This window comes from Macrobrachium rosenbergii, chromosome 2 (genome assembly GCF_040412425.1).
Source record: "Macrobrachium rosenbergii isolate ZJJX-2024 chromosome 2, ASM4041242v1, whole genome shotgun sequence".
NCBI lineage: Eukaryota > Metazoa > Arthropoda > Malacostraca > Decapoda > Palaemonidae > Macrobrachium > Macrobrachium rosenbergii.
Window position 1 is genome coordinate 56,633,400 of NC_089742.1, and position 55,871 is coordinate 56,689,270.

Sequence of the window (55,871 nt, forward strand, 5' to 3'; positions counted from 1 at the left end):
TACCTCCGGGAGGAGCTGGCGGAGGAGAATCTCAATCGACAGGCTGATCTCGGACTGCCTGCTGTTGCTGTCGGTGCCAGGGAGGGTGAGGAGGTCCTGGATCATGCCCCACGACTCCATGATGCTCTGTTCCTGCAACGGGTTGATGATGAGGTCGAGGGCGCGGGCGGTCCTCTCGGCGATCGGCAGGGAGCAAGTCTCGATGAGGGATGTTTTCAGGTGGCGGTAGGTGAGGGAGCGTGCGGCGGACACCCATGGGATGAGTCTCCTGTAGACCTCCTCCGGCATGGTGTTAATTACAGTAATACCTCGAACTTGCGCTATTCGAGTTGCATGAATTCACAGACACACGTATTTTCCATTGGAACCCTGATGGTGGTCATGAGTTTTTTCACAGACATGAACATTTGGAACACTGAAACCCAGCAAAGTGTTTGTTTAATTTTTTTATGTAATTTATAAGTTTTTCAAGCACATGCGTAAATTGAATAACATTAAATATTATTAAAGTAATAATTTCTCTCTCTCTCTCTTTTTAGTGAGATGAATTTTGTAGTACATGTATACAGGTATGTTTATTTGTATGATAAACTTTTTACCTAATAATAAGTACTAATTTTCAAATAATAATAATAATAATAATAATAATAATAATAATAATAATAATAATAATAATAATAATAATAAAACTGTAATTACAAAATTCGTATTATTTTGAACAAACAAATTCTTCCCTCATCTTTTGTAAGAAGGAGGTGAAGGCAAAAGCTGTCAGACATGTCATTTAACATGACAAGGAGGGGAGTGTTGCTAATCAGCGGTCAAATTTTCCTTGTAATTCTCTCTCTCTCTCTGTCCGTAATAATTCATAAAAAAATTTCACTCTCTTAAGTAAGGACAACTGTTATCTCTCTCTCTCTCTCTCTCTCGTTCGAAGTTAGCCAACCTACGTATTACAGCACTGTTTCTCTGTATGTCTTTAACTGTACAGTAGATAATTTTGAATTGATTTAATTTTACCTGTACTGTTTACAAACTGTAAATGCACCATTCTAAAACATAGAGACAGAGCATTTCAGAACAAAGAGAAAGTGACAGAATAAAGAATTTTTTACAAATGAGGTTGAGAAAGTCACACCATTTATTTCTTTTTTTTAAGGGTAATGTATTAAGCTAACTTTTAAATGGAAATACAGTAATTTTAATTTCATTTAATAGTTAGTTTAATACTGAATTTCCATCTTTTGATATCTAACATAAGAATAACTTTCTCTCTCTCTCTCTGTCTTCCCCCCCCCATAATAATTCATAAATAATATAACTTGATATTTCAAGTAAGGACAATATCTCTCTCTCTCTCATGTGTTATTCTCTCAGTCTCCGTAATAACTGATAAATAATTTCACTCTCTTAAGTAAGGACAACCCTTATCTCTCTCTCTCTCTCTCTCATTCATAGTTAGCGCTCACTCATTTTTACAACTTATTAATTCTCTGTATGTCTTTACCTGTGCAGTAGATAGTTTAAATTGATCTAATTTGACCTGTATCGTCTACGAAGTGTAAATGCGCTAGTGTTGCAAATACGTTCTAAAACATAGAAACATAATAACTAAGAGTTGTATTAGTGAAAATGTAAAACACTGTTTGTTCATGAAAAAGCATTTCAGAACAAAGAGAAAGAGACGCAGAATAAAGAAGTTGTTAAAAAGAGGTTGAGACGATTCTAAAAATAGATCGGTTGGAAGGGGAGGGAGGGAGAGAGAGAGAGTGAAATTCTCTTCCAAATCTGTTTTTATGTCAACCACTTATTTCTCTTTTTTAAGGGTAATGTATTAAGCTAACTTTTAAATGAAATTACAGTAACTTTAATTTCATTTAAAAGTTAACTTAATAATTTGGGAGCATAATTAGGGTCATATTTGGTGTTTAAACTTTAGAAATAAGCATTTATTAGCCTTTTTAGAGACCATGCCAAACTTATGTGAAAATTCACCCTGCGCGAGGGGTTCTGGAACCTAACCTCGCATAAGTTCGGAGTATGACTGTACTGCGTTAGCTTGCAGCACCTCGTCCGTGAGCTCCGCCAGCCTGAACTGACCCTCGACCCTGTACAGCCACGATGATGGGTTTCCCTGAGTGAAAGGCGGCAGCTTTATGGCGAGGGCAGCTTTTGTTTTGTCTGCTGGGCAGGGCAGTGTGCGGGGAGCAGGCAGCGGTGTGGAGGAGCGCATGAACCTTTGAGGATGCAGGTGATATGGGCGGGAGGTAAACGTCTGAGTCCGTGAGGTTCGCGGTTAACGGAGGGGATGTCTGCGTCCATGCTCGCTCTAGCCCTCTTAATTGGAGTGGGATACTCGCATCAATACGCGCTTGGGAGTGCGCCGTGTGAGTTTGTTAATGATGCTGATGATTTGCCGACGAGAGTCAGCACGCCCGAACGCTGGTTACAGTGCCTTAATGAGTCTGCTAGGGAGCCAAGACTAAGTCGCCGTGTGAGTCCGCCAGTGGCTCAGGGAACCACTCCGGGGTCACCACTTTAGGAGGTGCGAAAGAAATGAGCAAGATAAAGTTTCTGCTGATTTATTGAGGACACAGGCGGTTTATATAGCGGTGGACTGGCGTCACGCCGAGGAATACAATGAGAGCCAGGATGACCTGAGGTCAATGACATTTGACAATAAATACAATGAATAAATACACTCTGAGTTACAAAAATGGACAATAATGAAGTTGAATACACTCCGATACATGAGCAAAAGAAACATATGCCGTACAAGTTGGTAACAGGTAAATATTTACATAAATCAGTTTAAATGATTGGGTATGGCTGATCCTGCGTGACCCGTTATCTTAGGAGCGGAAAAGAAAACGGGCCGCCATCATAGAAAACCCGCTTAGCGGCGACTTTACCGTCAGTGAAGGACGATTGTCACATAGTAGTCAACAGTTGTCATTGCACTTTTTGAGAGTCCTAAATATCAGGAGCAAAGGGGAGAGATCTTTGCTTTATTCACGAAATATTCATATTTAAGCGTTTTAAAGCATTTTTAACGTTAAAAATGAAGAATTACCTTCGACGTCATACGTAATCACGTGGGGAAATATAAGTAAACACAGTGTTGCCGGGTAAGGTATTTTTTAAAAAGCAGCATATCACTACCTTACTTCCTTTTTAAGAAAACAGACTATCTGATAATCAATTTATTAAGAAGTATTTGAAAATGTTGAGGAGAGAGTTAATGTTATTAGGTTATGAACAGCCGAATTATAATCCCGAAAAGGACGAAGCGTCAACAGGTCTCCTCACGGCAAATGCCAGTCTACGCCACTGCGATTCTGCGAACTGCAGTCTGCAGCAGTCAGTCAGTGTGTGACAGATAGTCAGTGAGTGAACGGATAGCAGTTCGTAACGTAGTGACGATGAGAGAGGTTGCAATGTTTTCATTGTTTTTACTCGCTTTAGCTTGTCCTGCGCTTTGTAAACTCAGTAGATCGAAATACGTACCCCCTGTTGTGCTAAGTAAGTGGCCTACGAAATTGTGGTTTAATTCGTTTAGAAGTAAAAGGTAAGTCAAACCAGGGAGTGGTTTTCATTTGAAAGCTTTGCTTGGAAACGCGGTTGACTCGGCCAGCCGCCAGAAGAATCCAAGAGCAACGATCCACTTGGTATGATGTGGGACCTTTGTGAACGTAGGTGAATTAAATCAGCGTCTCTAAGCATCCTTTCACGCGTTGATGGAGAAAGCTTAACCTTTTGTATTGTTAAGGTTCCAGCTCACTACGACACTAAAAAGTTGCATCATTTAATGTTCTAGCGTAGCGTAGCCCGTAATTTCCTTGATTGTGTTCAAGAAGATCTTACTGCAAAGAAGGCTGTTCTGACCCTGAGAAACCCAAGTAGTACCAGGAGTGTATTATAAAGCTTACGTTCACCCTCAATATCAAATATCTAGGCTATGACTCGAGACGAAGTAGGGTTGGGTTGTCTGCTCAATAGCCCGTCTGTCTTACCGGCAGTAGGCTGAGCTGATCATGCTTAGTTGTGAAGTTATTTTTAGTAGGCTTAATTCATGTCGATGCAGAAATATGCAGCTTATTATAGGTTGACTTTCTCCTTGGTCCATTTCATTACTATCTACCCTGGAAAACTGATAGAATAGTCCTAAGCCTGGTCATTTCTACAAATTTCTAGATTTTTTGTACAGTACCACCCGTTATTGACAGATTGGCTGGGAGGCTACTCGGCTATCCAACCCATGCAAGTATAGCAATAATGGTAATTTTATTAACTAGCCATTCTTCACTCCTCTGCAGCAATGGTGTGTTTTGAATATTTGATAACGGAAAAATTAGCTCTCAACCTGGTTATCTGGTAAAGCTGCAGACTACTACTGTGCCCCACTAGTCGGTAACTACCGGTTTACATGAAAAGTAGGTGATGTGCTTAGTATTAGCCCCATGTGGGGATTAACATAAAAGACATAAACGTAAATACAATGTGGCAAATATTTGGTATTGTTTTTATAATAATTTTCTGAACGAAAGTAGTTTAGGGTGCTCAGCATTCCTACAGTTATGTTGTAGCTTGTGTAATATTTTCTTTACATACATTTACTGTTTTTTTTATTTTCCTTTCAGTGTGTATTGATGAATACACTTTATTTTTTGTATATTTCTATGCTTTCCTTGTTCGTTGTGCCCTATAACTACCCATCATAAATGGTATTTGTGCCATGTGGTAGCTTCCAGAGATCCTCATTCCTCTGTGTGTTCCTTCCTGTAGGGGGTTAGTGTTACCAGTGCACCTCACGTATCGCAATGTAGGCTTTACTGACGGTTCTTTGCAGAGTTCCTTCAGCAACCCCTTTCATTTCTTTTACTGTACCTCCGTTCAAATTCTTTCTTCCAAATTACTTTTCAGCTCTTCTAACAATTGTTTCATAGTGCAACTGCTAGGTTTTCTCCCTGTTGTACCTTTAAAATTCTTTTTACCCTCAATTCCAATTAAGCACTGAATGACCTCATAGGTCCCAGGGGTTGTCCTTTAGCCTAAATTTTATATTCCAGTTCCCTAGTGTGTTCCATGAGAATATAGCCTATGTGTCTTGTAAATAGTGTACACAAAATTTCTGATAAATTTTGGTCATATGACATAGAACCATTATAATTATCAGTATTGTTTTGCTTAATCTAATCTGAATAGGCATAGATGAGACCATACTCAGGGTTTGGGAAGAGAAAAGTCATCCTGAAATCTTGCCATGTTAAAGCTAGTTTGGGGATGTTACTGGCACATGAAATTATTAATTTTTTTTTATGATGTACAATGAATATTAGGTTGAAGTGATAGGCTGGTTATTTAGGTCATCCTATGCTCGGTCACAGTGTCTGTGATAACCTAGAATTTTTCTAGGTCCAGCCTGCTGTCCTTAGTTAAGTTCAAAGGGAAGGAATGCTGTTCTTTCTTTCTATAAAGTGAAAAAACAATATTAACGAAGGAGCTTGCAATTATGTCTAGATTATGTATGGTTACATTGCTATTCTGTTTCCTCTGAGTGGGAATGGCTTAATGATGTATTATGTAGCTGTTTTATTGTTATTGGTTTTTGGTAATCATTTTATATTTCAACACACAGATAATTGCAAAAATGGCTATTTGTACACTTTTAAAAGATTTTAACTTACAGTGTCACAGGGGAAGAGTAGATGTTTGATAGACGGACAGTAACTGGGTTTCGTAATGTTAAACGTACTGAAAAATACTTTGATCTTATGGAGGGTTGATAGCCATATTAGCAAACTTTGCATGAGATAAGAATCGATACATGTATTGTGTTTACATAAAGAGGCTGTAACTTCCATTCCATAGATTATGGAATAATTTCTTGTAAGAATTTGTTCAGAATCTTTAATTTACATATGTTAGAAGTCCTTTTTATCCTCCTGTGTTAAAAAGATAAATGTTTTCATAAAATGTTAGTTTCATAGATGCTTGTAAAGGCTAATTTTTCCTGTTCAAGCACAATTTTGAAGTTAATATTGTACTGTATATACTATTCAGTATTTACTCTCAGAGTGTTTTGACTTTCTGACATGTTTAATGTGCCTCATTCCCCACTTTAGTCATCTTATTTTAAATTTTAATTTCAGTTTGCTCAAATGATTGGCACTCACTGCATGGCATTTAACAGAAGGGAAATCAGGGCCAGATTAAGGGGGGGGGCACCAGGGGCCTGGGCCCCGGGCCACCCACCAAGAGAGGGCCTCCCACCAATAAAAACAATACATTTTAATTTAATAAGGTTAGTATTGCAATCGGTCACTTATATTACCCATACTAGCCAAATTGAAAATTTTATTATTAAGTTTGACAGTAACATGATGCTCGTACATATATATAAATAATTGTAACTGTATATGTAAAAAAAAATATGGTAAGAACAACTTATGCTTATTTTATTTTGTGTTTATGCATATTAATAACATCAGAAGTATAGTCCCATTATAGTATTTACAAAATAAAACTGTCCTACTAATATATTAGTATTACTGTATTTTGGCTACTAGATTAATTAGACTATAGTTTGTAGTGTATGCAATAGGAGTTGGAAAGGGGGCCTCCCACCAGAGTGGGCCCCAGGCCTCCCACCAGCTTAATCCGGCCCTGAGGGAAATAAATAATTATTGGGGGAATTAGATTTTGATATTACTGCAGGATGGATTATGTAGTCTCAATTTACAGCTTTAAGCAAATGACTTGAAATCCATGGGTAAAATAGATTTGTGCATGTGGTGTTCATGGATTTTAGAGGTGGTTGATTATCAATAGTAGTAGGTGTTATTGTATGTGATTTTTATCAAAACTTAGGTACATATGGATAAATTTTGGTCAAGACAGCTGAGAAATTTAAAAATAGAAATTGCTCGAACTAAATTATTATCATCTTTGCCTCCAGTGCTGTGTGATGCAAAGAGCCTCTGTGAAATTATATTGCCCATGTCTTTCTTGTGCGTTATCTTACGGAAATCTCCACTCATCTGCAGCCTCCTGTCTCATGCAGTAGCTCTCACCCAAGCTGGTCTGGATCTTCCAGCTCATCTGTTGCCCATAGGAGCTTGGCTGATACTGGCACTTCTTTTCCTGATGGTGGTGCAAAGACATGTACAAACCATCCCCAGCTCCTCTTCATCATCATCTCATTTACATATGGAACTACTGTAATGTAGCGTAATTTCCCTTATTGTGTCATCTCTCACTCTGTCCTGCTGTCTGACTTCTAATATTCTTTTTGAAGCATTATTCTCAAATTGACAAAATCTTTTCGACATAGTTTCAGTGTCATTGTATGGTTCTTTTCCATATAGTAATACAGACCATACTAGACTATGGCAAATTTTCACTTTTATGTGCAGTTTTAGTCTGTTAGACTGACATAAGATAATCAGCTCATTGTTTAATTTGCTTTCTGTTTTTAGTCTTCCACCAAAGTCCAATTTAAACAACCTTGAAAGGTTCACTCTCATTGATCCTTTCTCAGTCTGTTTTTATTCCCTTGTGCTTACTCTCCGTAATAGTATGTTTTTGCTTTGATTTATCATGAGTCTCATCTTTCTAGATACTGTATTTTATGTTATCTAGTAAGTAAGCTCTGAAAATCTTGTGGTGTTTTGCAAATTACAAGAGCATAATGTGCTTATTCTTAGTCAGATTCCTGTTGTTTATCCTGTTTGAACCTTCCCTTTCATCTCCAACTTTTTTATTTTACAGAAAATACATGAGAAAGTGCAAATGGTACCTTGCTATTTTTTGCAGATTCACTTGATATGATTCTATCAACATTAACATTGTATTTACTTCGTTCATAGATGATTTCTAATAGTTTTACATGTCTTTACACTAAACCAAATGAATGATAGAATTTAATATATTCTCATTTGTGTTTCTGGTACTATTTTAAATATATTTTCTCTTGGTTTTTGGTAAAGAACAACAGGAATTACTAGTCTCTCCACAAGAATGTTTTGTTGCGGGTCATTCACTTCTACGACAGAAGTGTACTTGATGCTTTGAATGCACTAGGGTACAATTTTACCCATGGCATGCCAAAGCCTTGAAGTGAATAAATGTCTCAAATTATCAGTTGCGTTGTGTGTGCGTGTGCAGCTGTGCCTGACTCAGCAGATATTAGCATTAAATGGTTCTGTTATAAGGAATGTTTTTTATTTCATTAATGCAAATAGTGTACAGTATGTGATTTTGAAAGATGGTAAAGTGCGTTCACCTTTTTTTTGGGGGGAAGGGGGAGTACTTTCATTCATCACTTGAAACCATAGTTTATAAAGTTGATTAACTTCGTAAAAAAGTATATAGTAACTCGTACATAATTAGGCCAAGTGGGTACTGTACTGTACTGTGTTTACCATACTAATAGGTCTAGCCTATACCAGAAACTTTTGCCATATTATTGGTTGGCATTTTCAAATTTTTGAAGTGCAACCATTTTATTTCGTGTAATGTGATGTTTTATTAGGGAAGATAATTATACATATGTATGTTGTAACCAGGGATTGGCACTGTTCCTAATCAAATTTATGAGAAACATTGTCATGTGAACCTTACTGTTAGTACGTTACAAGTAATCATGGTAAAATATCTAGATATTGAAACATCCACTTTTTTTTATGGACTTTGTTAGACTTTGTTGTAACAGCAGGTAGTCTGCTTTCATGGATTATATTATGGTCATTAGTAGCATTACCTCATCTTAGGTCATGTCAACAAATGTGGATTGTAATAAATGTGGTTACTAAGTAATTGTGGGCCAACATTTTACTGTCTTTTATCCATTTTTTAAGGTTCCCATTATTTTGTTATAAGGAGTTGGTGCAAAGCATCCGAGATCTAGCTTGGCATTAGCAAAAAGAAAGAAGATAAGCGCTGGTGACAGAACTGGCTTTTTAGTTCATGTTAGATACCAGGCTAATCATTCATTACTATATTGTATTTTTGTTGTCAGCAGGAGGTTGTAATCATATCCACCTGTAGCAGAGATTATGAGGGGACATTGTGTAGTTTGCATTTGATATTGTTCCTAAATTATCAGCAGTTTTGCTTGAGTTCTTAAAACAATTGAAATTTCCTGTGGAGTTCTTTATGTTAAGTGGGTTCTTTCTTGGATAAATTGAAGTTCTGATATGGTTCAATAGTTCAACATTTTGTATGTTTAAAGTTTGTTTTAAATTATCTCATACTTCACCAGGGGTATAATAAGGCTGAGGGTAGGTAAAGTTGTCTTATTTAATGACTACAATCAGTGATAAGTATGAATATGTAAGTTTCTGTGAGTTACTTTTTCTACAGTGCACGTAATTTGGCTAATGAGATTTTTTCTTCTCGAGTGTGCTGGTTCCCAAGTTGTTGGCAGTCATGGAATGCATTGTTCTCCTGTCATTGCCATATGTAAATTGAGTTTTTCCTTTGATAAAACACTAATTGGGTACTCATCTCAGCATGCAGCAAACGGTACAATAAAGGTATTTTGCAGTGCCCGAACTTTAACTTTTTTCAGCTCCCCCACATTGGTCATATGCAACTTTAGGTAGTATTTTAAATAGACTGTTCTGTTCTTACCTGTTATGCATTAGTTCCAGGAGATGGGGGATGTCAAATGGAAGCGAAGCTCAACAAATCAGCAACCGTTCACCCTATTTGTTCCAAAACGACTGATTACTGGTTTGATCTATGGCTCAATATGGAACTACTTGTACCTTATGTTATTGACTGCTGGGTAAGTGAAATACTTTTTGCTTCCCGTTGAACCTTTGTAATTTTTTTTCTAGTATTCAACACATGAAAATGTAATACTGCAGTACTTATAAGCTGAATCTTATGACTTGAATTTTAGTTGTTCAGGAAATTAGGATGGTTTTTTCATGATAACATATGGAATAGGTAAATGTTATTAGTATTTGGGATGAATTTTGCCTATTGTCAGTTAGCTTTACGTCTCAAGAGTTGTAGGTGCAATTGGTATTCACAGAGGAAAGAAGACAACTGTATGGCTGATGTAGGGGGACTGCCTAGTTCTCTTCTTCACAAAGGTGTGTTTAGAATGTTTTTTTCTAGTTAGAATTCTTCTTGCCATCTTGAAGGCCAGTGCATCTGTGCAATTATGGAATAATTTTGCTGTTGTTTTCTGATTTTCACAGTTTTGTAATCTCATTTTCTTTTTCATAGAATGTCCTCTTCTGGAAGCAGTAAGAACAGTGGTGTTAAGGTCTTAGGGTCTGCAGAAATGACTGTTAGGAATGTTTTGAGTGTTCACGAGGTCATGAAAAAATGTTTACGTACAGTATAGAAATAAAGAGAGGAGCGGATAGTTTGAGAAGGCATGTAATTAGAGCAGGGCTATTCATTCTCCTCCAGTTCTGGTTCTTGTGCCTTCTTCCTCTGCTGGCCTCCCTCCTCCTCCTAGGCCTACTCACTCAGCTTCACTTTCTGATATTCCTTCCATACTAGCTCCATCTTTTGCTTACCTTCAGTTAAGGAAAAGAGAAGTGGTAATCTTGGACAGGATGCAAGTTTGATTTTAACTTCAGTTAGAAGTTTGACTGAGATTATCTTGTGTAAGGGCAGCAGTTTTCCCCATGGTGTGTGCTTATTTTCACATTCCTTAATAGGGTGATTATTCATGTTTCTGGGGAAATTTCTCGTGCGTTGACAAATGCCACACTGTACTTGAGAAAAAGAAGCAGTTATGCTCTTCACATATAAAGTGGCTCCATTTCATGAGACAGTCTGTCTTGAACTGCAGCATGAATGATTGCTCTGGAAAGCACATTGAGAGACTTGCCCCTACTCCTGCAGCTGATCAGCCAGCCAGCCTTCAACCTCTTTATCCTCCACTCTTTTGAGGGTAGCAGTCTGGTGCCTGAGTTAAGAGTAAGAGTGCTCATGGTTCTAAGAACTTAGATCTGCAGCCCCAACAATCCAGTAAGAGGCTGCCTGCAGGCCTTTTGTATCTATTGATGTTTCTTCTAGTTTTGGACCATCATTTGTTGGGCTTGGACCCAGGAACAGTGGTCTCCTTTGACGCTGCTTCTGAAGAATCAGTTCTCTCTCTGTAAGGCTTCTTTGTTTGTGTTATTCACAGGAATCTTACCCCCTGTTGTGGATCCACTTAAGGGTGGCAAGACTCTGGTTGGAGGATCCTAATACAGGTAAGAATGTTTAAAGACTCTTTATGAAACTTGAAGTTTGCTTGGCTGAGGGGATGTTCTTTTAGCTGCACTAAACCTCTGCTGTTCTCTCAATGTAAGACTCGGATAACTTAAACAGTAAGATTCATCCCAAATAATGAAAATCTTTATAATAAGATATATTTGGACACTTGCCTGCTTTTAAAATATGAAACCTCCCATTCCCCACTCCCACTCCTTCCCACATCTTAGTGGGTTGTCAAAAAGAAGTCTGACCAGAGCAGGTGATCTAGTCAGTCCATCCACGTTAACCAAATAGTTTTCTTCCATTTCTTTTGAATGCCAATCACACCTGTGGTGCAAAGATTTAAGTTAACTTTTAACGGTAAGTTCCAAAAAATAAATCTTACTTTAATAATCTCTTTAATTCCACTTTACAAGTGAATCACAGCTTCAGTTGGAGATTTTCAAAATGTAAAATTTCTCATTACCATAAAAAAACAGGTTATAATGTAATATTTTTTTTTGTGTTTGAGCCCAGTGTGACATTCGGGACTTCGATACCTGTACTACAATTATTCTGTATCAGTTATAGTGTTATATTGTCAGTGTCTGAAAAAATTCAGTATTGCCATTAATTATGGCTTGTCATATGAATAACTTACTTACATAGATTTTAAGTTAAATGCCTTTACAAAGGTTTCAAAGCATAATGCCACTTTAAGGTGTTATGTTTTAATAGATCCTAAAAAAACTTCAGATTTGGAACAGTAATCAAAGGATTAATCAATAAAACAGGTAGGAGGGGCTACCAGTTGTCGTGAAGTTAAGGAAAAAGTGAAAAGCATCTTGTTGAATGGAGTTGATCTCACTCAGGCATATATAGCATTGGTATCTTATAGAAAACAAAATTCCATATACAGTACGTGAGTACAGTAACTTAAAATGTAAATAATTCTCAATACTAACTTTTGAAATGCTTAAATAATTTTTGTAGTGTCAAGTTATAAGTATATTCTGTTTACTTGAATTTGTATTATAAGGTAAAGAATAATAACATATTTTTCTGATGAATTAATAGAGCAATAATTTCTTTGCCAGGTTGATAACATGAAGCTGGTTTATGACAATGTCACACGCACAACGAGCAATAATGAAGGTGTTCAAACAAGAATTCCTGGATTTGGAAACACTACCACAGTAGAATGGTTGGATCCCAGTCAACGACGTCCTACAGGGTATTTCAAGGATATAGTCAATGCTCTTGTGCCTCTTGGGTATGAGAGAGGAGTGACTGTGAGAGGAGCTCCGTTTGATTTTCGTAAAGCACCAAGTGAGTCATAGTTGTGTTGCTTGGTATGTTAGACTTATTCCTTATGAATATTTTGAATATAAGTGAGGTGCATTGCTACTAGCAGTGAGTGTATTTTGGCATTCGATGAATAGGTAATTGCTATACCACATTCAAGAAACTCAGATGGTTTACTGTATATTAAACCCTGCGTTGTAAAAATTATGATAAGGTAGCTATGAGGTCTCCAGTACAGGTTCAGTACTGTATACTGTATGTCTTTGAAGAATTCTATGCAGTAAATTTGAATAAGTACTTTAACGTGAAACTTTCCCGATGTATTTGACCCTAATTCTCACATAAAACTTCTTAGTGGATTCAGTGTGCTTTAATACAGTATTTACATTGGCAACTTTTGATTGACATACTCTGTGATATACGGTATAGGTAAAATTAAGCATCTATTATCAAAATGCAAGAGCTACTTTGTTTATGGATCGGTACTGCAAATGAATTTTGATAAAAGTATTTGACTAGGTTTTCCTCCAAATTGGTTGACCTTAGGGTAAATTTTTTGGAGTATAGAATTAGTTTTTGTTAATTGGAGAATAAACTTACTCCATTTATTTACATAAAGGACTTTGTAGTAGAGTCTCCGTTTTAGCAATAATGGCAGACTAGGTAGCTTTTTTGCTAACTGCTTTGTTCACTGGTATCCTTTATTTCATGCCAATTTTGAGCAGTGTTGATTTTAATTTAAGGTACTTTATATTACTGGCAACAAATGCTGTATATGAGACTTGAGAATTTGCCTACCAATTAGTGCATTAAGTTGGTAATTCATTCATGTATCTCCTGTTATCTCTCTTACTGGCTGTGTATTTCATTAATTTTCTGTTTGCCATGGAAGCTTATATAAGGCAAGGTAGCATGCATGATATCAAGATTTCCCTACAGTTTGACCAAACTGAAGGAAATTGTTACTTTTTCCTCTGGAAATACAAAGCATCACCTTTTGTATAGGGGTATCCTTCAGTGCAAGCTGGGAGTGGTTGATGTTTGATAACAAGATTGTTGAGTGGGTAGTATGGGAGGTGAGTGGTGAATACCCCTCACTCACCGCATATTGCCAACCATTACTTCTTCAGCTGCCGTAAAGAGTCAACACTGCACTCCTCTGTTCCCTGACCTTGCTGACAATGATTGGTGGATGAGTATTTAGATTACCAATTTTTGCTTTGTGAATGCATTTTGTGATTTGTTTTTTCTGAATTATTCAGAAGATGAAACCTGTTCATATGGAACATGCCTCAGGGGTCATTGAATTGAATCCAAAGAGACAAATTCAAACTTGCAGAGGAGAAAAAACATGAGTAGTACCATTGTTGGATTTGGGCACTTCTTGTCCCCTGTAACTATTGTGTCCTATTGCATGGGAAAAATGTGCACCTTTGCTTCCTTCAGCAAGGAGTTTGCTGGTTGGTTTTCCTTGCAATGGGAGAAGATTGTTAGAGGAGGACTCCATAATCTTTCTAGTTTCTTCCTCTCTCCTGCATTATCATCTCACACCCTTCTGCAAGCACTTCCCCCTCTCATATGTGTTGGGGGAGGGGATGCTCATAATGAGAAGGGTTCCTAAAACTCTTTTCTCCTTGGAAGACAACTCTGCTGCTCAGGCTGATATCTTCCCTAGTCAGGTATCAACTTGAGCACTGGCCTCTCCTTCCTCATTAACTAATGACACTGATGTTCCAGGTTGCAAGATGTTGGAATACCTGAGTAAGGTTTGGCCTACCTTAACATCCCTGGTAGTCCATCTCGTGGTGTTTTTAGACCTGGCTGCTGAGAAGAGGGGCTTTCTTCCTGCTGCTGCTGCTGCTGTGTCAACATCCACTAAGAAGGGGGATCATCTTGTAGTGCAGTTTTTCCGGTAGTGGACCTTCCAGAGTCTCCTTCAGCTATGGAGTTAACGCTTCCAGCAAGACACAAAACAGGAGTGGGAAGAACTTCATAGATAAAAGAGTAGGCTCTTCCCCGTACTTCTCTGGAGGTACACATATTGTGTGCAGGCTGAGCACAAGCTTACTCAGGACTGGTAACCTCTCAGAACCTGCTGATCATGAGATGACCAGTTCTGTTCTTGTACCTCCCATCCATGTGGTTCACCACATACGCTAGAGGTGAGCATGCCCATTCCCCAGTTCCTTACATTAGCTTGGTTGCTACTAAGTATAGGGAGGGTTTTTAGGTCAGTTGACTGTGCTGTATTCATTAGATGCGACAATTTCATGCTTTCAATTGATCTGAGAGATGTTTACTTCCAAGTACATGTCCAGCAGAACTTACGGAAGTGCCTCTCTTTGTTTGCATTTGGAAAGTCTACCAGTTCAAGCTCATTGTTTTGGAGTTACAATGACCCTAAAGGTGTTTCAGCTTGGCCCATTTGCAGTAAATATGCTTGCTGCATTATCTGGATGATTTGTTAGTCTACATCCCACTGGACACTTGCTCCAGGATAGAGACATCCTCCTCTCCTTTTGCTACCCTGTTGGGATTGTGGTAAACTAAAAGAAGTCAGATCTTACTCGCAAGCAGCATGCAGAGTACGAGGGTTTGCTCATAAGACTTAGCAGCAGCGAGGATCTTTCCATCAGACTGTTGTGTTAGCAGACTTGGGGAGATACTGTATAAGCACCGATTCCTGTCCAGGCCAGAAAAACTAACTTGGCTTGGGCCTGTTTTCCTTGGTCCTGTTTTCCTCACCTAGCCTTGATTTGGAGAAGCTTTCTTCACGTGGGCAGATCCAATTGCTATCATGTCATTGACATCTGCAGCAGCTATGGGCATCTCAGTGCTACCTCTCCTCTCAACTCATGCCATTTAGTTAAGAGAACACCTGGAAAGTATGTTCGTGTTAGGTGTCTATGGCGTAGGACATATTTCTGCATGTCAGTGTTCTTGAAATGCAGGCAGCATTGCTAGCATTTTAAGTTTCCCAGTACCAGTTTATAGGTCACTTAGTAGTGCTGGTAAATGAATCACAACCATAATGGCATATGTCACATGCAAAGAGGGATGGTCTCTCTCCTATCTTCCATGTTAGTTTTTGCTGATGCACAAATGATGGTTCACCATGTCTTCAAGCTGCCAGCCAGATACATTATAGACAGGCAGGACATTCTAGCAGGCCATCTCAGTTGCTAGGGTCAGGTTGTAGGAAGGGAGTTGTACATGCTTCCACGAACGATGGAGAGACTGTTCATGCTCTGGGGTTCTCCAGTGCTTAATAAAAAGGTTTCCAGTACAGCACTCTGTCCGTCTGTTTCTGTCCCTTGGGCAGTGATGGCAGTTGTGTCCCAATACCCCTGGGACAATCTGGAAGTTTATGCTGTCTGCCATTCAGCTTGTTTCATTGGGTGATTGATCACCCAGATTCCAAGATGATCCTGGCTGCTATTCATGGCCTCAAGTTAGGGGGCACCAGGTCTGCTGACTTGAGTAGAGGTTTCTCTCTGGTTGGAGCGTCTGTTAAGCAGGTTGCAGATTTTCCTTGTTTGCCTTCACCAAGAAAAGCTCCTCTCAGTCTTGGCCATAAGGCTTTTGTTCAGACTTAGGCCAGGTTTTCAGTTTTAAGAGCTTGGATCTTCTTATTTTTGTGAGTTTTAGGGGTGCTTGTTGAGGAGTTTTGAACAGTCTTGTTCTCTCTCTGGAGCTTCATTCTTGTCATGTGCAGCCCAGCCTGTACATGTCAAGCCCTTGGGTGAAGCTTTGGACAAGCTCTTGCTTTCAAAACTGTCCTTTTGCTGGCTTGATCTTGGCAAAGTGTGTTGAGTTACTTGGGTCTTCTGCCCAGTTCTTGGAGGAAGTGAGGGGTCTCTTTTCTCTTTCATTCCTGACTTTTTGGTGAGTTTAGAACTCTTCAGTTCATGATGGGAGATTTAAGAGTTCTTTTGACCCTTCCCTTCAGTTCATGATGGGAGATTTGAGAGTTCTTTTGACCTCCTCCATATGAGATTTCTCTGGTGGTTATGCAAGCTCTAAGATACTCCTGAAAAGGACCCAAGCTCTTCATCTAGTGTTGGCACCTTTTTATTAGTATAAGCAAGCATAAGGTGGTGGTGTCCATCAACACCCTTTCTTTCTGGCTTCATGAAGTATGCAAATGAGCTTATGACTCCACTGAGGACAGCTTCAATCACCTGTCTTGTGCAAGAACCCAAGAAGTCGGGCTGTTTGATCGTCCCTAGCCTTTCGGAGAAACTTCTGTCTTGAGGTAATGAGGACAGGTTTTGCACCTAGTAGACAACCTCTACCATATTCTGCCAGAGGGGCATTGCCCACAAATCCTTAGATACGCACCCAACTATGTTTGGACCGACAAGTATGTTCACTGAATACTGTTGCTTAGTGGAGCAGCATCAAATCCAAAGTATATGCTTGGATGGGCTAGGTGCAGGTAACTGCACTTTGAGCACCCAGTCATACTTAGAGATCTCATTTTGATGTCCACTCACTCTGTTCTTCCCTTGAACAAGAAGGGGTGGGGATGGAGTAGTAGTAGAACTGTTCTAGACCCATCAGTTTGTATTAGCCAGAATTAGCTGCTTTCTGGTTTGAATTTTGTGAGAGAGGATTTCATGGTTCTCCTATCCTTTCCTTTCTTTATTGAGGCTTCATATACTCTCAATCATGCACAGGGCCCTACCTCTGTCATCCCTTATGCTGGGCCATGTAGGAGGTTACAGGATTTACTGCCTCTGTGGATATTTGTGACCAGGAGCGTGGCAGTGCCAGCTGGATTCTTCTCCAATCGGTTTTCAGAGAAGGCTCCTACCTAAGAAGTCTGTTTCCTAAATGAAAGGTGATGGTTTGTAAGTCCTAAGGAACAAATACTGAACTGCAAAAGTAATTTATATATTAAGTATGTAAACAAAAGCCTTTTATCATACTCCTTCCTCAACCACCCTGCTTTGTCCCTCAGGCTAGAGTAAAAAGTGCTTGTTACCAAGTTCATTGATAGGTTCCCAGCTTACACTGAAGGATTTTCTATGTAAAAGGCTGTGTATTGTATACCTAGAAATAAATACAAATCACTTGAAGAATTTGATATTGTCAGTAAATTAACATTTTATGAACTCTCAGAAACAGACTATTCACCTAGTGAGTAAAAGTAGTGATGTGGTTTTTAAAATTTTTCTTTCAGATGAGCTCAGTGAATACTTCCTAAAACTTCGTAGGCTAATCAGGGAGACACCAGTACTCTGGTCATAGAATTATGCTCATTCTTCATAGTATGGGTGCACCCAGTGATGGTATTTTTAAAACACCAGCCACAACAATGGAAGGACAAGCATATTGAAACTGTGGTGTCATTAGCAGGGGCAGAGGAGGCTCTGAAAGCTGTGAAGGTTTATGCAGGTAAGAGGTGAAAAAACCAGAAATGTTATCAAATTAGGTTTTTGTATGCATAATTAAATTATTTTATTTTGCTTGCAGATGTAATCCTTAGTATGAGTACTATATATTGACTACTAGTGACATCCCAAAAGAACTCCAATTGATTAGTACCACTCCTGACAGTACAAAAGAATCTACTTTAATAACTACTGTTGACATCTTAAAAAGAAACCCCCATTGATTGCAACTTGCTTGACCACCTGAAAAATACATTATTAACTACCACTGCTCCTAACACCCTAAAAGGGACTCTATTTACTGCTGCCATTTATATCATCCTAAAAGAAGCTCAATTGATTACTACTGCTCTTGATGTTCAAAAAGAAACTTCATGAATTAACTCCATTGATTACTTTTTCTCCTAACATCTCATCATAAACAAATCCCATTGACTACTACTTGACTACCCTTATTTTACCTCTTTATTTAAGGAACCTTTTTTTTGGTGGAAGTTTGGTATAAAGACTTATTGCAAACTCCTTTTATCAACAATTCATCTTGCTCTTTATTCTGGATCTTTGCTCTTTGGCTTCTGTTATTAGTTTATTTTTAATCTCTGCACACTCTTGCTTTTAATGTAAATGCGAATATTACTTCATGTAAAAATGAATTACAATTTTTTTGTAATGCATATGATAGTTTACTAGAAATGAGTAAAAGAGGCAGTGACTGTAAATACATGCAAAAAGAGAAGGGAAGTCATAGAAATCAAATGAAAAATTATCAGTTGGAGAAATATTTAGTTTCAACTTAAATTTTTATGCTTTCTACAGGGGACAACTTAGGCATTTATTTACTACCTCAACAAAAAGTGAGAGATGAACAAAGGCCAGCCCCAAGTTTAGCTTTCCTTTTACCATCTTCAGAGCTCTGGGGCCCTGATGATATCTTAATTCAAACGGATACAATGAATGTCTCCACATCTAACTTGAAGGATATGTTTGAGTAAGTGTTTATTTACCTGTACTTTCAGTGAAAGTCATGTGGTTTCAGAAAATAATGGCAACTTGAAATAAATTTAATTCTTTATAATTGAAAAAACATGTATTTTATGATTATATATAAATGCATATTGAATAAAAAAAAAGTTGAACACAACCAACTTGGTAGAAATAAATTTAATTCTTTATAATTGAAAAAACATGTATTTTATGATTATATATAAATGCATATTGAATAAAAAAAAAAAAGTTGAACACAACCAACTTGGTATTGAGGACCATCATATTTCACTCTTAAGCTTTTTAGGTAGGAAGTTTGAATGTGTCCACACTATGCTGATTGGACAGGAAGGGGGTTAAATTTTGTTTGGGTTGGATTGGACAGGTAGGGATTCCTTAATTTTATCCCTGGTGAGGCTTAGTGGATAGTGTTAGCCTGTTGTATTGGTGGTTCAAGTTTCTAAAGAGGCGATTGTTGATGGAATGCATTTTCTGGCAAAGTTTCCTGCTTTTATAGTAATGGGAAAGTTTATTTTAGTTTGACCATGCATCAGCTGTAAGTAGATTTAGTTTTATATTTTTCAAGTTCCAATATTTTGAATTTATATAGTGTTTTCAGAAATACTAGGTTTATTGCTCCAGTGTGTGGATGAGAGGTTGATTTATTGGAATCTCATGACTGTTATGCATCTTATATGCAGTACTTCACCCTCTCTCTCTCTCTTTCTCTTTTTCTCTAGTTTTATTTTTTTATATTTCAGTGCACTGGATTTACCGGACGCATATGAAATGTACCTTGACACAAAAGATTTGATTAATAATGCTCCTGCTCCTGGCGTAGAAGTGCATTGTCTTCATGGTATAGGTGTGGATACGGTTGAGAAGTAAGTTCTTTAAATATGTAAATCTTAGTTTTCGTTATGGCAAGGTGTATTATTTTCAGTTAATGAACACGGGGATGCCACTTAAAGTATGCGTTGTTTGGCACATTGTAGATAATACCAAAGGTTTGCTACTAGTTGGCATAGGGCAAATTGCCCTTAACTTTTATCCAATTATATAATTTCCTATTTACATATCTGTACAGTATTCAACTGTCATTATTCAATTTGCACCTCATTTTAACAGTAAATCCTTTCGACAAGTTGTACGAGAGCTTAATCTGTGGCTCAGTATTTGTTACACTTGCCATGATCCAGAGCTTATTTCATATATACCAGTTTTTTAATGTATGTATTGATCTTCAGAAGGACTGAAATTCCTCCGGATTGTTATATTAATACAGTATAAAGTATAGAAAAAATAAGATAAGGCATAATGTTTTAGGTTAAGTATAAGAGAAAATTATAGGTAAGCTATTACAAAATAACTGTTTTATAACTTGCATCCATTGTTTAGCCATTTCTTGGGCTTTCCCATTCTGAATGAGCATCATGCTTCTGATACCTTAGGGATGTAATGTTCTTTGACTGACCAAGAATCTTGACTTAGCGTGTCTTAATTATATCATTATATTTCATTAATCTGAGTTACTAAGTTTCAGTGAGAAATGCTTTCAAGGTGGAAGAAGTCAATTGAGAGTTGATTTTTTCATGGGTTGCAACCAGAAGTAATTACAGGTATTGTCCTACTTATAATGGGGTTAGGTTCCAAAAACCCTAAACTAAAAAGTTTTGTTGGAAAAAATGCATCCCGAATTTAGCCTAGCCTATACTTGGGGATTCAGTACCATCTTATACATACATAGTAGCCTAGCCTACACTATACAGTATACTCCATACGTATGTGGTATAGTAATTATTAATATCGGCTAATTCTGGAAGTTCGGGCAAATTGACTTATGATAATTCAATACAAAGAAATTGAATGACACAAACAAGAATTAGCATAGCCTACACTATGGTATATAGTATACATGTACCGGTCGCCTAGCCTACACTATACACTATTCTGGAGGTTCAGTGCAGATTGACTTACGATAATTCAGTACAAAAAGAAATTGAATAACACAAACAAGCTTAGACGTGTACTGTAAGGGTATTTCGATCTGTCATTGGCATACTTGAATGGTGTCATGCTGTTGATAGTTACGTATAACTAAAAATCAGTAGATGAGGGGGATGATAAAGAAGCAGTTTTGAGTTTTAAAGAGTTTACTGTATATACTCACCTACCATATGACTTTTGAAGAACTAATTTTGAAGATAATTTTAAGGGGGTATCAAATGACTTTTGAAGAACAAATTTTGAAGATAATTTTAAGGGGGTAACATCATACACGAGATATAAAATTATCGTGTAATACGGTACTAATATGTGAATATTACATAAAACACAAATATAACAAATATGCATCTTTTCCATGGATCTTTTAAAAAGTTATGCTCTACCTCACTGTATCCAGTAATATTGTATGTGTTGTCCTATTACTCTTGTGTTATAAATTACAAACACAGTGATCAGTGTTTTGGTTTAGAAATCAGCTGAGGGCTATTATGCGGTAAGCTTATTTCGCCAAATTTAACTCAATTCAGAGCGATTTTCTTGCTTCTAGTTAGTGTAAATGAATCTCTAGATACTTTAGTTTTATGGGATAAGGGTATTTTTTGTTATACAAAGTGTTTAAGTCGAAATATAATTTAAATGCATTTCGTTGTGAACTAAATTTAGTTTTTTTTTTCTTTTGTTAATCGCTGGCTTTGGGGGCATGTTTTTTGTGTAAAATAATCAACAGATTCAGTTCGCTATTTTCACTTGATTTTATCATAATCCGAGCTTTAAGTATTTATCTTTTATCAGTGTGAAAACAACAGTAAAATGTGTTCTTTCTTGCCCAGTAGTTTTCAGTAAAGTACTTTTCTCTCCAATTTTATTTGCAGTCGAGTTTGATGACATATCAAAGTTTATGGGAGTTTCATCCATGTTGCCGATGCATGAAAATTTATACTGTAGTCAATAGCAGCTTGAACATTGTTTTCTCATCTTCAACTACAACTTGCAGCTTAAATTTAGCTGTATATTTCCTTGACGACCTTTTCTCCATAGCGAATAAGAGTATAATGTAAAAATATATCAGTTCTATTCTACTTAACGTCATTTGTAACATAAGTACATTAATTGTTTACTATCGTACGATGGTTGAAATACAAGCAAAAACAGCTGTTGTTATAAATTCAGTTGTTCATAGCAAAACAGATGTTTCTCATTTGGTTGTTTATGGTTGTACAAGCGTAACGTTGCTAACAATACTTTTATCATTCTCTTTTACTTTTTTAACTTAACTAGAAGATGGGATAAAGAAATGGAGGAAAAGAAGTTATTCTATTGTAATTTTGGTCTCTCTCACTGCCTGATTGTAAGCTGCTGCCTGCGCCCATCGCTTGCAAAATTGACAAGTATTTTCAAAATATTGTCGTATTGGTATTAAATTGCTAACCCCATTGCAAATCAAATTATCACAAGGCGAATTATTGTAACTCAAGCACTATCTGTACAATATTTTTGTTTTATTCTAACAGTTACACCCTAATATGCATAAATAAGTTGTCAGTTTGAACACTGCATAGCAGTATTAGTTTTCATCTTGTGCATTGAAGATTTGGGAGAAAATTGTAGACATTTTTTATGCACTGAAAATTTAGCAAAGTCTAAACTGAAAAATAGAAGGTAAGCAGAAATAAAGATTCTGGCAGACAGACAGACAAATTTTACCTACTTGGACAACACTTGCATTCACAAAATAGTCAACTTCTGTGGGTCAAAATAGGTATCAGAAGATATGTGGAGAAAAGAAAAAAGATATACTGTGTGTGGCTTGCAAGTTATACATTCCTTAAAGTATGATCATTCAGTAAATTTTACCTATTTTGCTCTGTTATAGTTTATGGGTTACTTGCTGCCTTTTATAGGGGGAATATCTTTCAGCGTGAGTTGGAAAATTGTTGAACTTGATAACAAGGATGTTGGCTGGTGATTAAAGGGGATGAGAGAGGAATACTCCTTACTCATCTGTTGTTATCAAGCACATTTTCTGTAGGTATCATCGTGTGAGGATGTCTCAGTGTTCTTCCTGACTGCTAAGTTTAGCATGTGTTTTTTTGTTTTAAATAAGCCATCCCCTCAATTTTTTCTTAGGTGGAACCACACTATTTGATATGTTGTGTTCCTTTCAAAATCAGTGTTTCTGTTGTAGCAGGGAATTTACTGCTGTTGAAGTTTTTGGCCTACCTCCTCCTCCTTTGCAGAGCTACAAAGACCACCTTACTCCTTCCCTTGGTACACCCCTTCCTGAGGTGTGGATCATACTACTCCTACCCTTATGACGTCATCTGATATGTATGCTTTTGCTGCAACTGTTAATGAGTTCCAGTAGTGGTCTTCCTTCCACGGAAGATGCCCTAGGACATCTGCTGCTGCAGTTTCTTCAGAGGAGGAAGGCAAGACTAAGCTAGGAAGGAGGAACCACAAGCGTTGTCCTTCCCCACCTCTTCCTCCTTGTTGAGCTCATGTTCCTCCTCTTTTCCTCCTTTTCACCTTCCTGCTGAGAAGAAAGAAGAAAGGTTGTCATAGGAAGTCTTAGCACTCATCCCCATCTCTGGGGAGAGGGCAGGAGCTCTTGAGCACCTACAGGTGATTGACTAGCTTCTGGCTGGACTGACTTGGATTTCACTGAGCATGCTTAGTACCCTACCTTGACTCATCTGGACACAAGGACTGCCCCAGCACTTGCTCCTGTTTCTCTTGAAACATTCCTGGTCAAGCAAGAATCAGCACCTGTTTATGTGTTCTTGAGTCTTTACCTAGAGGCACCTCTGTCAGTCTCCGTGGTAAAGCTGTTGTTCAGCTGTAAGTAAAGTTTTTAGACTGAAGAACTTGTATCTGCTCTTTGAGGGAGTTTTATATGGTCATGAGGTGTTTTGGATAGTCTTGTCCATCTCAGGAGCTTCATTCTCCCAAGTGGGCTATGACCCTGCCTGCAAGAGCCTAGGAAGCTGGGTGTGGGTTTGTCCCTAGGTATTGTGAGGAACTTTCCAGTTTTCCAGGTAATGAGGGCAGGTGTCTTGCATAGTAGACAAACTGTACCTCATTCTACCTGAGGGATGTCGCCCACAAGTCCCTAGATACCTTACCTGGGGGCCTGTGATGGCTGCACATAATGTGTGTGGGTACCCATCTCCATTTGTACAGACAATTGCCTTGTCTGAATACTTCCAACTCTGCATAAAAGCAAAGTGACTCGACTCTTTCTTCCCTTCATCCTTGGAGCAGCTTGTAGGTCAGAGTATTTGCTTGGATGGCTACATACAGTCAACTACACTTCGAGATCCAATTTGAGAGATATGTCTTTGAGATGCATCTCCCTCCACTCTTCCCTTTAACAAGGGGTAAGTGAGGAGTGATAAATCTATTATGAACCCATCAGTTTGTGCTAGCCAGAATTTGTTGCATTCTGACTTTAATTCTCCCACAGGGGGTTTCATGGTTCTCTGGTCCTTTCCTTACTGTAGTAAGGCTTTTGTCCTTTCCTTACTTGAGTAAGGCTTTTTATATTCTCACTCAGTCTTAGGGCGCTTTGCTTTGTCATCCCATATGTCAGACTGAGTAGGAGGTTGAAAATTATACATAGATGTCTGTGCATAGAAAAATTTCTGACTAAGTTACCAGGAGGTTGTATAAGATTTATGAATGGCTGGAGTTATTACCATTATATATAAATTTTGATTGATGGAAATGGCTAATAAACATTTCTAAAAGTTTTTTCATACATAATTATGATTGGAAATGAGAGGGCAGAAACATAGATTTGAGTGGCTTATATTTTTGTGTTTAGTATTCTGTCCTGTAAATTTTGTTATATACATTCATTTTCAGATTAATCTACAATAAGAAAGGAAGTTTTCCAGACAATCCTGAGGTTGTATCAGGTGATGGAGATGGCACTGTCAATACTCGCAGTGCAGAATTATGCTTAAAGGTTGGTTTTGTTAGTGTATGGTGTCCGGTCTCTCTCTCTCTCTCTCTATTCATGTTACAAACATTCAAAGATACGAACAGACAGGGTCACACGTTAAAATTGTTTGAAATGCTCCCCTTTGCCACCCATAAATTCAGATTTCTGCTCTGCATGCCTATTTTGCTAGTAAGAATTTTTTGCAAAGAACAGAAAACACAAGGAAGAAGAAGAACCTGTTCCTTAACACCTTTCCTGAGTATTGTGATTAACTACCATGTACTGTATTCTCCTTCCAGTCTTGAGAATACTAGTTCATGCTCGTAAAATATTCTTATTTTTATCTTCCTGATTTAACTCCTTCTTTGAGGAATTCCCATTTTCTATACAGTATTTCCTGTCCCCATAGGAAATGTTTAGTATGTACTTTTGTCAATAGATGGTGATGTGCATTGTGTACTTTGTGAACTTCCAGTGTCAGATGCTGCTCATGCAAAATTCTCTTCAAGTTCACAACTTTCAAAGCATGGAAACAATACTAAATTTTGAATGTTGCATAAATAAAAATTTTATCCCTTTTTACCTTTCTAACATCCAGAGTAATTCTTATAATGCTGCATGGGTTAAAAATACAGTGAAAATAGCATAATCTATGACTCCCAAGTTACTTGGTAATGTAAATATCAACAAAAATTATACAATGCATATAAAAACCAACTTAAAAATTCAAGATATGAACAGCCGTCTGGAACGTAACGCATTTGTCTGGAACGTAACTCGTTTGTAAGTCAGGTAGTAACTGTTGATACAAGGTTGGATTCTGGCTCATGATTTTTCATAAGTCATATACTGTACTTAAGCAGAGCGTACTTTATTGCAGTATGAATGCTGAATAAGTTTCCTCTATTTATTTGAATACCAAGAGCATATTTATTTGAATACCAAGAGCATATAAGTAGTTCCAGGATAATGAGCATTTTGCATTGTTTTAATTTTTTTTGTTTATAGGTCCCCATAAGCAGTTGCCACCCAGTGTGCCTTGTTCAGCACATTATAAGTGATATGAAAGGTTTTGTGTAGCGTCTTTGTCCTCCAGCTGTTTTGCTTGCTGTCTTTTATTTTCATAATTCCATTTGGTATCTTTCAACTTCGCTGGCAAACTCAGACTGTTTTGCTGTAACTTTCACACCTTGTTTATCAACAAATGCTTGAACTTATAAGCGTGACTAGGTGTATGGCTGTACTGTAATCCTGTTATATAAATTATTACTTTCCTGGATCTTACTACATAATGTATTTCAATTTTTTGCATCTGTATAGGTATATGTCATAAAATAAGTTTGAAACTTTTCAACTGTTATTTAGTTTGTCTGACTGAACAAGTTTCATTCATTAGTGAAGTGTATACAATATCTTATTCATTGTTACCATCTTTTTGACAAGTTGCTGAAAATTTGTTGATCAAGGTTTTCACATTGTTCTTTTTACTTACGGATTGCTCCTTTTACATTTTAGGCAAAATATTAATTAATTGATGTGTAAGAGATAGTTATTATAAACAGGTATTTATATTTTATTTAAGTTTAATTTATCTTTGCAGTGGAAAGATGGACAGAAACAGAACATTTACCACAAGGCTATGAAGGGTGTTGATCACATGTCGATACTTTCTGATAAAGAGAGCATCGACTACATTGTAGAACTTGCGTCTAATATAACCGATAAAAATATAGCTAGAGCTGAAAGAAAACATAAACGGTTGACCAGGCTACAGAAAAAGAAAGGATGGACCAAGATCCTCAGAAGCGATAAAAAACCAACCCTTATTGCACAGTCGGAGTACAAAGACTTCAGCTTTAACAGTATCTATAATATGGTGGAACTACAAAAGACAGGACTTGGAGACAGAAGAAAAAACGATGTAAGTACACTTTACAATCAATTTAACAGATTGTAGTGGAAATTGCTTAGTAGAGAGTTTGTAGTGTGCTGATTGTTAACAGTATCATTGTTAAAACTGTAGGAAAGTAGTGTCCTCTTTAATGGAAGTGGTTTCTTCCTTATATTTTTATTGAATGAAGTTGATAGAGGAAGAGTTTAGTCAGCTCAATTTTTATTTAATGTTTTCCCTCTTATGTATCTCCGGTATATTTCCCTTATATGAATTTCCAAGCATATTTTTTTGAGACATGATATGTTATCAATACTGTTTGATTATAATATGTTTTTGTTGAAACTGTGCTGTATCGTAAATTTTAAGCCCGCAACATTGGTTTAATGAGATTTTGTATGGCCTTTCATAATGCATAATGTTGTTTTTGTTGAAATTTTGCTGTATTGTAAATTTTAAGCCCACAACATTGATTTAATGAGATTTTGCATGGCCTTTCATAATGCAATAAGTCCTTGTCCTTTTCAGGTTTTGTATATCACTATAAAAATGAGGAATGTGATTATTTCAAGGAATTTTAGAAAACCATTTCAATAACCATTTCTATATATGGTAATAGGCATCTTCCAGCCCAGTTGTAGTTTAATTTGTCAAGTGGTGTCTGAATCTATCTTTAGCTGTTCTCAGGAGGGAGAAAATTATTTGAAGTTTCAAGAATTATTGGTCTCATGTTATCTGGCAGACTCAAGTAGTCAGTTGAGAATTTTTGTTAATTTGGCGTGTTTAATTTGTTGTGTTATTTTTACGGTTCAACTTGCATTAACTATTTTCTCCATATTATTTTCAGCGTTAGGTAAATTACCGTTAAAAAATAGATACAATAATAATGTTATATTAGCACAGACTCATTACTTGAACACTTATTACTGGCATGAAAGGCATGCTCATTGAGATACAGTAAAGATCTTAATTATACCATTCAGTGAGAAAAAATTTTTAATGTTTGCAGTAAGCAGTGTAGAGAAGCTTTCCTGAATTTGAAACAGCAACAAGGCTGTTTGTATGCAAGGAATTGTGTGTATTAAATATTTAAGTATTAGTTTGATTCAAAGTAAACCTGTTGCTTTATGAGAGCCTAAATCCATGGTAGAGCAGTCAGCAGACATTTCTCCAAAGCAGAATAGTATTAGTTCCAGTTCCCACCTGCCCGAGTATGCATCTGGGTCCCTGTACGTCTTGTATGTAACACTTGGGCCTAATGTAGTAATTTTACCTTAATTTTTGTCTTTTTAAAAGTGTTTGTTAGTGTTATTGTCTACTTGCCTGGATCACTTGTCAGAAGGGTTTGGGGATGCTAGCTGATGATTGTGAGTGTGGCATGTGTTTTCTTCTAAACAGCTGATTAGTTCACCTGTTTTCTGTTAGTTCAAGCTACCAGCTGAGGTAATGATCTTAATTACAGCCTGTTCCTAAGGATTTTTTTCTTCATATAGTGTATAGTGAATTTGTGGGAAGTGTTAATTGCCAGCTGTGGCCATACAACGGAGTGCTATAAAATTAAAAAAAAAAAAAAAAAAAACTGAGAAGGATGAAAACACTGGAGTACTAACCTTAATTTTTCCCTTCATCAAGTTACTGTAAGGCATATTTATACTCAATTAACAATTAACTACATTTACTAAAGTAATAACCATTAGCTCACAACTTAATTACAACCATGGGCATGCGTGGGTAGTAATAGATCATGAGAGTAACCATGGGCATGCATGGGTAGTAATAGATCATGAAAGTAAGTATTTAACGGTGCTGTAAAAGATAAAATTCCTTTGTTCCATTGCACATGGAGGATTCCAGCTTGAATGAAAGAGCGAGCTGAGATTTGTCCTATGTCACACATGATAAGGCGTTCCTCTGAAAAGAGAGAGGTTTCGAATTAACTGTAGGGATAGCATGCATTAAGGTCTTAAAAATATATCATTGATCTATCCTAAATCCTGCAGTATTATGCCTGAAAGCTTAAACATTGCTCTAACCACTCAAGCAGGCACGTGGACTGCACAGCCAGTCAAAAGACACTTTCATGTCACATTTCCTAATCTAGGAATTAAGGAAGGATGCAAACAGTGGGTGGCAGCGGCTTGGAAAAGGGATTTACAGAGGTGACTGGAGAGAGAGAGAGAGAGAGAGAGAGAGAGAGAGAGAGAGAGAGAGAGAGAGAGAGAGAGAGAGAGAGAGAGAGATACATGTGGTGGGATCACAGGAGTTACTTGTGGGGGGGTGGTTGTTAACAAAAGTCAAGAAATAATTCAGTAGGAGGAAAAAAAGGCCACAAGAATACTCTAGTTCGTCTTAGGCTTACCGTAGGAGTTCAAAGAAGTGATCCAGTAGGGTTATTCTGAACTGAGACACGTGGCAGGAGCCAAGTTGGTAGTCCTGGGAAGATGTCTGAGCAGGAACTGAACATCCGCTCTCGACAGTAGCCAAAGCAGGAGTCAGGGTCAATTCGGGCTCTCAACGACTGAGCTGCAAGGCCGAACCGCCTTAGGGTCCAATATGGCCACTTTCTCAGGTAGGCTCCTTCCAATCCTTGCAGTGGCTCTCCCTTCCTTGACTACCTAGAACAGAAGCATTTCAGCAGCAGAAGGGAGGGATACAGGGGGATACAATGAGAGGATTATGTTATGCGGGCAGCCATTTGCACTATGTTTGCATGGTGGTGGCCATGTTATGGGTGAGGGTTAAGCCCTGCCTGTTAAAAAAGGAAGTTGCTTTTGGATTTGTTTTTTAACTAGTTGCTTATGCTTCTTGCTTGCCAATATTTCTTTTTCTTATTCTGGTCTGCCTATTCTCAGTAATTAAATGGGTTAGCATATATTTCCCAGGTGTACAGTACCACTACTGGAACGACTTCATGTTACTTTTTTTTTGTATTTCTTTCAACTTATTTAATCTTGATTACCTTAGCTGTTGATTACTGCATTTAGTATAGTTTGTTAAAAATGTATGAGTGCACAAGGTGCTCTAAACACACAATGCTATAGGGCTTTATAGTTAACATTGAAAAAGACCTTCAATTATTTGTAAAATTTGGTCAGGATGCCAATGGGATGTTGCATCAATGCTATATAGCCTCTTACTGCATTTGCACATCAGTTTCAGCTAAGAGGTTAGTCAGTATGAAAGTATGTACACCTAAATTTTATAAGTCCATCATTGATAGATGGAGCAGAATCTACTTGACTTATTGGTTTTACTAGATGGACCAGTATCTGATTCAGAGTTGCACTTAGCAGATCCTCCCTCCTGAAGGGCTAAGAAGGGGAGCAGAATCTACTTGACTTATTGGAGGTTTTACTAGATGGACCAGTATCTGATTCAGAGTTGCACTTAGCAGATCCTCCTGCCTGAAGGGCTAAGGAGGTTATTAACTAGTGCAGAAATTCATACAATACTAGCTGTGCACTAAATGGCTTCTTTGGTATTTATTGCTCAGATCCTCTTGCATTTAGAGTTCTGGAGAGGCCAAAGTATTGTATGCCACCTTTATATCTTTAACTATGATGCTGCTGACTACCTTTTCAGAAGTTGCACTAAAAATTCTGCACAACTTTTGGGGAATAACAGAATTCAGGAGCTCTTGGGGTTAGTTGTAGCTTTAGTCATAATTTATGTTCCATAATGCTTTGACTTGTATTGACTCATACGATGCACAAAACAGTGCTAGACACTTCTTGCTCATTTTAGTAAGAGGTCAGCAGTAGTGTCACATGACATGACCAAACCTATGGTTACTCTTGGTCTTTCAATGGTTTTCATTTTGGAGATTAAATCTCTAACTCTGAATGCTTTACGTCATAAGCTTGAGGGAGTTGCATGCTATTTGATCCAGTTTCCTTTAGTGAAGAAGGTCGCCACATATCCGAGAGCTTGCGAACTGATAATCTTGGACTTAAAACAACATGCTGAGCTTTCATTGCATGGCTCACACCCCTTCTAGCCATAGCCCATCACGAGTATGGTTAACCTGTGCTGGTCCCTGTCCCCTCTCCCAACTAGCTGTTGAAATTGATAATATTCCCTCAGTATCAAGGGCTATATCTACTGATATTGAGCTCCTCAAAGTAGAGACTTCCCTTGGTATGTCACCTGTAGCCTTTATTGACGATGCTCAGCCTTATTCTTCTAGACAAGGCCCCTGTCAGTCTTCATGGTCTCACAAGAGACATTGCTTGTCTTCTTTTCAAGGTGATATGGCTCTTCATGTTGCTCTTATAATTCCCGAGACCCCCATAGCTGAGGAAAGGATAATTAGGATATCAGTTTTGTTGGATGATGAAAAAATTTTCCCAATATAATGAGGACTTTGAACCAAGTCTTAGACTGGTCTCTGTGGCATTTACTTTTGAGTTTCTTCATCTTAATTTAGTCTTTGTTACTGTCTAGATCAACAGATAAATTAGAGAACCATCTACAAGCAGGCTCTTTTACCTTCTCCTCCTCGCAGCCAACTCCTGTGTTTGTAATGTTAACTCGTCTTGTTCATGTCTATAGCCAAGACGACTTTACCATATGCTAAGGCAGAACTATGAGGTATTACTCTAAGAAAACCAAATCTTTCAGAATTAGTTACATGTCTGTTTTTATCCTTGGACACCATTGAGCACTTACATAAACAGTGTATGCTTCCATCATGGAGGTCCCCTTCACTTTAATCCAATTTTACTAGAGGGATTCAACACAAACCACAGATATGAATTTATACTCTGTGGTCCAATACTAAGCATTGGTCAGTTTGTGTTGCAACATAAAGAAAGAGAGCCAGGGCCTGGGAGGACCACTCATCCCTCATCATCTCATTTTCCTGGGTGTGATCCTATATGCCTCACTTACATTCTAAGCATATGATTTTGATGTTTTTCTAGTTTTATTACTCAGAAGTTAAGGAAAATCTGTGACTTTGCTAACAAGGTCCTCTTCCAATAACAACCCCTTGTTAGTCTCAAGACTTCTGTCCTATGCACTTCCCTCAAAACAAGTGTCACTGGTTCAGCACCTCTCAATAAATTTATTTTTTTTATGTACAACTGATTACATTGCCAAATATGTTACACTACTCTACCCCTCCTTATTGCAACTGGTTACTGCTGCACTGTAAAAGTGCCAAGGGACCCAAATGTATTCTCACACAGGTGGAAGTTGAGACTCATCTGCTTTGGGACATATCTGGAGATTGTACCTCCTGGGGTTTAGGATATTATGGAGTATTTGGTTTGTGTGAGAAACTGTTTTTTGAATTAAATTTATACATGTATTCCATTATCTTTTTAGAACTGATTTTTCCCTGTAACAGTTGGTAAGTTTTTTTTTTTTGATAACTGGTATAACTTTTATACTTTATAAGGATAATATGCATGACACGAAAGTTCATAAACCATCAGTAGTATTAATTTTTTGCAGAAAAAACTATAATTCCCACTTGTTTTTTCAAAGAAATTTCACGAACATTGACACTATATTTGCAAGATAAACATTTGATAAAATCGTAGTTTTCCTAATTTAGTCTAAAAGCTATAATGTGGTAATTTTTTCCTCCACTTTAGTTGTATGTATAGACTGTATCAGTTTTGGTATATTATTGATCTTGTAAAGTTGGAGTGTATCAGTTTTGGTATATTATTGATCTTGTAAAGTTGGAGGGCAGTTTATTAATGACATCATGAAATCTCTCTTGTGATGCCTCCTATGAACTCTCAAGTTCCCTAGAAATTTCAGTGAAGCTTATTTTTAGACTCCATTCTTTATTTCCAGTATAAATTTTTGTAGATAGGAAGGACATGTAACTTTTATATATGAAACAAGTAGATTTTGTAATGAGGATGCGACGTTTGTAGATTTTTTATGGGATGATGGTTCATGGGCTTAGGGTTGCCCCAATTTTCTCAGGTTTAAGCGCTCCTCTAGTGGAAATATTGCCATGGTTTGACATCTCAGCTCTTTATCAATTGCTTAAGAGACAAGTCTTGCAAATGAACATTTAATTTTGCCTCTTTACTGTTGGTATTGTAGTTATTACATGCTTGTCTTCATTGGGGTTCAAAAATTTTAATCTTGGTATATAAAACAGAAAAGTGAAAGGGAGTAATTTTTCATTTCCCAGATTTTTTGTGCTTCATTTTTTTTAACCTGAAAGACAGACAGGTTGTAAAAGATTAGTCTTGTTTCTACAGAATAGTCATCTCATCAATTTATTGAGAGTTAGTAGCATTACATAGTTTATAAATTTAAGTTAATGATTTTATAAATTTAAGTCAATGATTTTTGGTGTTTTAGGTAACTGTCTTAGTTCAGTTACTATAGACAGCACAGATCCACTTGTAATACACTGCTGTTTGGAACATATTTTACCACACATATAGCAGGTCTTTATGATTGTGAATGAGGCCATAGTCCTTTGGTTTAATGATTACACTTAGGTGCATTTTAGAGCTTACTGTGTCAGTTGCTTTGTTGTACAGCTATAGATATACTTACCAAGAGCATTACACTTTTTATGCTTGCCAATCTTATTCATTTTCATTACTGTATAGTGTTTGATGCAGGTATTTTGTTTTTGTAATGTTTCAGGTATTTTGTTTTTTTAATGTTATACAATAACAAAAAAAAAAAGTCTTTAGTCATGGTTTTGCATTGTAGTCAACAGGTGACCCCTAAGATACGGTTTTTTGAGACATGAGAGTTGTGCAGAGATAAATTTGATGGGTTTCGGTACTTTTGATTAAGCTAGCAAAGAGAAATGTAATTAAACTTTCAGTGTTTTCCATAAAAGTTTGGGTGATACATGCCGAGTGCTCACAAGCAGACTGACAAACTTCTGATGGAGAACCGTTTCAAGTTTCTGCGCTCTTTGGTAATGTGTTTAGGCATCAGTTGTCTGGTTAGTAAGTTTGTTATGAATAGAGGTATAGTTGCAGATACCATGATAATCAAGATGGGATGTTTGGTGTTACTTGATCTTTCTTTTTGGTTATGTGTTTGATTGTATCAATCAGTATTAGGCAGAACTGATATTTTTATAAAGTTTGATAGGTAGCATTAGAATTGTGTAGCTGTTTCCTCTCTCACACAATGTTTGCTTAGGTTTGAAAATGCTGTCATCAGCTGGGGAAGTTCTAGCTTTTGAAGTGTTTTATGTAAAAAGATGACAGTATTTAGAGTTTTATTGCAATGTGTTTTTTAATGCTTTATATTGGTGTATATATAATTTAGTATTTTCCTACCATTGTCTTTGACAACTATGTTAAGAATGAAAAGAGAGATGACAGAGTAGCAAATCTTTTACACAAATTGGTGTGTAAACTGGGTTTATACTGAAGGAAATTTAGTTCCTTTTAATACCTAATGTATGTAGAAGTAGATAAGTTTTCTTGCGGGAGTTATGTTTAGTTGGCTGTCTTTGTTTTACTAAATTTTTTTTATTGAAAGGTTAATTGTACATGTTAATCTATATCTATATACAGGTAGTTATGATCATACTTGCTGTATTGTGTGTTCAAGCAGAATATTTTTGGGATCAGTCTGTCCCAGCATTGAACTCCACACAAAAATAAAATTATGGAAAAATGACATTTTTGTCCATTTTAGAAGATTTTTTTGTAAGTGGAGGGTAATTTGCCACTGTTGAAGCTGGCAGTCAAGTATCGTAAAGTAATTTTGTAACCACAACTTTGGTAAGACTGAATCTTCATTGTAATGGAGTGTTTACTCTCACCATATACCTCTTGCATTAGTTACTGTATTGTGATGAGAATAATAATCTGAAGCATATAACTATATTAGTTACATGTTCCAGTGGAGTCTTTGAAACACTGGATTTGAGACCAGGCTTTATATATCTTAAGGGTGTTAATATTTCACATGGAACGAGCTTTTCCTGGTCGTAATTTATATAAAAGTTAAAACCACAGTGTGATTTATTCTATTTTGGTTTGCATAAAGTTTTTAATTGGATTTGTTGGACCTAAAAATTGTGTTGTACTGTATTTCATAATGATAAATGGGAAAAGAATACCATGGCTTATTTGTAATGCCAGTATAACTTTTATAGTAATAATTCACACTAGTTTGTAAATTAGAATAGAAGTACTATGATATGTGATATTACTTTATTGTAGAAAACAGGAGAAATAAGTGTTATCAACGTGTGCTTAGCTCATTGTTTGGGAGTAAAGCCTTGAAAGCTATTGTGACAAAACCTCATGCGGATGACTAGTGCAAAAGTAGTTTGTTTTCGAGTGCTTTTGGAAAAATTTTGCTTCTATTATCTATGGAAAATGCACAAGTTATTTGCATAGCTCTTGTTGTGAATGCCCCTCAATTCAGAAAGGACCTCTGTTCTCAGATGAAAAAAACAATTATGCACAAAGCACCGAGTTGATTAATCATCAAATCTTGTATGATCAGCTTACATTGCCCTTTATTTTTGTAAGTCTTCTCAGTTTGAGAGGTGCATCCTTGCCCAAAAGCAACACTGATATTCATTCCATTTCCATAAAATCTGAAGAGCACGTTTTTGTGACCGAGTGATTATTGTGCATTGACCATTATCAATAATGGTGTCCAGATATCTTGAAATACAAAGAAAAGCACTGCATTTTTGACTATCTTTACCCTTAAGTGATATTAATACAGCACACTGATTGACGCCTTCCGAATGTGGTCCCCAAACAGTATAATTATATCAAATTTCTTTAGGAAACTATTATGGTAGTTATCTCTCAAGTGAACTTCACAAAGTCATTTTTCTTGTGATTAATGTATAGATACATAAATCTGTGTTAAATCTCCAGATTTCAAACAGATTTCAAACAATGGTATGAGTCCCATTGTGTTAAACAAATTCACATATTCTTTGGACCTATTTAAAGGGTGTACATTACCTTTAGCACTGGTCATGTTAACGAAAACCACGACAATTTTATGTAAAGCTCTTGCTACTGAATTTTTGAAAGAGATGGACAAACACATTGAGTGACCACTGTTTTATTATTGATAACTTGGGAATCACTGAATTAAGAAATACAGCTATGATTGAACAATAAATGAATAAACCCCATTACTTTGGTCACAAAAGTCTTTAAAAAACTAAAGATTCTTCTACAAATACATATACGGTGTAACTTCAAATATCACCACCACCTACAGTGTCATGTGATTCAAGGGGTCACTACTATTCCACCTGGAATCCAAATTGGCACAACAGAGACCCTAATGCCATTAATAATCCACACTGTCATCATAGTAAAGAAGAGAGAAGAATTTGTAATTTATGGAAAATGAGCTAATAGAAAGTTTTTATTAGAAATAAGCTCAATCTTTATTCCATGCCGAAGTTAACCAACAACATAAATTCTATGGATTCATTACATCAGTTTACAACAGAAAATTTCAGGTCGGATAAATATAAATCTGTCAGAATAAATATCAAAGCAAAGAGCCACTTTCACAGGTACAACCATGTATAAAATAACTAATTCTATTAGCTTTAAATAATGTTTCACACAAAATTTATGCATCAGTACTGTGTAAGAAATCTTTAAAATGCACTGTACATGTAGATGAAAAATTAACCTTGACTGCTAAAAATTGGTGCTAATTTTTTTTCATTACCTATAATTCATACATTTTTATGAAAAGTTGCAGATTTAAATATATATGAACACTGCAGTTTGTACAGGATACGTAAATTTACAACAAAAGTTTTCCAGAGAATCTGTGAAGAAATACGTTCTGATAATCTTTACGTGGATATTATAGAACGTGTTATATCTACTAAATAAGTAAGTCTTACAAACAGCAGTCCCATTTTCTATTAAGTATAATAAATAAAATCTAAACAAGTCATAAAAACAATTGATCGAAAAGTCAAAGAAAATGGATATAATGATAAATTAATTACTTTTACTACTATACTTTCATGAATAGTGTTTTGCATTAAAAACATATAGTTCTAGCTAATTTGGTCTTCACAAAAATCAAATTTGCATAAATATAATGTAAAATTATTTAATATGCATACAAGAAAACTGCACACCTAGTGACAGCTTAAACATAAATTACTGCTTGGAAGAGAGAGAAAAAAAAAAAAAAAATCAAAATTACTCAAACTATGGTGCCAAGTAGTACAGTACTTGGCAGTCCTCTTACAATTTGTCCACGAGTACAAGAAACTAACAAAGGAGAGTAGCAGGAAGAAAAGCCTAAATCCAAGGGCTATCTCGATATCAGTGCAGCTTTTGATACGACTATGCTTGAACTACTAATAAACTCATCATGGTAACCAGTAAAACTAAATACTACTACCACGCCCCTCTGGCTTTGGCAACTGCCAGTTTATGTGCAAAACGGGAGCCATGTTTAGTACCAGCCCTTGGGGACAAACAAAAACGTGCAAAAGGTGGCAAATACCATAAATATCAGCTAACAAACATAAAAACATGCGCAAAAGGTGGCAAATACCATAAATGTAAGCTAAATACAAACAAAAGGTGGTATCAGCCAGGTTTCCCCAAACACCACCACAGACCCCATATTGCAATAGTAACTAACCGTGATACAGAGCCAGTGATTTTTCATCACCAAGGGAAGAGGAGAATTGTTTTTCTCTGAGTAGAATCCCAAGAAATTAGAAGAGTACCTCAGGGAAGTATATTATATCCAATATTAACCTAACTTGTATATAAATGCTTCGACTGTCAAATATGCTTCGACTGTCAAATAAACTACAGACACATCAGGTAAAGTTCAAGCTATTTGTACATGACACCCAATATTATACTCAAATTACATTTGATACAAATGAGACACCACAGTCGTTACCTTAAGCGACTTAAGTTAAATATAAATAAAAGTCAATGTTGGTTGGTGGGGAAGAAATAACTTAAGAAGCCTTGAAGACAGTTGAATAAATATAAAGAATTATCTAGTCCTAATTTCTGTTAAGTCCATAACATATGAGCACTGCAGGACAATAATTAGCTTTCACATATGGAATATCCTTCGGCGCACATGCTGGACTGGCTGTGTACTAACCAATAAGGAGGGTATCAGGTGGTGATGGACGAGAGAGAATGCCTTGTCTCACAAACCGACGATACCCATTGTACTTCTGGCTTTAAAATGTGTGTGAAAACCCAACGAACCTGAGCAGGTTGGACGAGATGAGTTATCTTCAATATGAAAGGCTCCAGTCTGTATACTTATAAATATGCAAATTACTTAAAAAATTTATTTGTTCTTATGGGGATAAAACGCTACGCTTTTCATATATGGAGTCTCACTTTGTAGGTGGGAGGTAGTGCCTGAAGATAACGGTGGGAACCTAGTCGTGATGAGAATGTAATGAGCTTGAGAACATGCAATCACTGACGTTGCTCCATGGGGTGGTGCATCACTGTATAATGCCAAAGGTGGAACTCCATCCAACTACTTGGCCCTAGTGGCTTAGCTAGTTGGCTATGATGTTCTTTTTTCTGGGAGCATACCTGGCCTTCAGTTCAGTCATGTGCATCAGTTTCCATAGTGTTGTCAGTCATGTCTACCACTGAGTGCCCTTGTAGATGATGATGGAATGTCTACAGTGCCAACCACACTGCCTTCACTTCCAGTTCCTTGAAGCGCAACTCTTGAAGGTCAGGGGCCCACATCCCAGAAGAAAACTCTCCTCTTAATGTGCTCCTCAGGCTTTGCAGGAGACATCCAAGAAAAATAGCACTTCTGGAGAGGACGAACTTAGGAAACCATGGAGGAGGTTTTCGTCTGAGAGCAATCATGCCATGTCTTCCTGAACCTCCTCATTGAGGGGAAGCTGGTGGTGTTGGGGTTTGTCCAGGACGAACCAGAATGATATTTCAATTGCCACTGAATGGATCGAAGGTGGTTTCTCCTGTTTGGTAAGAGTTTCTCCAGGGATGTGAGATGACCCACAATCACTTGCCACAGTCAAGCCATGTTCTCCGGGAATCGTCTACTTTCTTGAGGTTGTCTATCCCGCAGGCACACCAGAAACACTCAAACATAAATCAGCACTAAAAATACACACAAAAAACATAACACAAAGTGGGTTAGCACACAAGCAACATGAGCGACCCAAGTTAACTTTATAATGGCTGGAAGAGCAATGAGCAGTGTTGGTTGGTGAGACTGGGCATATTCTCCCTATCTTCACCTGGGTACCCTCCCTGTTAGTCAACACACTGCTGGTCCAGAGCATGTGCCATACATGAAGGTGTAGGTTTGTACTCCCGTAGGAACACGTATGTGTTATGACTCGCTGAACTATACAGATTGGATGTCCAAAGTACTAGAAAGACTTATTGAGATGTTGATGACTTTTCCATCAGTGCTGCTTCTCCAACTAATACAATTCCTGCTATAGGTATGCAAATGAATTTGACACCATACAACAAACCCAAAATACAATGCCTGTTATTGCTTGTTAGACTACTGAAACACAATAAATGTGCTGCAAATGTTACTTGAGAATCAAAGAGTGGAATTTCAGCACTAGGTATCCTTTATCTGGAACCTATTTTCATAAAAGAATAGAGAAATATAGCTAAACTGACAACATGAATGCAAGGAGATTATCCTTCTGTTACTGGGAAACCAGAATGATGCTATTGCACTTAGCCTACAACTTCCTCCAAGAGACCAAAAGCTGTCGCACTGTTGTTCATGAAGACAACCTTACGCATTTAACAAACCAACTGCCTTTACAATTCAAATTTAGTTATCATGGGTATCCAATCTGATCCTCAGATTTGGAAATAACACCAACCCACCACTCCAAAACATCTTGAGCAGTGAAGGGAGAAAGCCATCTGTTAGCCTATATGGTCAAATAGAAAATTGGGACTCCAATTATCTTCATGACAGCATTCTATTTTTTTTTTCACATTAAGGATAACATTGTTTTTTGTGCTTCATATTGTGTCTATCATTTTCTAAAATTATGGATAAAATAATCAGCGTGGCACAATGCTGCCAAGAGGAATATTTGTATGCTGATTTAGTAGTCTTATTGATAATCTGTACTACTGTATATGCAAAACAATTAGCTAAAGCGAATGAATATCAAAAAAGAAAAAGCCAAACTTAATACTACAAGGAAATTTAGATTGTGTTCTGATAAACTTTGTGGATATGCTTTGACACAACATAAAAGTTACCAAATTTGACTAAAGATATACTGAGAATTTCTTTAACCAAGGACAGTTTCTTGGCAAATGCATGAAGCAACTAAAGTATTATTTTCTCCTGCTTATCTTGTTACGTATTGTGTTTGACCATTACTTTGATGACAAATCACTTCTTAGCTTTTCTGATAGGACTAGGAAATCTGTTTTTTGTTTTGGTATCAAAACAAACAATTTAATAGCACCAACATCAACAGTGAAGTAATCTCATAAGACAAGAGATGTACTGTACTGACAAAAATGTTTCATGTCATTTGTAAAATTATAAAAAAATGACATTTCACAAAACACACATAGTAAAGTGCTAAATGAACCACAACTTAACCTAACTTATCCTAACAGAAGGCACGCTACTACAGACACTAACCTTTCACTTTAAAAAAAACAAAGGAGAAACTGAGTAAAATTTGACGTGACTTTCAAAAATATGTTTTATTTCCAATTTCGGTTACCAAACCATTTCCATTAACCTTATAAATATCACCCACTACATACTGAGCCAACTTCCACGCAATTTGTGCCAGTATCAACATATGACTAAGCCCAAGATGAATCGGTCATCTTTGACATCATAGGAAATCCTACCCGGACTACCACCTTGCACTTAAATAGACGACATTTTATTAGAGTGAAGAATAAATACTGAAACTCAACTGCATGAGCAACATTTCCGAACAATAATAAGGCTATTGTCTGAAAGGAGTAGTCATTGAATGATTTTCGACTTAAGAACTTGAAAAATGATAACCCTTCTCTTACTAACCTCCCCCCATAAGCTTGTATGGGGGGTCATTTCACTATCAAGTGGCACAACTGCAACCTGCACAAAGAAAACTAATAATGGATATACAACTTCACAAAATCCAAAACTTAATAACAGAACATGTAGGATAAACCACTGGGCTATAAATTTCAACTTACGCCTCTAAAGGGCTATTTCTGACTTCTTATATGTCACTTTTGATACCGAACTAACTTTTATTATCCTGCTGCTTGAGCTTCTTTATCTCTAGGGATAGTGCATTAGCATTGGCTATAAGTTCCCATAAGTTCAAACATTGTTCATAATAACGTAAAGTGCTTTCTCAGCAGCTTCTGACCAAATACGTATTGTAAAGTTTAAAGTAAGAAAATGAATGGTCACTAACACAATGTGCCTCAAATAGTGGGCATACTTAAGGCATATTTGTGGTGAAACCTTAAAAATCCCATACAGGAATGTAGCGAGAATGGAATCGAAAATAGGCTGAAAAGGCCATGGCATAGGTTAAATAATGAGCCACGGATACATTTCTTGATGGCGATGTAGGGGTTGGTTCAGCGGCAATCTACTTGGATGGGGTAACGGCATCCCCAAAATAGGATAAGTGGGTCACGGCTCTTAGGCTGAGCTAACTTAGATTTGGTAGACTAATTGGCATCGTGTAGTAGTATCCAGAAACAGATAACAGGCTAACCAAAGTATTCTAAGAATGGTATGCAAACAGTACACTGTTTCAGAACTAAACTTATCAGTCACCAACAACTTCTGGCATAGAATCGCCGGTGCACTTACATATTATGTCATTACGATATAACATGGGGGAAAAACAAATGAGCAACGAAAATTCACACAACACATCATGATTAACCTATAGTGTGATTACCTTGACAAAACCGACAACATGAATCACTTCCAAAAAATATCTTGAAATTCAATGAACAATACTCACTTGCAGTACACTAAAGGAAAGGAACTTATCACTACAAATTTCGGATGAACCAATACAAGGCCTCGAAATAATTAGAATCTTCACGCAGAAACCGCGTTCTTGACTCAGAGAAGTATAAACAACAAATGATTGGCGAACACTTTGTAGAAGAGAAACAAGGAAGCTGGAGAGGCCACCCCTTCTTTTAGATAGTATTTTGGCGTCCTTGGAAGACAGGTAATGCCATCTGACCTCTGTTTCCACAGTCACCTCTAGAATAAGCAAGGCCTCGACCAATACTTAAAACTTACTGTCTTAAAAATATGTATATGAAACAAAAATGTCTTTTATTCGTTGGCAATTCTTTGTGAAATACATAATCAAGGACTTGTCATTATCACCTTTTTATATAAATGCAATATAATAAATCGGTTTATATTCTAGTTGTGATTTGTTTGGTAAAAACCTGAAAAAAAATTCTGTAACAATTTGGTTAATCTGTCGTCGCTATTCGGTATAGATATATTTACTGGAATTTAGAGTAAAGTTTTCGACTGCGTGGAAGCAGGACGCTAGTTTTTTGGTATGGAAGAAGAAAGAAAATAAAGCACAGCAGAGAGAGAGAGAGAGAGAGAGAGAGAGAGAGAGCTGATTATTGTAAACTTACTTCACGATAATGAACCTCGGTGCAGAGAGACAGCGACTAAGCAATAATCTAATATAGCAACAACTGTCCGTGCAGAGAGAGAGAGAGAGAGATTGTTGCTGTTTCAGTTTATGGCCTTAACGGAGGTTAAATTCATAACAATGGACTCGTGTAGCATTAGCCTAAATAGTACGCTGGATTGGTAAGCCATTACTCTTAACTTGTACGATTGATAGATCAAAATAGTATACGTAATCACCACTTTCTAGTAATATAAGAGCTTTTTTTAGTGCATTATGCAAAATAAAAGTAACTAAGTTCCGTAAAAAACTCACGGTGTTTATTAATAAAAGTGAAATCACACCGGCTTTCCATGATAAAGTAATGGTCCCTGATAACATTTACACCTTGCAAAACTAACATTCAAAATTAATTTGATGAGAGATACCATTTACTGTTACCTCCATAGAGAGATCCATAAATTGTAACAAATATAAAGTTTCGTCCTGCAGAGTGCCTTCAATTTTCATTCCTGAGATAGTGAAATCTAGCTGGTCTCAGCAGAAATCACCGAGACCAGACGGCAATAGACCTGGTCTGAGTCATTGTGTTCCTAGGCCGAGGCAGGGTCGAGACCTCCAACAACGATTTTGGGATATTTTGAAAACTGCATCAAGAAATACGTGCCTCCCGGAATGGATTTGTCGGTAAGATTAAGTTATCCTTTATACGCCATCACGGAATCTTGCTATTTCTGTGCAGTCAGTGATAAAAAACTTCTTAATCTCTAGCTGTTTCAAGATGCCATTTATGCATTGCTTCTTTTAGGTCAATAAAGTTTTTCAGAATTATTCGAAGCTGTCTTTGCACACAGCCACAGGGGTATCCTGTCTTTGTCTGAATACATAATTTTATGTATATTTACTCTTTCATCTTCAGTCGCTATTTGACATCAAAATAAGAAATCATGTCTAACATGTATGAAACGGGATAGCAAGTGACAGCCAAAAAAAAAAAAAAAAAAAAAAATAGATTCTGAATATGAACAGCATATCTAAGTAATAAACTGCCCTTAAATAAGTAAGAAGCCATAACTACATTAATGACTTACAATTTGAGAATAACACATTCTATTAGAAGTAATGAAAAACAGACATATTCTCGTTTGCTCCTTACTACAGGTGATAAAATGCTATACACGACGGCACAACCTTGACTCATATTTCACCCCGATTTAATAACCCACCACCCACTTGGTCAGTGTTTACAGTTATTCTGATTTATGACACTTGTGAAGGCGAGTGCGTGGGAGAGGTCTCACGTTCCTAAAAAATCATGCATTTTCTATGAATGGATATTCATTATACAAGATAGAGCTCTACCGTTAAGTATTTCAATAAACGTCTGACCACAAAAAAAGACAGTCATCGAAAGATGTAAACGGTAATGTCTTAAAATATGGATTTGTAAATACTCATTCCGTTGATAATAAAGCAATGCAGATTAGACCGTTGATAAATGAAGTCTCGTTTTGATTTATAAACGGTTGCTGAAGCGTGGTTAAATGATTTTGATACCGACAAGATAAATGAAATGACGTGGATTTGACAATCAATATGAAATACGTTGTAGCATACAAGAAAAATTCTTAGAATGTGAATGCTTTATTGTGTATATGATGAACTGAGCTTGCGGGCGTCGCACAGCGCCTTCGGTGGCGTGGAACCCTAGGAAATAAAACACAGCAACAATAAACAGAGTAATCGCTATCCCGTTCCTTTGCTAAGTAAATTGCACACTTTCATTGTTTGTCCAAGTGCTCATAAATTGCAACTTTATAGTCCACTTTAGCGAATGGCCGACGATCGTTGCCCTATATCTGGCTTATCCAGAACCAATCCTTTAATTATATTTACCCGAAGAATTATGGCAATGCCTCTGCAGAATAAGTTGACAAAGGCCCAAGCATGTAACAAATCTTTTGCCAGTATTTAACATCGGAAAAATGAGCGCGACTTCTAAAAGTAGCTCAGAAATAAGCATTGCTTACGTTAATTCCCTTTTCCTTCCATGACGAAACTGATTATTATTGGTTGGCGATACGAATAGCTTGTGTCCTAGCAAAGAGAAGAAACTTTAAACTTACTGGTTATATGCTAAAAATTAAGATAAGTTGGTCTAGACTCTAGAGGATTCGAATGGAGTGATTTAAGAACACGGGCAAGAATTCGACAATTCACTATGAAATGTGAGACAGAAGGTGTGTTTGTCTGCATGTTCGTGTTTGCGTGTAAAAGTTCTGTAACGATATTTTCTCGTGCACTCATCTGCACGGTCCCCCGAATTTTGTTTTTTAGATCAAAAGTTCGGAAATGAACTGTCGTCTGCGATCCCCTGCTTCTCATCAAGGTCAAGGTCTTAGACCACGGACCGTGTCTTAGACTAAGCTCAAGCTCAAGACGAATAATCAGAGGAGTTTCCTTCTACCCATTTTCTTTAGTGATATCGTACCGAAGTGGAGGTTGCATCTTGATTAAACCATTAGTAATTCAAGGAAACGCTAATAAAAGACTAAACTAATTCATTATTTTTTAATAAATAATACCGGACAAGTTTACAATACAAACACACGTGCGGCTAACAAGGCGAATATGAGAATTTGCGAGAGAAGAATAATTTAAGAGTGGGAAAACTGAGAGAGTGGGATTATGGTGGTGACAGGACAAGGGAGGCGACAGTGATCGGCTGACCCAGGAGCGGGTAACCTAGATAATTTCTTGGCTGTACAGGTGAAAAAGATTTTTTTTATCATCGCTTTCCACAGAAAATGCGAATATGAAACGAAGGGGCATTTTTTCGTGTGCTTGCCGTTCAAAATAACCTCAATCGTCAGTTAGTTTCGAGTAGTTTAAAAGCAACTCGTTAGGCTTTAGGCCTAAAGAAAAATTCCAATTTCACCCTGACCATCCTGTAGCGACCCCCTCTCTTCTTTCGCCTATTTCCCTTTCTCCTGTCTTAATCTATCATTTAAATCTCACTAATGAGGCATTTTTTACCTATTTTTTTTATCTGCAATTAATAGTCATTAATTCTTCTGAAGAATGGATCTGAAGAGCGAAAGTAGCGACCGCATGTGGGAGGTAGGGAAGGCGAGGGGGAGGGGGGGATCTTCAGATTTTCCAGTGTTTGGGTCTGCGCTTAGGAAAACACTAGGACCCAGGTTCGAATCCCACGGCTGGCAAAAGACTTTTTTTTTTTTTTTTTTTTTTTTTTTGCTTAATATTGTCTATCCACCCAACACCGAAAGTTTACATCAGCCATGGGGTGCATTGGAGATTCGAGAAACTTTGCCTTCCTAAGTTCGGTAACTAACTCTGAAACCTACAATTTTCGTTGATAGAATCACCTGCTTAACCTCCATTAATCAAAGGCTACATGATCAATCAAGAGTAAACTTGAGCATTGTGCGCCGGCAATGGGAAATCGACTAATAATGCAACACGCAAATTGCCTTTGTCTACTCGACAATTACAAATCACTGAAAGGTGTCTGCAAAGACCTTTCGGTTCTTAGCTACACTCACGTTTTGGCTTTTTACTTTGCCTCTGTTCCCGTCTCCTTTCTTGCTGCCCCTCTCATTTACTACAGCTGACTTCACAGGTAAATGGCTGCGAGCCCCAGTGCTTGGCTTTATAGCCTAATTTACATGATTCTTTCTTTCATGCTTTATCGTGTTTCCGCAAGCTACGAGTGGACTCAAGCACCTGGCACGTATCTTGAGCCATGGTCTAAGAAAGACCATGTCTAAGAAAGACCACGTCTTGAGCAGTGATTAATTTCCAGACATCATTCAAAGGTGTACATTATATGAAGAACCGTTACTTTAATGCTGTTTTAAATCGGCGGAAAATTCTCTTAGGAACAACAGAAACCACGAAGGTGTCTGCGAGAAAAATGTGGACTTACAAATCTGAAAAAAAGTAAACTATTTTCATCTATTCATGAAAGATTTTTGAGCAGACGAAACAAAGACTTCAGTTTGTTAATATATATATATATATATATATATATATATATATATATAGAAAGATGGTATATATATATATATATATATATATATATAGTATATATATATATATATATATATATATATATATATATATATATATATATATATATATATATATATAATGTATTATAATAGCCAATGACATGACCTCAAGAGGGCATTGGTGGCTATTACATAATTGCATATGTATCTGGTAAAAGTGACCAGTAGATTCTACATATATATATATATATATATATATATATATATATATATATATATATATATATATATAGAATTGAGGCCAAAGGCCAAGCACCTGGGACCTAAGGGGTCACTCAGCGTTTTAATGGAAATTGACAGTAAAAGGTTTAGAAAGGTGTAACAGGAGGAAAACCTCAAAGTTGCACTATGAATCAATTGTTAGGAGAGGGTGGAAAGTAAGATGGAAAAAAAGAATATGAAAGGAGGTACAGTAAAAGGAACGAAAGGGGTTGCAGCTAGAGGCCGAAGGCACGCTGCAAAGAACCTTTAGTAGTGCCTACAGTGCACCGCCTGAGGTGCACTGACGGCACTACCCCCTTACAGGGTATTCAGTCAGTTGCCCCAAGAACTTAATAGATGTGAAAAATCGGTGATATTCAAGACTGCAAAACGGACATATCTATTTAAAGAGTGGGGACGCAACATCCTCGTTCAAGAAACAAAATATAACTGAAAAGTAAATGAGGCCTGCCTGATGGCCCAAATGAGGGTAATATCAAAACAAGAAGATAAGACTATATGGGCTGTGCTTTGAACGAATGCTAAGCAAGGTGGTCGCAAAAAACCGAAAATTCAGATAAAAACTGGAATTGTTTTTTATTATGATCAATTCCTCGTACTCTTAAACCCTCGGAATGAGAAACTCACTACTGTCATATTTTCTGTTTCCAAAAGTCTTGCGTATTGTTATCTAACAGGAGAGTCAGTGTACACTTTCATTCCTCTTATTCTTACCTGGAAGAGCTCATTCCCTCTGGTGGGTTTTCTAGCTTCTTACTTGCAGTGTAATATTCTGATGTAGGCCTAATGTTGTAATTTTCAGTAACGTTTCTTTTCTTTTTCCTAATAGCTCAAGCCCTCTCCTTCTCTGGTCTTGCCGCCAACAATGTTTGGCAGTTCCGTTCTAAAGAATGATTTAATAACCTTGTACCTATTTTTTTTTAAAGTTGCCGTATAGTTGTCGAACTTGTGCGGTTGACATCCCTCTAGCGTAATCAGAAAAATGGAATCTGAGGATAATTAAGAAACCATCAATCACACAATCCAAATTTACTTATGGTTTGAAACCAACACAAGATTTACCATACATCTCCACTGATGAAAGTCCATTCTGGATTAACACTGATTTAATTTTCTTAAAGCTACAGAAAATTAAGTTAAAGTTGTTTAACCCTGGCATATATTATGACCAAGGTGAAGAGCTGTGTTGAGAGAGAGAGAGAGAGAGAGAGAGAGAGAGAGAGAGAGAGAAATATAACAACTTCTGTCATCAAAACTCCTCAACGGCCGTAGTTTTACAGCAGTACAGTCGTCTACGAGACTCACATAATTCGACAACAGACAATCTGTTTGAGCACGTACCTTTTACCGGCACCGACAGGAGCCTGTTCGAGAACCACATCTGTGACGCTGTAGTATTTACTCAAGTCATCGCCGTCTCCACAGAACATCCACTGTAGGTACTGTGAACTGTCGGGATTTTCTTGCGTATTAGCCAAGACCGTGTGGCAGTCATCGTTATTTCTCTTAGGGCTGGACGAAGCGATGGGAGCGCAAGGCCCGTAATTCTTCCCGGACTGTAGATAGAAACCGAGGTAAACCTCGTTACTGCCACATGTGGAGTAACAATCCTCAAGGTTTGCCTTCTTACACCTCCTGATGGGGTTTCCAGTTTGGAAGGGATTTGGCCCAGGTTTGCACAGCAAGTAGTATTCGTCTCCTGGTGTCTTCTCGTAGACCCCAACGATGCCGCCATTATTAGCGCAAGGACTCACACTGTTGCTCGGATTGCTGCGGGTGTCCGTCAGAGAGGCGGGTTTGATGACGCCAGCTGAAGCGGTTGTGATGGTGGTCGTTGATGGCACCTGGAATGACAGAATGGAATTGGCTAATAATAATAATAATAATAATAAAAAAAAATACTGATACCCCTGCTGATGTGCAATGGCTCTGGCAACAGTGATAGTAGCAATGGTAATCATGGATGAAAAGATTTCTACCTGAGGAGATAACGGATAATGGACTACAATAATGACTGCTGCAGCGACATCAACACCAACAATAATGGCAGTGTAATTCTTATATTTATGTTAAACACTGGTCATGATCTAAAACAGTACCTGTTATCTTTACTAGTAAATTCTTCTCGACAAATCTGCGGAGTTAAATTTCCCTGGAAACATGTTTTTTTTTAGACCAATACCACTTTATTACAACACTCATTCTTTGTACATCAGTGAATGCCTCAGAGCTGAATCCTTTACAATGTACGGTTATGGTGAAATATGAATGCTTACGTTTCCTATCGCAGAACAATTTCTTTTTATTCTGAAATGGGAAAAATGCTTAGTAAAACTACAATTTCTGGAAGAGAAGTAACTGGATATATACACCAGCTGATCGTAGTTACGAGTATCAAATGACCAAACCAAACCTTGCCTTACCTTAGCCAGTCAGTCATGAATGGCACTGGTTACCGACTTGAATTAGAAAATGTTCTGTCTATAACTCTATTAAAACAAAAACTTCCTTCCCTCGGGGTTTTATCCAAAACCATAACAGTCAAGCCATCAAAAAATTCAGAAAAAGATTACATGTCATCCAAGGGTGACAGACCTTATAATGTTCGAGGCCCGGGGACGACTCGAACCGGCGAACCCGAGAACCGGGTCCAATGCGCTATCCAATACACCAACAGGAAGCTGATGTATAACGTTTGCATTTTGCCTACAAGAATTTGGGGCTACTCAAATCCAAGGTCCTTGGTCAAATTTTTATGGGTGGATTGGTCGAGCGGTATTGGAGTATGAGAATATGACTCCCTTAGTTTTAAAAGGTATTTTTTAACCCACGATTACCTTGCAGCAAATATTTTTTTGCTTTCTTTCTCTGTCTTGTTATTATAACATTTCATGAAAAAAAAATATTGATGAATAAAATTTCTCTTCAAATCTCCTCCTCGGACATGACTGTGCTTTCATAAACACGAGATGGCAAACTTTGTACTAAAAACTCAAGTAACAGTCTTTTGCAGTTGCTCTAAAGAATAATTTGTAAAAAATATATTATTATAATCCATACTTCCCTTACATAAGTAAAATCCAGTCCTCGCACACGTGACTGAATATGAAAAGATAATTGAAAAGGTTCCATATCTGATATGGTATCAAGCACGACAGAGATAGCTGTTCTTTTTGTTATAGGTATCTAACTTCTCCAACTATGCTGACTATGGAAACAATAATGAAAGGAGTAATAATGATAGATTTAAAAAGATAATAATAATAAATACACTTGCAAATAATAATAAATCATTATTATCAGTATTATAACGAAAACAGCAATAATGATAATAAAAGTTAAGTATCAAGACTCAGTCAATTTAAGCGAATAATATGGTATCGTTACAAAGAAATGATTCGGCTTTGTTCTTATTTGGAGAACAGCAAAAACGTATGAAAATTAATTTACTTATTGAAGAAATAACTGGATAAACGTTAACCATTAACTACACAGTCTCTGCTTAGATGAAAAATATAGTCAAAGGTCATTCATCACGAATAACATTAAATACTTATTCAAAAAACTATATTTCCATTAGCAAGATACATATGGTTAAATTAGCTTTGAATAAAAACTCAAAATGTTCTCTGTCACAGGCACTATAATTTTCCCATCTCTGTCCCCCACAGAGACAGTACTAACCTGAAGTCTGAGCGGAAGCCTTGTTCGAAATCCGAGGACGACTCGAACCAGCGAACTCAAATATCGAGTCCACCACGCTATCCAATACACGAACAGGAAGCTACTTCTACACTTAGCATATTGCCTACAAGAATTGGGTTCTAACACCATCAGGAAGCTAACAATAGACCATGCATTGTGCTTACAAGAATCTGATTCCACTGAAACCCAAGGTTCTTGATCAAGTCAATGGGTTAATTGGTCGAGCAATATTGGATTATGAGAATTCGACTTCAAAACTTTGAAATGAAAATTGTCAGGGACCGGATATTTCGTTTTTGCATTGTCTCTGTCTAGTTATCGTAAATAATTCTTGGGAAACAACAGAGATAAAGCAAGTTTTCCTCTTAAGTACTGTGCTCTTAAAATCTCTCCCTAGGACATACTAAATTCTAAAAATCACATGATGGAAAATTTTGTAAATCTCAAGTATCAGTCTTTTGCAGTTGCTTTAAAGAAACAGGATGGCTCCCTCATTTTTTAAATATATGACTATACTCTTTACTTCCCTCATATAAATAAAATCTAGTTCTCGTACAAAATAACTGAATAAAATATGGAAAAGTTCTAAACAGCAGGGATAGCTGTCCTCTTTGTTATGTATCTAATTTCTCCCAAATATGCTGATCATGATAACAGCAATAACAATAAATACTCATAAAAATAATGAATTATTATGATTATCATTATCACAACAATAATAACATTGATCACTAACATCATCGAATACTTATTTGAATCAAATAAATTTCAATTATTCAAATCCTAGATACCATTAGTAAAATCAAAGTTGCCTAGAGGAACTCTAACTTTCTTCAGTTTAGTTGTGAATTAAATACAATAACTTCAAAGAATTAAATAAGATAAATTTAAACCACTGAGAATTCAGCTCGTGCTTCGTCATTAAAAATATCGTCATAAGTCACTGGCTTAAAACTCAAAATCATATGAACGTTTAGTCAAAGACTAAAGACTTCATAATGTTCCCGTCTCTGTCCCCCACAGTCAGAGGACGATTCGAACCGGCGAACTCGTATACCGGGTCCACCGCGCTATCCAATACACCATCAAAAGGCTATTTGACCGCAGGAAAATTAACTTAAAAGGCAACGCAGGTTAAATCTACGGTCACTCGGGTGTAAGGACTGAGTCGAAGATGCTTCGGTGTTATTCTTTAAACTTAAAGTATATTGCTGGAGAGTGCGTTTTTATTAGCCGATTGCTTAATAAATTCTCTCTTACAAACACAATGAAAACCACAAGATTAACGAAAGATTGATAATAAAAGTTCGAGTAACTTTCCTAAGCAGTTCGCCATCTTAATTTACTTTCTGCAGATAAATATAATACTTATCAGCAAAATAAAACCTAATTTAATTACAAAATATTGAAGGCAAGAAGGGAAAAAGAAGTCTCGTTTTGATGGAGGAACATAGCCATCAGCAACAGTCGATATTTTGTTTTTTTTGTTTCTTGCTACCAATGTTTCAGCTGTCACGACTAAATGGCTTATAATGCCAATATCAGTGACAGAAATCCTTATTTATATCATGACCACGGAAACAATTGTAGGGCGATGATTACTGCAGATTAGCAATATTAATAACAGTAATTTCGATGGAATGGTTACTATAATAGGAAACGAAATACACAATCTATAACAACATTGATACCAACAATTACGAATACTGCAATGATAATGATAAAGCAGAGAAACATTAAAGCAAAGAAAAAAATAAATGATTTGTAACAGCATTTCGAAATACTCAAGATCCGGCATCGATAGCACTTCGCTGTTAATTTCGTTCGACAAATGATTCATGTGAACTTCGGAGAGAAATGTCTGTTTTGGGCAATATTCGGATAATACAACTCGGTACTAATGAATCACTTTCACTTTGTTTCACTTTGTTTGGTTTTATGTATAGCCTTCCACAGGGATGATTAATTCCTTGTCTGACGATCCCATGTATGTTTTCAAAATAAGGTGCTTCTTATATTTTATAAGAGGAATGGCAACGCACGGTGAACCCAAGAAACATTCACTAATTTTTTTTTTTTAGTTTCTAGTCTTTTCTTTCGCAGGCGGTTCAACCACAGAATTTGACGCCAGTGTTGCTTCCTAACCTACCCTTTACTGACCCTGGCAGTTACGACGTCCAATCAATCACTCAATGAGCCTTCTGGAGGACGCCGACCACTCGTCTAAGTCATCCTCCTTAGTACATTCTTGAGAATGAAAAACAGAATGAATAACCGTTGATGATTCAGACCAGTCTAATAAACAAACTTTCCATTGCATTAAATTCATTATAGCTACTTACTTCCCATTTAGAACAAATGAATTTATAGTATCATTGACAACTGGCCAAACTTCGTACTAATTCATTGCGGTTCAGGGGAGGAAGCTCCGGAGTGAAATCATAAAATGAAAGAAATGCTTCTGCAACAAGTCAAAACTGATATAATGTTCCCATCTCTGTCCCCCACAGAGACAGTACTAACCTGAAGTCTGAGCGGAAGCCTTGTTCGAGGCCCGGGGACGACTCGAACCGGAGAACTCGAATACCGAGTCCACCGCGCTATCCAATACACCAACAGGAAGCTGGAAATCCTTTGTAGGATTTACCCACAAGAACGCACCGCCGGTTAAATCAACGGTCACTGGGTTGTGAGGACTGGGCCCCAGATTCTTTGAAGTGACTCTTTCTATTATTTCGTTCCATTCACGTCAATCTAGTAGTTTCGCATAAGGAATATAGCGTGATTAATTCTCTTACAAACGCTATAAAACCATAAAATTAACGAAAGCCTGATAATAAAACTTCGAGTAACATTCCTGAGTTATGAATACTGCCGTGATAATTATAAAAGAAACTACAAAAGAAAAAAACATAAATAATATAATAACAAGAATTTGTAACAGTATTTCGAAATATTCAAGATCTAGTATTGGTACCTGTTCCCTATGAACTTGGTTCGCCAAATAATTCATGTGAACTTCGGAGAAGTGTCTTTTTGGGCAATGTTCAGATAATACAGTTCAGCACTTATGAATCATGTACCCACTTTCCCAACAAACATAGAAAAAATGAACTGAATGGGAACGCAGAGTGAATAGGGAACCGAAGGAACATATTCGCTAAATTTTAAAATGTTATGTCTTTTTTTGCATGCGGTTCAAGCTCATCTGTTAATTTTAATGTTGCTTCCCAAGTCAACCCTTACTGATTATATCACTGTCTGGGCGATAGTGTCAGTGACCCTAGTAGTTACGATGCCAGATAACCCTAATCAATCAATCGTCATTCTGGGAGACCCAGACCAGTCGTCAAAAAAAAAAAAGCGTCTCTAGGTTCCCTGTCTATTTCTATAAAATTCAAGTTCTTAAACGCAGTTTCTTGAGAATGAAACTTGATGAATAAATAAACACGTTCATTAGCCCAGGGCTAATAAACATGCTTGGAAATGGCCTATCTTAGATGGTCACTAGTCATCAGCTGTTTATTTGATTCCCCGCCTAGAATATAAATGAATTTAGAATATCACTGTACAACGGGCAATATTTCAAATTAAATAAACTCTGCTCTAAGATAAGGCTCCAGAGTGAAATCGTAAAACGATAGAAATGCTTCTGCCTCAAAGTCAAAGACTTTAGAATGTTCACATCTCTGTCCCCAACACAGACAGTACTAACCTGAAGTCTGAGCGGAAGCCTTGTTCGAAGTCCGAGGACGACTCAAACCGGCGAACCCAAGTAACGAGTCCACCGCGCTTTGCAATACACCAACAAGAAGCTAGGTGCCATTCGTACGATTTACTCATAAGAATTCAGCGACGGTTAAATCTAAGGTCACTGGACCCACTGGGTCCTGCTGGGGCTAAGCTGGGGCCTAAGTTGTTGTGAGTGACTATTCCGCGTGGCTGCTGGAAACGGCGTCTTTCCTTCATTCAGGTCACTATTAATTTAACATTAATATATAGTCTTATGAATTCTCTCTTGCAAACACTATAAAAAACAATATTGATGAGATATTAATTAAAGTTCTAATAACTTTTGCAAGTATTTTTGTTCAAGGGATCGACGCCATTTAATTTTTTTTCTACATGTAAATATAATACTTCCCTATTACTAAAGAAATAAAAGCCAATTTAATTAGAAAACACTGAAGACAAGAATGGGAAAGAAAAGAAGTCTCCATCTTTGATGAAGGACCATAACTATCAGAAATAACCATTATTTTTGTTTTGTTTCTTGCTACTGATGTTCCAGCTGTCACTACTATCAGTGAGTTACAATATCGATATATGTGACGGCGATCATTATAAATATGAGGACCGCCGAAACAATTACAGGACGATATTTATAACTAATAAAAATACCGAAGATTAGCAATGTTAATAACAGTAATCTCGATGGAATAGTATTTGATGAAAGAAATACGGGAAAAATATATAACCTTATCGACATCAACGGTTACGAATACTACCGTGATAATGATAAAGTACAGAAACGCCAAAACCATCAAAAATAAAATAAATAAATAAATAAATAAATAAATAAATAAAATAAAGAAAACCGTGATCTGTAACAATATTTCGAAATATTCAAGATCAGGCATCGATAGCAGTTCGCTGTTAATTTCGCACGATAACTAATTCATGTGAACTTCTGAGAGAAAAGTCTTTATGGGTAATATTCCGATATTTGTGCAATATTCCAATCAAAAAGATCAGCACAGATAAGTCATGTACCTGCATTCCCAAGAAACTAGAATGGGAACACAGTGAATGGGTAGTTGAAGGAACATGTTCACCAATATTGTTTGGCATACTTTTTTCTTTTAGCAAGTGATTCAGCTTAGTTATCAATTTCATTGTCATTCCCCAAGTCACCGCTTACTGACTATGCCACCTTCAACGAGATGGCGTCAGTAACCCTAGCAGTTACGTCGCCAGATAACCTCCAATCAATCAATCAATCCGACTTCTGTTTATATGATTCACGTTCTGGAACGCAGTTTCTTGGGAACGGGGGAAAAATAATAAACCCGTTGATAATGCAACCCAGGCTTGTCATTGCCTTACCTTAGCTGGTCACTGTCATCATTAGCTACCTATTTAGAAAACATCAATGAATTTAGAGTATCATTGGCCGCATTTCGAACTAATGATGCGAGAGTAAAATCATAAAACGATAGAAGTACTTATGCTTACCAGTCAAATGTGGTATAATGTTCCCATCTCTGTCCCCAACAGAGACAGTACTAACCTGAAGTCTGAGCGGAAGCCTTGTTCGAAGCCCGGGGACGACTCGAACCGGCGAACTCAAATACCGAGTCTACCGCGCTATCCAATACACCAACAGGAAGCTGGAGAGTAGAATGCTGGTCGCTGCTTATCGGCCAGTTCATGAGGCAGTTGTTTTATATCTACAACTATATATATATATATATTATATATATATATATATATATATATATATATATATATA

At 37.0% G+C, this 55,871-nt stretch overlaps 1 protein-coding gene and 1 pseudogene across 1 annotated transcript in view; one reads left to right on the forward strand and one right to left on the reverse strand.

The window, feature by feature from the left end:
- Window positions 1-3,358: 3,358 nt before the first annotated feature.
- Window positions 3,359-28,552, forward strand: LOC136847375 (lysosomal phospholipase A and acyltransferase-like; annotated as a pseudogene).
- An 18,132-nt stretch (window positions 28,553-46,684) lies between these two features.
- Window positions 46,685-55,871, reverse strand: part of LOC136847392 (uncharacterized) — a 53,692-nt gene continuing 44,505 nt past the window's right edge. The window contains exon 5 of the transcript XR_010855726.1: window positions 46,685-48,498. The gene's annotated coding sequence lies outside the window, so the exon portion shown is untranslated. The remainder of the gene's footprint in view (window positions 48,499-55,871) is intronic.